At 32.1% G+C, this 60,948-nt stretch overlaps 1 protein-coding gene and 2 long non-coding RNA genes across 4 annotated transcripts; 2 read left to right on the top strand and 1 right to left on the bottom strand.

Annotated features, from left to right (window-relative positions):
* The first annotated feature begins 23,664 nt into the window (after positions 1-23,664).
* On the top strand, positions 23,665-26,347 carry LOC127733588 (uncharacterized). Its single transcript, XR_007997130.1, has 2 exons — positions 23,665-23,786; positions 25,773-26,347. It is a non-coding gene; the product is annotated as an uncharacterized LOC127733588 (long non-coding RNA).
* Positions 26,348-29,836: 3,489 nt separating this feature from the next.
* Positions 29,837-43,439, bottom strand: LOC127735329 (ubiquinone/menaquinone biosynthesis C-methyltransferase UbiE-like). Of its 2 annotated transcripts, none has more exons than XM_052245481.1 (6): positions 43,321-43,439; positions 36,039-36,160; positions 33,212-33,346; positions 32,124-32,259; positions 31,163-31,255; positions 29,837-30,219 (listed from the first exon to the last, which is right to left on the bottom strand). In XM_052245481.1, the coding sequence occupies exons 2-6, from the start codon at positions 36,141-36,143 to the stop codon at positions 30,038-30,040; spliced, it is 651 nt and encodes a 216-aa protein (XP_052101441.1). In that variant the 5' UTR covers positions 36,144-36,160; positions 43,321-43,439; the 3' UTR covers positions 29,837-30,037. The 2 variants fall into 2 exon arrangements, with proteins under 2 accessions (XP_052101441.1, XP_052101442.1); XM_052245482.1 differs by lacking the exon at positions 43,321-43,439 and adding an exon at positions 40,945-41,667.
* LOC127735330 (uncharacterized) lies at positions 33,353-36,625 on the top strand. The gene is made up of 2 exons (XR_007998318.1): positions 33,353-34,746; positions 36,156-36,625. It is a non-coding gene; the product is annotated as an uncharacterized LOC127735330 (long non-coding RNA).
* Positions 43,440-60,948: the final 17,509 nt, after the last annotated feature.

Below are 60,948 nucleotides of genomic sequence, written 5' to 3'. Positions count from 1 at the left end.
ACATGCTAACATAATCCATGAGCAAATTAAATTCTGTAAAGAAAACGCACACAGAAAATTAAAAAAGAAGATAATGAAAAGAAGGAACGTTAAGGATAAGCATTGACGTCAACACACATCAAAACGTTACATAAGTGTGTAGAGTAAAACAAAACAAAAAGATTCCATTACTGTCTGTGTATTTCCTATTGACTGCAGAGTTTATCTTCTAGAATGACTATGTCTGATTTGACGTTCTCGTGAAATTCTAGAATTTTTCTATTAAGTGAACAAGTATATGGTCCTAAGAAAGTGTTTCTGTTTCTGTAAATATATATCCTAAGTAACAGTGCGTAATAAATATTCCTATGGTGACATTACAAAACAATATATTAGAATCTGAAATTCATACATTTCTGGCACAGTTGACCCTAGATGTTTTGGCTATTCTTTTAAAGTAACTTTTGGTGATGAGGCTTCTTACGTTTCCACGAATCTATACACCTCTGGCATTCATTTGTTTAGGTTTAAGCGTTCTTGATGAAAGTAAATCCTAAAAAGTGCTTCAGATGTACAAAATTCATAAAGTGTTACCTTTTTTTTCATCGATGAAAGAGATAATTGCATCTGAAAGGCTTATCTTTAAAAGAGGAAGACGGGGGTTTAAGAGGGCGGCCTATCCTTTGTTGTTTCGCCAAAAAGCTATAGCAAGGTGAAAAGTGAACAACCCAACTAATGAAATGACATTAACCAATAGGTTATCGATTTAACACTGTAATAAACTCTTTGAATACCGTTTATATAAGTACGAACATTGATTTTGTTGTTAATAAATTAAAACATAACTAAATATTTATTCCTATACAGATATGAACACTTTCGGTCGTACATCCTGTCGATAAATATTTTTTTCACATAGCACAAGGTGATGTTTTTCTCAGACTGTTTATGACTTCTTCACATTGAATCTAATTGATGTGAAGTGAAAAATATATTAGTCTGGCACACATGATTTATTTAATAGTTATAAATGACTTTTAACTAGTTTTCTGTAGCTACGAGTAATGTGAGATCAGTACTTTATATCTTTAGTCTTTTTGTTAGTTGTCCTGTACCAAGTCAGGAAAATGGCCATTGTTATATTATAGTTCGTTTCTGTGTGTGTTACATTTTTAATGTTGTGTTTGTGTTGTGTCGTTGTTCTCCTCTTATATTTGATGCGTTTCCCTCAGTTTTGGTTTGTAACCCGGATTTGTTTTTATCTCTATCGATTTATGAGTTTCGATTAGCGGTATATTACTGTTGCCTTTATTTTTGTGCTTTGTGTAGATCTGATGAATGAAGCCTTCTTAAAACGATTTTTACAGTTTTTTCTTATAGTGTGTTGTTACATCACTATCCCAGGTTGGTGGGGTTGAGCGTTCGCAAACAGGTTAAATCCCGTAACATAATGGCACATGTAATTCAGTGGTTGTAGTTGTTAGTTGCCTATCATTTGCTTTTTTGTTTTTGTATTTGTATATAAAATTCAGGCCGTTGGTTTTCTCGTTTAAATTGTTTTCATTTTGTAATGATGTCGAGACCTTTCACAGCTTACTGTACGGTTTGGGTTTTGCTCATTGTTGACGGAGGTTGGGGTAAACAATAGATCGTACTTCTAAATAATTTATGCTCCGTAGGATAGTTATCTCGTTTGCAATTATATCCCATTTTCTTATTTGTTTATATTTATATAAGTTGTTGCAATCTGAGTTTTCAAAGGACCATTTTAATGAACTAGAAAACTTTTGATTACTAAGATTGTGTGGAAGTGTAGTGTAGGGAATCGAAAAGTCATAACTTTCAATCGAAATGAAAGGAGCAACAAGTGGACGTTATGCATTCAAAGCCCCCAAAGAAAAATAAGCTCCGAAATATAAGTTGTATAACACTAATTATATAACGAGAAGTTGAGATGAAACGATATTTAACGGACTTTTTACGTACTTTAGGTTGTCAATACATTAGAGGGATATTCAAATTATAAGAGGAGACATTTAGTTGAGATGTGGGAATGGTATAATTTTTACTATCCGACTCTCCGCGGAACGCACGGATCAAAATGTAAAAAGGATTTACAAGTTCATTCTTTAACAGTCCTTCTTTTTAGTCATACGTCATACCACCACCACATCGTTTGCTGCTTTATCGGCCGGTTCGAACATAAACCTTTTTGCGAGTTCCTGATATTTGTTTGGTCTGTGCTGATGTTCACACATCGGTAGTGTCCGGAGAAAAATTACAAAAAATCATAACACGCGAAAAAAAACCGGAACTGGCAAATAAAAGAAATGATGAATAAAAGCTCTTTGTGTTATGCTTTACTTCTGTTGTAGTTTTGTCAAATTTTGGAGAAGAAAATACAGTATCTCATCTTTCCTCATTCCGATTTTGGGGTCTGCAGTTTCAGACCACCATTATTATTTTTCATTTGATCTTTTGACTTGTTCTAGTTATTTTGTCAAGATATATCAACAGGGTCTTTTAGTGACAATATTATTGGGTGCTTTCTACCGGTATAACCCAAATATTATTTTCCAATACTTAGTATTCAAACAGGCTATATTTGGCGATAAAAGAAGTTTTCTGTCGATCTTTTGATCTGACTTTTACCGTTTAGCCTGCTTTTGCATTTGACAAGATCTTTAACGATGTCCCTCTTCTTGACAACTGTATTAATATTCTGTTGGGGTCCTGTCCTCATATAGCATTTTGTTCTCTGTTGGTTGACGTTTTGATATCTGATTTTGATAGTGAGATTTCTTTATCATGTGTTGGTTTCTTTAGATTTCCAATATGGCATCCATTTTAATCTCAACTGACTTGGTCACTTCAGCAATTATATTGTCATTCATTTGCAAAAATATTTTTGGTATCTTTTGTCTTTCCTTTATTTTTCTTCCAAAATTGGTTTAGTGTCACCCCAGGTACTTCGGTACTGGCATGAAAATACGGATTTTGTGTTATTAAAATTTGCTGTTACAAAATTTGGAAATTATTTAAAATTAAGGAATGTATCTTACTTAGCATAGCTCTGATTCCTTGCCCAGCTTTGGCTATACTTTTTTGACCATTTTGGTTTATAGCTCTTCATATTTTTAATAAACTTTGGATTTTAAAATATTTTGGCCTCAAGCATCACTGAAGACACATTGATTGTCGAAATGCGCTTCTGGTGCAGAAAAATTGGTATCGTTTATGTTATTACAAAGCGTATTTTACAAACTCTTCAGATGTACTAGATTCAAAAGAAATTTCATGTAGATGAACATCATTCTGTGTTATGTGGTGCTTCTCCGTGTTGACAGGTTGTATGCAATGCAGCGGGATTGATAGTCTTCTTTGTTGTTGTTTTTTTTTTACCTATTGTCAGGACGTCATATGCCATCCTTCAATCTGAATTAATAGCAATGTTATAGGTATATGTGCTTCATATTCATTAATGTATTCTATGTAGCTTTTTCCTGACTTTCTGCATGTGTCTGGTTAAATTTTTCACCTAAGCGAAGCTCCATTTCCCTCAACAGAAGTTTGAATTAACTTCTGGTGTCGCAGGGCAGGCAGCTCTTCAGAAAAGTTTACAATCTTGGCTTTTAATGCAGGCAATATTTTTTCAACCTACTTTAAGCAATTTGCCAATACTGTCGCATGTGAAGTAAGATTTGCCTACACTTTCGGAGTATAAGATACTATCCCGGGATGTGATAGGATTTGTATTGTCCAAACGTAAGGTTTACTATTCCTATTTAACTGTTCATAAGTACCGTGAATGTATATCATTGTTCTTATTGTTTATGTAAACCAAACTGGAATTTTTCCTTTGGAATATTGGTTCAACGTTTTCGTCAAAGCATTTTTTAAATTTTTTGGAAGAATCGTTGAATCTAAATTGTATAAATTTAAAGAAAGATGACTATTCTAAGTCTATACATAGTTGTGGCATGAAATTATCGAAATATACATCATATAAATAGGATTTTTCAAATTAAGAACAGAGATATTTACAGCCGATAACACCTGGCTTGTAATTTAGTACACCGAACCGGTGTTTCAGCAATGGAACTCCAATCAAAACTGTTTGAAAGCAAAACCAAGTACAAAATTTGGTATTTTTGTTATTTTACATTTTAGTAGCCAAAATATGCTAGTACAAAGTTAAAGAGCATTGAAAACAAGATATTAAATAAAAGTGCCAAGTCCAGGGCTAGCTATGTATGTTTGGGGTTGAAAAACATTCCTGCCTTAATGATAGTTCGTGTCAGTAAAGGCGTCCTGACTATACCATCGGGACCGAAACTCCAACCAGTAGTGGCATGGACCCAATGCTAGTAAATAAGATGCAACTGTAGTAACCAATGTTCAAATCTCATCAACTTCTGGTGTCATAGAGCAGCTCTTCAGAAAGTTTACAATCTCTTCTTTTGATACAGGCAATAATTTATCAACCTACTTTTTGACAACTTGACAATACTGTCGCATGTGAAGTAAGATTTGTCTACTCTTTCGGAGCATAAGGTAAGATAACAAAAATACCAAACTCCAAGGACAATTCAAAACGAAAAGTCCCTTATCAAATGTCAAAAACAAAAGCTCAAACACATCAAACGAATGGAAAACAACTGTCATATTCCTTGGTACAGCCATTTCCTTATGTAGAAAATGGTGGATTAAACCTGGTTTTATAGCTAGGCAATCCTCTCACTTGTATGACAGTCACATACAATTCCATTATATTGACAACAATGTGTGAACAAAACAAACAGACATAATAGGTAAAATACTACCCCGGGATGTGATTGGATTTGTATTGTCCAAACGTAAGGTTTACGTGTTTACTATTTTTATTTAACTGTTCATGAGTACCGAAGATGTATCGCATTGTTCTTATTCTTTATGTAAACCCCTCTGTATTTTTTCCTTTGAACATAATTGGTTCAACTTTTTCGTCAAAGCATTTTTTTTTAAAGTTTTTGGAAGAATCGTTGAATCTAAATCGTATTAATTTTAAGGAAGACTATTTTAAGTCACAACAGTGTCATTGAATAACAAATTAACCAATCAGTAGCGTCCTTCATCATTTAATAGTTACTTTAGATAGACGGTAAATCTAAATAATTTAAAGTCTTGATGGTTAACTTTGTTTTGTACATCACTACAATTCTCTCCCCATTTCCATTTAACAGAAATAACTGAAATATTTTTCATTCATTGTATTAGGTGTTCGTTCTACATTTTGTCTGCATTTTTCTTTTCTAATACACCTAAAGGGATGTACAGTAAATACATTTAATATTTCAACACCTGTATCGAATCAACCAAATGTATTCGCTACGATTTAACAAAAACATATATATATTTGAATATATAAATGCCAGACAGTCGAACAATTACCATTTATATCCAATGTTCACTGAAACGTTTCTTATTCAAAATTGTTATTCTGGAACGGAGATACATATTTGTACTTATTCCCAAAACGGAAATAAATATTTGCTTTGACAAGCAGACCAGTAAAATCGGGAAATATGACAATAATGTAAAGTTTACTAAGTTAGATAAAACTATTTAATGAAAATTATTAGGAATAACAAAATTCATTTTATGATTTCTTTTTCTCAGAATTTGACATTGTATAAGTTTTACGGTCATCATCACTCATTGGTTGACCTATACGATGTTTAAGTGTCTCAATTCAGTGGCGACATGTTTTCGAGATCTTGAGATAAAAGTAAAGTCTTGTAGTCTGTAATTTTACCGATTGTGTCATATTCCCGATTGTGTCATATTCCCGATTGTGTCATTTTCCCGATTGTGTCCTTTTTCTCGATTGTGACATTTGACTAAATGTGGATTTGCATGGCGGTAGGTACATGCATAGCAGGAGATACTTACCATGTCAACGCACCAGGTCTCGATTCTTTGAGAGTGCATGCGTGCGGTCCTCTCGGAAATTGTTTGTTACCTTGATTTGTCTTTTCTCAATCGATTTACAAGATTTTAACATCAGTAAACTACTGTTGCCTTAATTAACCATAATTAAGTTCATTAAGTTTATACATAGTTGTACATGAAATTATCGAAATAAACATCATATAGATAGGATTTTGAAATTAAGAACAGAAAGATTTACAACCGATAACACCTGGCTTGTTATTTAGTACGCCGAACCTGTGTTTCAGCAGTGGAACTCAAATCAAAACTGTTCGAAAACTAATCAAGTACGATTTTGCATGGCATTGAAAACAAGATATTCAATAAAAATGCCAAGTCCAGGACTAGTTATGTATGTCTGGGGTTGACAAACATTACTGCCTTAATGATAGTTCGTATCAGTGAAGGAGTCCTGACTAAACCATCGGGAACGAAACTCCAACCTGTAGTTGCATGGAGCAAGTGCTTGTAAATTAGATGCAACTGTAGTTACCAATGTTCAAATCTCATAAATTCATTTACAATATGAAGATACAAATCAAGGTAAAAAAACTAAGACTGACGGAATGGCATGAACTTCAAAAAGGATGCATTACCCGTCAGTCGAATCTACCCTCAGTTAAAATGTCACAGTCGGAAATAAAACATATTTGGTACCGATCAAACTAAACTGTTAAACCGATTAAGGATACCTATAATTTAGCTAGTCATAAAACCTGGTTTTATTCACCATTTTCTACATAAGGAAATGGCTGTACCAAGTCAGAAATGTGACAGTTGTTTCCCAGTCGTTTGATGTGTTTGAGCTTTTGATTTTGCCATTTGTTAAGGGACTTTCCGTTTTGAATTTTCTTTGGAGTTTAGTATTTTTGTTATTTTACATTTTAGTAGCCAAAATATGCTAGAATTTTCAAAAGCCTTTCAATTCCGATTCAACAATTTAGTTGCCCTCTTAGTCTTGCCTCAATGTAAATAACTCTGTCTATAGATATATATTGGTGTTCCTTTGAAACCCCCTCTCTTACCTATTAAAGTATCAAAGCAATAGTGAAAATAATTCTAAAAACCTTCAAAATCTAAAAGAACTTGAAATAATACATGTCTAAAAAAAAATTGCATAGATCGGTTACAGTAACGGTTTGGAATTTTCGAAGATTGAACAATCAAATATGATAAGTTTAACGAAAAAAAAGGGAAAAAAACTCGAAGAGAGTTTTTCCTCGCAGAAGCACATTAAACGAAACTGCCTTTATAACACATTTTATTCATAAGTCAATATTTATACTTTTTAATATCAAAACTCAATAGCATCGTTCAGCATTTTGTGATCAAGAGATATGTATATTTCCGGTTTAAACAGAGTTAATTTCCATTTTCAATAAATAAGGTATTGTGTTGGTTCAAATAATTATGACGTCGTCACAGCCTTTCGAAACCGTCATAGTCATGATAATTGTTTGCACTAGCATTGTTAAAATAATTGTATGAATTTCAAGATTATATATTCGTTACAAAAATACGTCACTGTTTGTGATGTCCTGTGCTGTTGTTAATAGAAGATGTTCGTTGTTATTCTGCGGTTTACATGTTGTAACGACTATTATATTATTCATTTGTGCGTTTCTCTTGCTGAGTGTTCTTGCGTTTGTTTGTGCTGTATTTCTGTCACGTAGTGTTGTCATTTTAGCGATATTTTTTAACATTGCCATATAAGCGGGAGGTTTGGCTAGCAATAAAACCAGGTTCAACCCACCATTTTTTCTTAAAATGTCCTGGACCAAGTCAGAAATATGGCAGTTGTTATCAAATAGTTCGTTTCTATGTATGTTGGCGTTTGTTTTTGTTGCACTTCAGTGTTTCTGTTGTTCTGTTGTTTTCCTCTTACAGTTGATGTGTTTCCCTCGGTTTTAGTTTGTAACCCGGATTTGTTTTCTCTCAATCGATTTATGACTTTTGATCAGCGGTATACTACTGTTGCCTTTATTTAACGGAAGTGATTCATTTAAAAAGTTCTGCAAGACATTAAAGACCTGATGCCTCAACAAGAAGAAACATTTCCTTCGTCTTGCATATTGTGCATGAAACTCAATTCCATATCATCTGTACTGAACTATTGAAATGGCAATATGAAGGCATGAAGTCTAGGCAAGTATTAAGCAACTGTTTGGTCCGTGACGACAGATTTTGAATTATGTTGATGGATCCATTAATTTTTGCATTTGTCAACAGTAATCGAGATAACAGTGAGGTGTGTGTGTGGAGTGTGGTTACGATAAGTGAAATACATCTGTGTAAATGTGTGACAAAGAAATTCCATTACTGGCACCCAAGTCATGATTGCGTTCTTGAAACTTATGAAGAGATGACTTCAACTTTACCAGTTTTTTCAATGGCTTTCATGTTGGCAATACGGAAATGAAACTCAAGCCCTGAATATGGTATCAGCTGAATGATATGTTCAAAGGAACATTACGAAGACACCAACAAAATTGACATTCAGCAACATTTGGATCTTTGAAGTTAGATGTAGCATGAATATGTTCATATATCCGTGAATTTTCCTCTGTCGCAAATGTGTGCCTTCCTATACTTGTATGACGTTGTTGTATGAGTTCTACCCAAACGTGCAACCAGTAATACAGTGCAGGAATTCGGGATTTTTTTATCAGCAGGATAAAAAAGAATTATTGGCTTGCTTTCTGTCTTTTTGGAGAAGGTATCTTTCTTTACTTTTTGGATTTCAATATAATTGAATATTCATTATAGACTAGGCTCCATTGTTCAATATTGTTAAATTTTTATTATATATTGAGAAGGTATTATTTTGCGACATGTTTTGCCCTAGAATTCAAAAAGCAAATGTTTAATATATCTACCAAATAACGCCGTTCAACATCAGACATAAGTCTGTCAGTACATCATGTACATGTATTAATTTTAATTATGTGTTTCATATTTTTTATGGCTCTTCGTGCAAAACTGCAAAAAACTATCAAAATAACCTCAACATATGAGCTTGTGATAAATACAAAGATATGAGCCAAGGCCGTACCCCAAAAATAGTTTGCTTAAAGATATTGTATCGAAAGATAGATTGGATAAAATATCTTTTTGGGTAAAGCCTAATGTCCTTTTTTTTTTAATTCTTGCCCATAGCTATGTATAAAATAGTCATTTTATGCGATTTATGTCATTTTTTATATGTTTCTGACGTCAAATTGACTTCACAGCCAATATATCTCCACATAATTTCCAGCTTAAACCTTTCTATTGATTAATCATCAAAATTCACTCAAGTTTGAACAGATGGAAGAATATTTATATTATTGCAATTCTTAGGGTCAACATAATTTTTCTTATCATATCTCATCTTTTAAAGATAATGAGCATTCATATGAATTTGTAACAAAAATGCATGATCATTTTATATAACACCATCCATGAAAATATTGACAAAATGTAAAATTAATGACAGTGACTTAACTGAATGATAACGATTTCATACAGAATCGGTAAGACGATGTTTTAAATAGCTCTAGAGAAAAATAAGATATAGTATTTCAATATGTCATGTTGACCTTCCTGATTCTTTAAAACTGCAAAAACACAAATATGATGGAACTGTTTGTAACTTTCAATGACATCAAATTAACATTACATAAATGAACACATTTTGACAGCTATATTATTTTCCTTGTTTCCTTATGTATGAGAATTGAAATTAACTTGACTAAGTAGCATTTTGCATGGGAAAATGAATAAGTTTTAGAAAAAAAATATAATATCTTATTCCACTTGTCCTTGGACTATTTGTTGTCGAGATTTAGGAAACGAATTTTAAAGATAAATCATCAAAAAATGTGATTGCACAGTTTCAAAAACTACCCCGTTACGACAGAGGAGAGTAAAAACGGATAAACCTAGAGTAAATGTAAGTGACATCCCAATAGGATTCAGCATGGACTTCGTTTAAAACTTTACATGTTTTAATATTTTCACCAGTTACTTTTTCAGGGCTATATTGCATCAAGTATAACATTTTATACAGCTTTCAATTTCTTGAGTTTGCGCGTTCTTGATGAATATAATCGAGAAAAAAACGTTTCGAATGCAAAATAACGTGTTATGTTCATATTTAAGCATTGGGTCGATACCGCCGGTGTTGGACGACTGGTCCCCGAGGGTATTATAAGCTCTGTAATCAGAGCTTCGGTACTGGAATGATTAAGACGATACTTGCTTTGATTTCTTCGTTGACAAATTACAATACAAAACCTAAGATTCCAACTCCTTCAAACACAGTTTACAATAGATTGATTTGGCTTGATAGGTCCCTTTTGATGGTATAGTTTCTAAAGTATTTATTCATACCATGCTTTCAATTTTTTTGGTTTGAGCGTTCCAATTGAATGTAAATCAAGAAAAAGGATGCTTCTGACGCACTAAATTTTTAAAAAGCTACCAATTTTCTAGCGCTGGGTCGAAACGTCTACTTGTGGATTGCTATGTTTAATCAACTCAGCAGTCTTTGCTTCGGTACTGTCATGATTTATATCATACATTCCTTTATTTCTCCGTTGATTTATAAAGAAACTATTAAGAAATTAAGGGTTCAATTCCCTAAGGCAACTTTGATCTTAGGTAGATTTGGGGTAATTGTAGGTCCTTTTTGGTCATCAGGTGTATAAATACATCATTGGCTTAAAAAATTGGGTTGGAGCGTTACTAATGTTCTCATGACAAGTCATCATATCTGAAATTTGTTTTTATTGTCTTAACACCTCATAGTTTGGTATAGTTGATACAAATTTATATAACTATTGTTTCTTTATTTCTTTTCAATTTTCATTAAAATTTTGGCAAATAACGGCCTTATTGCTCCTACTCCTTTTGGTGATGTCTAAAGGTTAGTCAAAAGACAATTACCAATCTCATTCATCTTGATATCGCACGTACGTAATAAATATTCGTTATGTATATATTTGAAGTCGAGTTCGCTACTGTATTACCTGATTATATGTAGGAATAGAGATATTCATTATTCCATAACGTATAATCATCTCCTTATTCACCTTTTACATATAATGTCGAATGGTTTTCAGTGCTCATCTTCGTCGTATTTTATTTGGTCTACCACTATTTTGTTTCGAGCGCCACTGATGAGTCTTATGTAGACAAAACACACGTTTGGTGTAACAAATGATAAGCCTGATATCTTATATGAGTTTTTACAATCACTTGGAAGATGCCTCTTCTGTTTGACATTTCGTCCTAAAGGGCGTTTTCGGCATTCGTGTGTTATCATGAAATATCAATGATACGTTCATTTCCTGTTTATAAAATTTTAATTATTTAGTTCACTAATCAGTTCACAAAGATTTTTCTTTCCCAAAGTATATATATCTTAGCATTTTTTGCTTTTCAATGCTCTTTAACTTAGTATATGATGAGTCTTACCAGCAGCTTTGATTCGAGCACCACTGATGAATCTTGTGTGGACGAAACGCGTGTCTGGTGTAACAAATCATAAGCCAGGTATCTTAATTTTTTTTAACGGAAAATGTTGATAGTTATGTCGCTTGTGGTTTTGTATCTATTTTACGAGGCGCTATCGAGATATTATAAGTTTCAAGTCAAGATTAGTACCTTCAAGCCTAGTAAGAAAGCTTTTTAGATTTTCCTTTAGTATCTGAAATTTAAAATGTGGGTACAAGTTCTCCTACCTTCTTGTAAAAACAATATGGGAATCTGAATCCGTGACCTGTAATAATTATAAGATATTGCGGATATATCTAATCACGCAATATGCTTTGCAATGAAAGGACAAATTTCTATGTAAAGTATATAAAGAATATATCTAGTCACGCAAAATGCTCTAAAATGAAAGAGACGAAATTCTATGTAAAGTTTATTTTCAGGAATCAGTTAATTTATAACTTGTTCAGATAAAGTAAATTTCGCCAACTCTCTCGTTAATCTGAACTTATTTCAAGATATTTGCATGACATATTTCTAATTGTGTCCGGATATTTCTCTGATAAGCTTCAAAAGACAGAAAAGAAAAAAATCCTGATGAAAAATTAGTAATAAATCAAATGTTTTGGTTGAGTAATAGGATTGAGGATTGAGGAACTCTTTGTTGACGAAATGATAGAAATGTTTGTTGACTGCCCATTTATCACCGTTTTAGCTTATGGTATAAACTGGAACATAATATATAAATCATTTTGAGTCTAGAAAGAAAAATTTAAAGTGATATTATTCTCTCAAAATTTTAATTGATTCTAATTAACAAATACCAGAAGACATTAAGACTCTATGCAAAAAAGTATAACAATATAACAAAACTACCGAAATCCGAGGTAAATTAAAAAAGGGGAAAGTCTATAAAAACTGACAAAATCAAATGCTATCAATCAACGGAACAAGTGCAAAACAACTGCCATATCCCTGACTTGGTACAGGCAAATGAGTACATACGAAAGAAATTGTAATTAACTGATCATTTATATAGTTTGATATAAAGAGGAAGGATACGGATGAAAGTGTATGATATATTATCTGTTTAAAAATGAATTAGAGTGGGAACACTTGAATTTCTTGCCTTATTAAGCTGTTATTATTCAATAATATGTTGAAAGTTTTGAGATAAAAGTACTATGCGTAACTCAAAACTTAACGATTGGCGATTGGCAATGAATCAAGTAAATGGTACTAGAGTCAGACTATTCTTCAAAATCAGAAATGAATGATGAACAATAAATCAATTGTTTTTGAGAAAAAGGTCGTTCTGTATGTGTCAAAAACATAAATGCTAATTGATGAAACAAAAAAGAAGGTAAAAGTCAAGTTAACCTGAAAGTATAGCAATGATCGAGGTCAAGGTCAGGTAAGATGGTTGTACTATACGTATTATAAGATATCAACGATAGTAAAATAAGAATATGATTTTAAGTCAGGTTATTCTCAACGTTAAGCAGTGAATGAGGTGAAAGTCAGTTTATCCTATCAGACAGAAATGTTCAACTTATAATGACTTCATACACCAAATATAGTTGACTTATACGTCTAGGTGAAATTGAAAACTACTTTACGAAAACGTTACATTGATCATTGGACAATGAGGACTGGGTCTGGTAAACCTTGTCAGACGATATGAACAACGGTAATATATATGAACTTCTTATAACGATTCTATTGACATAATAAAATTGGCATTTTCTAAAGGTAACTAAGAAACTGTCGAAGCAAGAAAACGTAACGCGGATCGATGAATATTGAATATAGGGCCATAGTCAGGTAAACCAAGTCAAACGGACATGAACAACGTGTAATGCTTCTTCTGACCAAATATAGTTGAAATACTGTATTTAATTGTAACTTCAACAGCTGTCTGATATATCAAAATGTTGATATTTCTGTATTTTTGGTTGCATTATGGAAATTAATATATAACGTTAATGCCGCCTCCAGATAATGCATGAAAACGATAGAACAATAGACCACACCAGCCAACAAAACTGTAGTTCCCGTTGCAATATTAAAAATTAACACAAAACGTTAAAAGGGATAGTTCAACATTCAAAAGCAGCCACCAACAGATCGTCGACATGTATACATATGGTCTATGGTACTGAAATGATTTATTATGTACTTATTGAGAAACTGAGGTAACTGATCAGTAGGATAACACCTACATTACCAGTTACTCTGTAAAATAACGGACTTATAAAACACCTACATGACCTGCTTCTTTGTGTTCGTCTGTAAGATAACGAATCATTGGCAGAACACCTGCATGACCTACAACTTTGTGTTCCTCTGTAAAACAACGGATTAGTAAACACCTACATGACCTGCTTCTTTGTGTTCCCCTGTAAGACAACGAATCAGTGGGAGAATATCTATATGACCTGATACTTTGTTTTCTTCTGAAACATAACGGATCAGTGGGAGAGCATCTACATGGCCTGCTACATTCTGTTCACTTACAAGATCACGGATCAGTTGAAAAACATCTGCATAACCTTATACTGTTCGTTCCCCTGTAAGATTACAAATCAGTGGTACTTACGTGACAAGCTATTCTGTATTCGCCTGTGATAGAATGGATTAGTGGGAGAGGAGCACCTACATGACCAGCTACTTTGCATTCATATGTAAAATAACGGACCAGAAGAACACCTACATGACCTGATACTTTGTGTTCTGTAAGATAACGGATCAGTAGGAGAATACCTACATGATCTGATTCTTTGAAATATTAAGACGGTTGAATTATATCTTTACGTGGTACGTAGTGGCTAGATAATCGAGTTTATTCTTTTAGTATAGTTGAGATGAATGATTAAATGAGTTTATGAAACATGTTAAGGCAGTTTTTATTGCTATCTGCATCAAACCATTATAGATTTAGTCTTTTTACGTGATGTTTCTTGTTAAAACTCAATATAGTTGAATCACTTCAACATATGGTAATTTAGAGAAGTAAATAGTTAACAATGGATATTAACATTATGTTATCAATAATTACTTGGCTTTTTTCTATCACATTGTTTCCTGCAAATACTGTTGAAGAATTCTTTGAAGAACAATAAACGGCTGGTACATCCGGATATTGTTTTCGATCTGCCACTATTTTATATGTAGTTTATAACGCTTCAGTGATATGCACTTCCCCCATGAAAACTTCGTTTTAACACAAATCATTTTCTCAATCAAATACAAATGCGTTGCTGCATCCTTTCTTAATAACATTGTATGATTAAAAAAGTTGAATCATGTCAATTTTAGCGTAGTGTTGATGCCCCTAATATCTATTCTAGCAGTCCGTTAAAAAAGAAATAAGCAAAGAACTTAAGCAAATTTGAAATGATTCAAAGTAATCCAACCTGTAGCATCATGTGACAAGAGTTCTACTCTACTTGTTGCAAGTTTAAGACTTTTTGTTGATATATGAAATGAGATAATGTTTTATTTGTGCACAAATGCATTTTCGACACCCCAATAAGATTTTATTGCTTCAAACACCAGATGCGCATTTCGACAATTAATGTTTCTTCATTAATGCCTGAAACCAAAATATCTGAAAATCTAAAACCAAATACAGAATTTGATGAGCTGATTTTACCAAAACGAAATCAACAACAGTTATAGCTATAGTGTGTGATAAGATTTTGTGAGGGAATTCGATGTTTATTATACCATGGTTCACTTCATGACAATACCGTTGAATAAATCAGAAATAAATTGTTTGTAGTTTTTTTTTCAAAAATGAGTTTGCAATGTATCCGAGTATTACACGTTATTGAATAAACGCTTTTTAAAAGAAGGTTACTTTCTGTATAAAAACAATACTTGTGTTGCCTTTTGAAACCCAAACTTTCTATTACTTTAAATTCGCTAATGAGAGATCGAAAACGATGCCAATACAAACATATAGGTTTTTAAACTTCAAACAAAAGTTTGGGTGATGAGTGTTTTGTACTATTAACAACAAATTGTATTAAAAAATCGCTCATTTTCTCCCTACCAAATTTACCCCTAACTTTTAATTTGATATGGACTGGTCATTGTTATTAAATCTTACGCAATTCGATTGAATGAAGTTATTATTACTTCACTTTTACCTGTTTACCTGTTCAGTTCTGTCCTGTGTGTATTCTATAAGCACGCGAAATTCTATTACGAAGATGACAACAGTAGATCTGAAGTTAAAACATCTTTGAGAAATTATAGAAAAACTCTTGTTTGTGGATTAACAATTATAGTTAGTTTTCTGTCCTAATATTATACTAAAAGGTGGAGTCGAATTTTAATTATTGTTATTTTTTTTTAATGAATACGATTAAATCAATTTTTAGAGAGTCTGGATGTGTTACAGTCAGTCTTGAAAATAATGGCCAACATAAGTGAAAAATAGAGAAAAAATACTTTAAAATTTAAGAAAATAGAAATGAAGAACCCCATCCAGACCCTCATACTTAATAATTCACAATTTAACTTTGCTGGACGTTCTTAATCTGAATGCATTTTTAAAAGCATAATTGTATTCTGTATATCTGAAAACAGGTTAATTTGCATTTCTTTCTACACACACGTGTGTTTCAATTGACCATCAAACTGAACACTGGACGAGTTCACGACATTTTTATGAATGAAACAAAAGGTTGAAAGGTTTGATTTTGCAAGTCTTACTTTTTACGAAATTTTCACTAATGATTTAGCGCGTTGTTTAGAAATTTTAGAAAATTTACAGATCATGCGTTTAAATTCTTTGAAAAAAATATTATTTTGAAAAAAACCCATTTAAACACATTTTACGCAAGTCTATGTAAGGTAAAAAGCTTGTGTGTCTTAACAGAAAATATCATTTTTCAGTCTCAATACGCTGTTATCAGTCTAATTTAATCCAAATGAAAGCAGTGAGTGAATGAAGTCAAAATAAGACCGATCTGCCTATTTTTGTACATAAAGTCAATTCGGTCTTTTTAAGGCCGGATTCGTCTACCTCCCAAATCATGTTAGGCACTATAAACCAGTATAGGTTGTCAGAGTTGTGCATATAAGGCATAATGTCCTTATTATGATATGATTTCCTTAGTTTTAAAACAGCAAAATTGTAATAAAACTGCAAAACAAGTGTCTTTTCCGTGACTTGGTACTGACATTTTCCGAAGAATGTGACTATAGCTAGCTATGCCTCTCATTTGTGTGGCAGTTGTATAATATTCCTTTATATTGATATAATTAATGATTGCAGAAATAATTGGAATCCAGCAGCCAAAATTGTGAGAAAAAAACATACATTATAAATATACAATAGAATCAAATTATCATTGATTGAACAACATTATAGATATACAACATAATGTCAACCGCGAAATGTTCACGCCGTTTTGAATTCCCGATTTGTAGGAGGCCTGTCTAAATTTAAGTAAATGATTTAAAACATGTGTTTTTTGTCGGTTCATTAGTCATACTAATGTACATTTGTGAATTGTCCTATATTTAGTATAATTAACTGTTGCATTTATGTTTACTTGTAAAAACACATACACAATTGAATTTAGTGAGAGCAATTAGTATCTGCGAGGATTACGGCTAATTAATTAATCTTTTGTTCATATTATTCAGTGTAGCAGATACAACGTGGTAATAATTTTAAACATGGTAGGAGGTGTCATTTACCGAACTGTCACAAGTGTTGTTTATATAACAATAGCGTTAATTTCCGCTTGCTTAAAATAGATTTCATTTAATTTTATTCGACTGTCAACAGTTAAAAGTTTTGATTTCTAACACTGCCTTTCATTTGAAAATAAAGTTTTTAATTTGGGATACAGATCTGTCATCTGAAAAACTGTTGTTATAAATTAGCCCTGTACATAATCATAATGGTAGTCATTAATGAATGGCCTTCATTCTTTGAATCGTTTTCCTTGAAATATTCGCAGAAGTTGTATTTTCGCATATCCACGTTTACGTGAAAATTTGCGAAAATAAATATGCTGCGAAAATTAACCTGTTTACAATAACTACATTATTATTAATTGATAGTATAATTGAAATCAATTTTCATTGATATGGTCATAATTATAAATTAATTGTTTATAAATTTAGAATTTTTCGAAATACTAATGATTTTCTACCTTTGGAATATATTCTTCAACTTCGTACTTTATTTGGCCTTTTTAACTTTTGTAATCGAGCGTCACTGATGATTCTTTTGCAGACGAAACGCGCGTCTTGCGTACAAAGTTTTAATCCTGATATCTATGATGAGTTTATTAACATAATTAAAACAGACATGCATTTAAACCTAACAAAAACGCAAACAAAAAAAACAAAAAAGTTTTGTAGTTGATTGTAAATTTGATGTAATACAGTATAGTAAAACATAATGACATAATATACACACTCTCCAAGTAAAGTCATATAAAATAAAATATGAATACGAGGGTACACAAAATGAAAATTGCACTATTCAAATTGCATGCGTCCAAAGCGCCCATCTGGACCTACATACGACAAAAGGGACATAAAATACAAATAAAGTAAAACATGCAAAAGAAAAAAAAGAGAAAAAAACGTCATCCCTTACAATCTTTTATAACTCAAGACTATCCTGTATTGTATGTGAAGGTGACGCTGAATTTTGTCTATTAGGTCTTGGTACATTTTGTTTTGGCTTTCAAACTTTTTTCATCTGAGCGTCACTGGTTTTTCTTGTGTGGACGAGACGCACGTCTGGCGTATTGAATTTTAAGCCTAGTACCTTTTGTTAGCTATTATTTGTGTGTTTCTTTGTTCTATATGTTCTCCCATTTATTTGTATTGTGGTCCTGTCATGTGATGTTGTCGTTTTGGTGTTGTGTTTGACGTTGCCATAAAAGCGGGAGGTTTGGCATGCCACAAAACCAGGTTCAACCCACCATTTTTTTCTTAAAATGTCCTGTACCAAGTCAGGAAAATGGCCATTGTTATATTATAGTTCGTTTCTGTGTGTGTTACATTTTAATGTTGTGTTTTTGTTGTGTCGTTGTTCTCCTCTTATATTTGATGCGTTTCCCTCAGTTTTAGTTTGTAACCCGGATTTGTTTTTATCTCTATCGATTTATGAGTTTCGAACAGCGGTATACTACTGTTGCTTTTATTGATGACCTTTTTGAGAACATGGACTTAACGTTGATTGAAAAAACCACGACACAGTAATTTTTTGCTTGGACACCGATGACATTTTCGACGTCTGAGTACCATCTGCAACCTCTTAAAAATGTCGTATGATTTGAAAAATGTATACTCTATAAGCGGGGAAATTGGTAAATTGCTACTCGGGTGTAGAAAATTTGTCATTTGCCATAGATTCTGGTACTGAGATGACCACTGTAGTCCAGTTCGAGTAATATGTCTTAAATTCAGGCCGGGTGGAAGGGGGAGGGGGGCTTAGTTTTTGAGAATATATTTGTTGGACCCAATCATAAAAGTTTGAATTGTTAACGGAAAGAGAATCATAATTACATCTGTATGTGAAATTAAATAATCAAGCTTCTTTCATGTTCTTATTTTTATAAGTGTCTGAAATAATCGACTCATGCGAAAATAAGAAATGGTCGACAATGGGAGGCGCACATTTGGTTCCAATAGGGTGCAAATTTTAATTAAAATCATTATCCGTATTTTCATTCTTTTACTGAAGTATTGATCCACTAGGGTGGTAACATCGACAGGGATTAACAGTCCACAAGGTAACGACCTCGTGGACGAAATAATATAAAAGAGTACCGTTTTCCATGCACCAGATGTGCATATTGACAATAAAAGTATCCTCAGTGATTTTCGATGCCAAATATTTTAAAATCCAAGACACAATACAAACGTCTCTCGACATCAGTATTAATAATACCCTCCCTCTTCTTGATAAAAGGAAAAGCACTATATTTATTCTGAAGCTTAGACATATGATGCACTGGATTACTAAGAATCTTTAATAGAAAGACTTTTTTGTAAAGGTAAAGAAAAAAAATTGCAGGGATAAGGCTATACGGTTTCTCTGTTTTTACATGAAATTAAAAAAACAAATTTCCCCGGTATTTTTTCTTTATTGTTTGTCACTAGAGTTTAACATATCAGTTCATGTCATCCATGGACGACAAAATATCCAAAAAAGAAAGGAAACATTTTTAAAAAAGTTTTTAATTTAAACGTTGAATTATTAGATCTTTCAGGATCAATTTTTGTTTTTGAAAAGGGAAATAAATATCTATATTTTAGAATATTTTGTATTGCCATGATTTATCAGCACTATTTAATAAATCACTTGTGTTACTATAGACATATAATTGTGACAAGAATTGCATATAAATCGAAGTTAAATAATAATGTATAAGTAGAAACCACCGAGTTATGCTTTGTCATTAAAAACTCGTCTTTCAGTTAGCACGCATTTATCTGAGATATTAAAAAACAAATTCCTTGTTTGAACATACATGGTTACTTTCCTAAACATAGCTTAAGTTGTCAGTATAAATCATGTGAAAACATGAAATTGTTTTTATATTTTCTCTTCCGAGCGACAGTTTTTTTCATAATTTTGTTTATGAAACCTATGCTTTTCATTAAAATGTTTATCCAGAGTTGCCTCCCGTACACCACAAATTCTACTAATAACCATGTTAAGTACACAATATTCACTAATACAATATTGAAATTTGTCCATTTTGAGACAATTCAAGCTAATTTTTCATGGGATAACAATTAAACAAAGGAAAACCAAGTAAGTTTAATCTATACTACGGACATATAAAACTGTTTATCCAATTACTTTGACTGAAATAAAAATAAAATAAAAAATAGGGGATTAGGCTAAACAGAACTGTCAGAATATTTCATACACGCAATTGTTTTAGCTGCGTCATTGCCTGTTATAAACCATTGTACCTTTTAAACAATTTAAACATTACTGGATTTATTAAAGATGAAAACAAAAATAAAGTAAAAATGATATATATTTTCTTCATATTTTCATATTTTCTAGGATGTCATTTTAACACGACATGTCGACGTATTCTACGATAACCGAGAAAAATCATTCATATTTAAGAATTAAGAATTCAAAATCAAACATTCAAAATTCAAAATACAGCGCGTTTCGTACAAAAGACTCATCAGTGACGCTCGATTCAAAAAAAAAAAAAAAAGCAATATAAAGTAAAGAAATAAGATTACAAGTACTCGGCACATTTACAGTTGCTTGAAATACTGTCGACATAATTCCTTTGGTATCCTGCCGTTGTTTGTTCACACGAAAATGAAACAAGATAAAGCAAGGAGCCAACAGAATATCACCATCACGGACTGGTAAATTCGTCCAGTTTAATGCGTGTCAGGCTTACCAAATTATAAGCCTGGCATCTTTGATATGTTTGTACACGCACTTGATCGATGACTTTACTGCTAGACATTTCGTCCCCAATACTTTCACCAGTTCAGTAGTACACTTTTCCTACCCAAAGCAAATGTGCTGAAATGACTTGTCATAAGTATATGTCAGTGTCACTCTACTTTTGTTTTTAGTTTTAATGAATGAGATAATGTTTCAATGTTTTGAGCGTACATTGGTTTATATTAAACCACAGACATAGATAGACTTAGTCGCATTATGAATTTTTATTAAACATTTTGGTATGGATATATTCATGCGAAATTCCTATATCAAGGTATGAAAAGGTCACTATTTATATTTGATTAATTAGATTTAGTGGATACAATTCAGTTGTAGGATAACAAAGGGACATTCAAACTCACAAGTCGAAAATAAACTGACAACGTCATGGGTAAAATTAAAAAGACAAACAAACAAGAGTATACAAAATAAACGATTGAGCAACACGAATCCAACCAAAAACTGGGGGTGATCTCAGGTGATCCGGAAGGGTAAGCAGATCCTGTTTCACATGTGGCACCCGTCGTGTTGCTCATGTTAGTACAAACCCGGTGATAAGTCTAATTCGATAGGTAACATTCCAGGAAAAGGGGACGGTATTGGAACATATCCGTTGTCATCTGTGAAACGGATATTCCATAACGGTCAACCAACTCTTGATGGCGTCCGTAAAATTTACGAAGGGACGATTTCAACTTCACCACTTGGAACTCTTGGTTTAATAGCTTCCTTGTGAGCAGCAACCCTCTATCAAAGAAATCATGATAGGAAATAAAAGCCCGGGAATGTCGTATCAACTGGGAGTTATATACTCAGTATGCAGGTGCTGCTGGAATGTTGCTACATAGAAATGGGAAGTTCACAATCGGAAAGCTGAAATCATCTCTTGTGTCGTAAAGGTTTGTTTTCAACCGACCATCATTGTCAATTTCTAGATGTAATTCAATATATAAGGCCGACTTAACTGTATCTGTTGTATCCTTCATATTAAGTTCGGTGGGATAGATGCCTTCAACAAAATCACCAAATGAATTATTTTTGAGATAACATCATCTGTATAGCGGGAAGTCAGGTTAAAGGATACTGCTAACTTCTTTTCTTTCTTCCTAAGAAGTTCCTGTATGATGTCAGCCTCATATAAATAAAGGATCAAGTCGGCAAGAAGAGGAGCGCAGTTGGTTCACATGGAAATGCCGATTGTTTGTGACAAATATGTTGTCAATTAAGAAATCAAGCATATTGATAATGAGAATTTTTTTGTTTGAATCAGATTGATTTTTTTAAAAGTACGATTTATCCCTCCCTAAGACAAGAAACTTGTATCCACAGAGGCCATTTGTTTTTATGAAACAAAGCAGGACCAACTCTTTCAATATGTATTTTAGTTTGGAATGGGAAATACTTGTGTAAAGTATAGAAAAGTCAAATGTTTTAATACTATGAAGCCACGAGTTAAGATTCATAACACTAAAGGACAAATGCTCCACTAAGAGTATAGTTTCGAATTTGTTGTAATATATTTAAATTTGGCGTATATTTTTTTATACTTTTATTGATATATACCGCCTCTGCCTTTTGAGTCTTTTTACAATCCTCTGCTGTTGCAACTTATATTTGGATTGTAGGGTGTCGATGTGATTCAAAAACTTATATAGCAACTTGTGTTACTACTATGTTCAGTCCGTTAAACATTTTGTCTCTTGATAAGTGCTGAAAATAGCCAAATATATTTTGTGTGTTGCTTTTACTGTTTAAAACATGACATTTATGAGTTTGACTGTCCCTCTGGTATCTTTCGTCCCTCTTTTAGTCTACGACTATTCGCAAAAGTTGACATTGCATTTCAATTTTGGCATTTGAAAATAGAGAAACGATAATAATGATTAGACTAATAATTTCATTGTTTAAAAATCACGCTATCTTTTTTTATTCGATATTCCTGTTTTAAATTCTGCAAAGTTAGACATAAATGATCAGATATAACTTCTCCTTTCGTATGCTGACATTAAACGATCATTTATTCAAGTTGTTTGTCGTATAAAAGATTGCATTACAATCATTTTGCACTAGATTGAATACTAATATCTATTGACCGTTGTGACAAACAAGTGGCCTGGATAGACATGCTGTTAACCGATACTAATCTCTGTAAATATTGATTAATTACACAGTGATTTATTTCATCATATTGCAAAATATGTTAGTGTTACATGAACTTCAGACTGGGACTTTAAATTATGTATATTGTTTTGATACCGTGGTAGTTTAGTATACTTTTAGACCTAGTCCCATCTTTGATTCTTGTCGGTTGCAATGACCCACGACCCCAAGCTTAGTTTAATATTTCCCAGTTCTTAGCCTTGAAACATGGCATTTTCCTTTTTCTCAGTTAAATGTTCCTTATAATTTAGTTCGATTACTAGTAATTACTTTTGTGTTTGTATTTTTGTATTACATCTAATGGTAAATCTTATATATTGTTATTGAAATCAATAGATCTTATATTTTCATCTCATCAGTGAAAATATCTACTTCATCGAGTATTATTAATAATCAAGATATAAAAACCCGTGCTGAATTTTCGTTGTATTTATGATTATTTAAATGCAATTTTGTTAAGAGGTTTTACCAAACAGTGTACCTAAATAGATCACTTCTAAATCCAAAGGGGTTTTCCTGTTTTATCTATACGCTTTCAATGTTAGTGACGTTATTGTCAGCTGATTATGAGAGACTATAAAACCTACGGTTTACAGGTGTACAGTCCTTTTTATCTCATTTATGCGAACTGAACAGGTTGTGCAAGAAGATGCACTCGGAACTCCTTGGATTTATTCGATACAAGCTCCAACAAATGGTAGCGATTAATACAAAAATCGGAAATATTCCGAAAGTAAGAGACCGGATATGGCAATGAATGATAGCAAAAACACAATTTAATATCAATAACAAGTAGTTAATCTTTTTTAAATTTAATTTTGGAAACTATTTGTTATAACTTTTTTTTATCAAAATTCTAAATAGGACATTATGCCAATAATAAATGGTGCAATGCTATTGAATGCTATTATTGATATTTTACGCTATCATTCATAATTTGTTGTTTTCTGAAATAACACAATATATTTGTTGAACATTTATTATTCATACATGGAAAATCATTAGGCAATGCCATACGATGTTGACTATATATATATATATATATATATATATATATATAACAGTGTCAATTCAGGTCAGATAAACAAGTTCAAAATCTAAGTTGTAGAACCCTACATTTTAATGTAAGCCTTCTACTATCCAACCAAAACGACGCCTATCCTATACATAAATAAATTCATGTGAGAGATAACCTCCATTTCAACCGATATGGACTTAATATGTCCTTTTACGAAGACAGATATATGGCTGATCACGCAGTGTAAGGAAATATGCACATGTAACTGGGAAAATTAATTGATATAAAATCTGTTGTCATGTAAAAGACCTTGTTACAGACGAAATTAAGATTCTTCAGTAATGAAATTTAGGTCTTATTCTAAATGTTTAGTATTCAGTATATTGATACTAGTAATATACATATACAAAAAATCAAAGCATTACACATATTTGAAACTTTGAGATTGTGATGAAATTTTCAAAACGACAGCTGTTTTGATATCAGTCGGCATTCGCCTATCATTCTGAGTGTTTAATTATATTAATGTTAGTATTACTGTGTAAATATTTTTCCTCAGTGTTCTACGTGTTACTTTCAATTTCGGAGCATTTATAAAAGGTAAAATAATAAAAATACCGAACTCCAAGGAAAATTCAAAACAGAAAGTCGTTTATCAAATGGGATAATCAAAAGCTCAAACACTTCCAACGATTGGAAAACAATTGTCATATTCCTGACTTGGTACAGTTATTTCCTTATGTAGAAATGGGTGGATCAAACCTGGTTTTATAGCTAGCTAACCTGCACATTTTATGACGGTCACATAGAATTCCATTATATTGACAACAGTGTGTGAGCAAAACAAACAGATATAATAGGTACAAATGTCAAAAACTGGGATACAGAGGTCAACATTGTGTTTTTATCTTAATCATTATAAATACAAACAACTATGTCATCCAAGAAAAACAGACCCTCTTGTCTATGTGTCTAAACATAAACGAGGAGTTATGATAAGAGCCATAATTTGGCCTCTAAAATGACAACATAAGTAAAATCATTTAAATCTTTCGATGTTATATTGATTTATTTTCATAAATGAACAGGTTGATATAATCTTAACATTTCTATGCAGAAAAGTCGTTTAAAATATCGCTGTGACGTCATAAACATGTCGAGACATGAGACCCATAATTGCTATTTTACATGTAGTTTTTGGTCAAATTAGAAGAACAGGTTAACCCAAAAAGATACATTATACACCTAAGCATATTTGTAAGATACATATTGTGGCAAACTATCTTTTCGGAACAAACTGTTGCTAAAATCTGAAGATTGATGAGAGGATCTCAAAATGAAGATATTTTCGCAGTTTTTCAGGTTTTCACTAGATGTCAGAAGTTTAAGGCCCTAATCCAATATGTAAGACAAAATTAAAAAATATAAAGATAGTCTGATGTCTTATGAACATTTGAAGTATATCATTTGACAGATTTAAAATTTTAGAATTCACGGGGGCGTTATGACACCTTGACCTTTCATGCCTAGAATTTACGAAATACCGATTTTAGTGTGTCATTCATTGACATAATTTTCAGATAGCCCCATTTATAATTTTATTAATAAGCATACGTTCAAAAGCGTTAACTTTATATTTAAGATTTCAAGAATTCCTCTGTAGAATGACTTCCTTTAAATAATGTGTCATTTATTTTTAAGGTTTCCATGTTGATTTTTTAAGAAGATCTGAAAGAAAATATAGTTTCTATGGCAAAGACATTTGAGGTCGTTGTTTAATGGTTAAAACATATGTGATGAAAGGCTAATACAAAACACAGACAACTAGAGCTTCTACTGCTGCACTGATAAAAGTGCACGAATGTTTGAATGTCATTATTGCCTTGTTAACCTTGCAGTAGCACTGCCTAGATTTGGTTGCAAACAACATCACTGCCTAGGTATGGTAGCGAAACAATATTACTACTAAGGTATGGAGGCGAAATAACATTACTGCAAACATATGGTGGCGAAACATCACCACTGCCTTATAGTGATATATGATGAACTGTGTTATTCTTTGCATGGAAAGTTGAATACATTAAGTAATCTTTCATGTTTTGATACAGGTTTGGAGCAAACCATTTTTACATTCAAAAGTGAGAAATATAAATCTCTGATGGGGAAATATGACAAAGACTACATTCATTTCTGACAAACAACTGTTACATACTTTATAGTAGCATTTTATTGAATTTATTTATTTAATGCTGAAAAATAAAACTTACGGAAAAATCTACATGTTTTATTAAGTCCCCTCAAAGGACAGCAGCAAATTCTAAAAGAATACTATGATAGGGGAAAAAATCAGATTATAACAAATTACTTAAAGACAAATTAGTCAAGCTCACAAATACAAATCATGGTTTCTCTCGCACAATGAAATAAAAACAACATCGAAGAAGGTATACAAAATGGTCAAAAAATCTGATTTCTTTCTCAATAGAATTTTTTTTTATATAAACGATAAGCGTAACATTTTTATTTCTGTCTACATCATATGTTTTTTCAAGTATCACTAATATGCACATTTTTCTCGAATTTTTAATGAATGACAATAAAAAGATAAGTCGATGTGGTATAACTGAAAATGAAAAAAGATCCACTTTAGTCTAATTGACATGGATGTAAGCATATATAGGTCACCGAACGGCCTTCAACAATGAGCAAAACCAATACTGTTTAGTCACCTTAAAACTCCAACATGACAAAATGTAAAACAAATTAAAATCCTAAGACCTGATTTTAATGCACATTAGACGGATTTTATTAACAGGGATGTGCTTCTTACACAAAATTGCTCCAACAGAGTTACGAGGAAGAGCGACCGAAATCGACGCTACATAAATCTAACGGTCACCTTCACGAATTGGTTGACCGATGTCATGTATGGCTGTCTCAACTCACTAGCGACATGTTTTCGCAGTCTTAGATCTTTAAATACCAGTTAATTTGTTTGGTATGTAATTTATCCTTATGTCCTTTTCCCGATCATGAAATTTTGACAGAGTGAGAATTCGCATGGCGGGTGATGCAGGCATAGCAGGAGACACTTACCTTTCTTTGGAAAGTCCCTGTACTAGGTCATGAATAAGACAGTTGTTTTCCATTCGTTCCGTTGGTTGGTATAGGCTATCATTTGGTTTGGCCCTAATTTATGACAAATGAATGAAAGAAAAACAAATATAACAGACAGTAGACGATTAAAAACTGTACTTTTTTCATACAAACTCAGTTGGTCTTGATTTTAGACATTTTAAACGAAGTTTCCTTACTCTTTTGTCCAATATACTAATTTTCAATTTGACATGATAGCAAAATGTTCTCTTGTTTGACGCTTGCTGATTTCAGTTGCATTTTTCACAAGTCAAAATACTGTGTAATTGATTGTTGGTTGATTCCATAGGTAGATTCCGCTAAATGGTTTGACTGGGATGAAGGGCGACACGTTTAGCCTGCCACTTCAAAATGATAGAATCGTGAATACGGCAGGAATTTTGCCTGAAAGCATGTCATCAAATGGACCTTTTATTAAATTTGGCAAGTGTTTTCTAATGTGCACTTGGCGTTGCACTCTCTCTTCACGAGCCATCGTATCAATGCTCTCAATCTGACCGGACATGTCTGTATATTTATACATTACATGAAGCCAAATGTACGCTAAATCGAAACGGTACGCGTTCCCAAAGTCTGACAATACCTTCTTGTATATGGGAAGATTGGTAGGCAAATAATTAAATGTTTTTTCAAAACTTCACGCCATTGTAGAGATGATGAGTAAACGAAATATAGCTGTAACAAATTATTTTGTAGCTTTAGGTTTGTATTTTCGTAGTTTTTTTTAGGCATGATGATGTCAGTTGTTCTTTGACTTTTTGTTTCTGATTGCCCCTTGGAATCTTCTTCTCGTCATTATCCGATTCAGAACATATCATATATTTAAGTTTTCAGATAACCAATTATAGCGTAATGGATTGACATAATAACGATATAAGGCTAATGCTAATAAACAGGCAAAATGCAAGGTTTTGCACTTCCTACATAAAAACTTCGTTTTAAAACAAATCGTCATCTCAATCAAATAAAAATGCGTTGCTGCATTAAAACTCATCACAGATACCAGGCTTATAATTTTGTACGCCAGACCTGCATTTTGTCTACAAAAGATTCATCAGTGGCGTTCGAATTTAAATAGTTATTAGCCAAATCAAAAACGAAGTCGTAGAGGTTAATAACATTTGATGATTAAAACAATTTAATCATGTATAATAGTAGCGTAGAGTTAATGTTCCTTGACATACATATCAGTAATATTTAAAATAAAAAAGATCAAGGAACTTGAACAACCAATGTTTTAAAGTGACAAGGGCTCAACTATACTTGGAACATTTTTATATTCCTTTTGTTAATATTTAAAATGATATTTCATTTGTGCACATTGTGCACATTGCTTTCTAATAATCTAATCAGGTATAAATCAGCATTCCTTTTTGCATATTTAAAACTCCCATGAGATGTTATTGCTTAATAACACCAGATGTACATTACGACGATTAATGTCTCTTCGATGAGGCCTGAGCCCAAATGTCTAAGATTCAAAAACTTAATACAAACATTAACGAGCTGAAAACAATCAAAATTATACCTTACCGGACAATGAATTAGATCTGCGCATAATGGAGGTATATTAGTTTTATTACGGCAAGTTTCAATAAAGCAGTATCCATAATTTTATGCAAGTACTAAATTATTGACCTACTAAGTAGTGATACCTGCGGGGACTAACAATCCAGATAGGATAATCGCATCAGAGTTATCGAACCAATGGTAGTTATAACATTAAACGGTAATAATGATACTGCATAGAATGCGCATTTCGATAAATATTTCTCCTCGGTGATGATCGAGGTCAATATATATTTGAAAATCTAAAACCTAATTTAAACACAGATACAACTGGAAAAGGACCAGAAGTGAAACATATCTAAAATCGATTGAGGGACATTGTTCTTAACTCAATCCAAATATGTCAAACGTTTTCTCGTAGCGGTTTCATGTTGCATCAACATACATTGTCATAAAAAAATTCTTAGATCGTATGATACCAGTAAAGTCATCTAATCCTTAAATTTATCAAGTGTGTCTTTTCTCGATTGGGACATGTTGACCGAGTGCAAAATTCGCATAGCAAGAGATGCGGACCATTTCGACTCAGCCGGCCTCGTTCCTTTTAAAGTTCATACGATTCCTTCTGTTTTTGTTTTCTACCTTCAGTAATACAACGATCTTCTGCATACCTAAATCACTGTAAGGGAACCTCTGCCTTTCTCTACATAGGGCCCCAATAGGTTAAACACTGATAACAGGACTAAACTTATTGAAGATAACATAATATTTTACAGTTGTTTTCCATTTCGGTTTTCGTTTTTCAAATGTTTGTTTGTTTTTGCTATGTTTTATTTGTTTAGGCTTTTGGGTTTTTACGGGGGTTTTTTTTTAATTTTTTTAAATTTTTGTTGTTGTTTTGTTTGTTTGGTTTTTTTTTCATTTATTTATTTTAGGGTGGTATTATTCGATTTTTATTTACCACGGACAATGTAAATGAACAAGGAAACATTCAAATGGACTTTTCCTGTATCTAAGGTTCTTTTTAACTGCAAAATCAAGATGATACATACACGCTATAATTATACCTGCACCATATAAACCAGTGTGAGCTCAAACCATTGAAAAATTACTGAATTTATTGTAAAAAACAAACAAACATAAAGTGACGACATATATTAACTTCATATATTTACAAAACTAGTCATTTCAGCACATTTGAAAGACAATGCAAACTACTTCAGTTCTCAGTGTTTTGGTTTGTTTTTTGGCTTATGGATACCATAAATCAATAAATTATTCCTCATGTTATTTCCTTCACACTATGATACTTCAAATATATATAAAACTCCTGTTTTGTTGAAGGCGTATTCTTGGATAATTGATCGTTGTACCATTTGCCATTTCTGTTCGTTTTCTAATTTTTTCATCAGTGGTTCTAGAATGTCATTATAACACGACATATAAATGTATTCCTCTCTCATTGCAATTATAACATATCCACCTGTAACGACAAATTAATGATGGATACAAAACAAAGTAAGTAAATGATATATACTTTCTATACGAGAGCTACTTAACATGTACAAATTTTAGTTTGCAAGGGGTATAATCGTATAAAGTAAAATAACAAAAATACAGAACAATCATTAAGCAACAGCTTTGAAAACTTGAAAACTATGAGCTTAAGTATTGGAAAGGGATTATAAATGATCAATATTTAACACAAACGTGAACTTACGGATTGGAACTTTAAGAGAGTTTACTGACATTTGTCCCTCTGTAGGCGTGCAAGACCTACACTTCGCTAGAATTCAACTTCAAGCAATATATATCCTTTATGTATAAAGTTTAGTGCTTTTTAAAGTAGATAACTATTAAACACAGCTAGACAATTATTAAACACACCGACAGTAACTATAAAACACAGCTAGATAACTTTTAAACACAGGCGCATTATAAGGCAAAAGAACATAGGATAGATATTAATTAAAATTTTCTTTTACGAATAATTATTTAATAAATAGAAAAATTCAAATTTAAAAAAATAATGCAAAGTTTGAAAAATAGGAATTAATACATTTTGTATCAAGTCCCGGCACCTTTTGATTTTGTACAACTGATTTTATTGGAAGTATTTGAAATTAAGCAAAACATGTTTACAGATAACACTGAATCTGTACGATTAAATAATCATAAACTATTGTATACGCTTGATTTTACATTTTCAATTCATAATGCATAAGCAAGGCAATTTTCGTTTTCCGATTAATGAGTGCAAACATGGGCCCTTCTCGACAAGTCACTCCTTCTTTTTTTTATTCAAAATTACTAAGTAATCAAACTAAAGGACTTCTTTACTGTCATTATTACGTTTTATATCAACAATTTGCCTTTTTATTTCAAATCTGCGACGGGTTCGGTACTTTTCTGAATAAATATCATACCTTTTTTAGTCAACCGAATCAGATCGTGAAGTGCATCAGCAGGAATGTGTCCTAGTCCAAACCCACCAGAGGTAGTTATACAATCGTAAAAACCTGTGGATACAATATGTTTTCATTTTTTTCATTTATGTCTTACATTTCATCAATAGATTCAAATAGTCTTGTGCAATTAAAACTTGTAAAAGAATAAGGAAGTTTTAAATAAACTATTTTTTTTATTTATATTACCAAACTAAAAGATATGTAATAATCGCCAATATTTTTCATATTTAATCACCATCGGCGTTCCCTAATTTTCCTACAGTCGCGATACCTGATTCGTGATTTCATCCTTGAAACAAATTATACCTGCATAGCAGAAGTTATTACCTTGTTACCACTTCATACTGAGTCATTCGAATCCGACTATGTTTACTCCTATGGTCGTCTGTTTGGAAATGGACATCTGATATTCTAACTTACGTTTTTATATTTGATATTGAAATAAATACTAGTAATACATTTGTTTGTAAATTTCAAGTTCATATATTTGTGTAATTCTGTTGTATGTAGGATTCTCTGGAAAGTTTACCTTAGACGGTTTTTGCTGTCCATTTTAAGTTCTTTTGGTTTTTATTCTTTAATACTTTTGTTATTTTGGCTTTTTAACCTTTGGTTACGAACGAATATGAAGGGTTTTCCAGAAACATCCTTTAGTTTTCCCTTATTTGTTTTTTTCATGAAGCAGAATGTTTTGTTCGAAAACCAAAGCAATCAATTATAAAAATTAACAATTAAAGTTACTGTATTAATATTAGGGGATCTTAAAATGAGGACAATCATAGCATCTGAAGTTAATTTTGTCTGCAGAAATTTTATATTCTGTTTTTGTTAACTTTAAGATTTTTTTAGCCAATTATTCGTCAAATCTCTATATTAAGGCAGTTATAACCTTAGTCAAAGCATAGTCCATGATACTTACCATTTCGAGCTGGCATTGTATATTCACTTAGGAAATCGCATATATAATTATTGTAAAGATTCTTTTTCCTTGCCTGAGCCAACATTGAACCAGACGGATCTAATGCATCAATATTAGTAAACCCCAGTTGGCGGAGCTAAAATAGAACGTAAGATCAAATCAATGTAATCATCAATATTAGTAAACCCCAATTGGCGAAGCTAATGTAGAATGTTAGATCTGATTAATGTAACAATTTTGTGTACTCAATTTAGCAAGCTATATTTCAAATTTGTTTAGTTTAGAAATTTAGAATTTACCCGATCTGAGAAATACCGTTTCTAGGGATGTATCAACTAATTTACAAGCTTCGTTAATTGTTCGCTGGAGGCCGATATAAAGACTTAATTTTTAGTTCATCTGATCTATTTCAAAAATAAACATCTGTTTTGTAATAAAATTTAGTAAAATTTTTGAGCAATTTATCTATTGTTTTCCTGCTGTAAAAGTTTCTTAGTAATGGAAATAATAAGTTCATCGAAATAATAAACTTCAATGCAAACATGTGCTACAAACTGTGAGTTTAATATGCCATTTGAAAGTGCTTACGAAACATCACCATCAATGAAAGGAAAATTAGTCTTATTTGTCATATATTTTAGTATGGATATTACCATGGGAAATTCTGATATCAAGTTCTAAAAAGTACATTGGCCACTATATATAAAATTGAGAATGGAAATTGGGAATATGTCAAAGAGACAACAACCCGACCAAAGAGCAGACAACAGCCGAAGGCCACCAATGGGTCTTCAATGCAGCGGATGTCGGATTTAGTAAGAATGGGTTCAGGTGAATTAATTTCATTTGTATACTCAGAAAAATCTCAATTGTTGACAGAAAAAATATCATCTAATTGACTGCTTGTATTGTTAAAGATATCTATCAAGTAGTGTTTTGTTGGGTCTTTATGAAGCTTTGACACAATCTAAGATTAATAACAGTAAATGTAAATCTGCAGTAAGAGTATCAATTCGAACTTTTTGTGAAATATGTGTAATTTTGCGTTGACTTTTTAATATTGTTGTTGGTTTATACCACATCCTTACCTCTTGAGACACTTTTCCAGTCCCCGCTGCTACATCTAATATTTGTACTGTAGGTCGACGATTTGGCTCAAAAACTCCTGCAGCAGCTTGAGCCGCTATATGAGGTCCTTTGTATCCGTTGTCTGTTGATAGGTGCTGCAAATAGCCAAAATATAAAGGATTTTTATATTTTGTGAAGTTTATTGTTTGAAACATAAAATTAAGTCAAAGACATTTGGGAAATTATATAAATTAAACTTAATCACAAATATAGAGTATGAAAACATGGAAACGGTTAAGATACCGATAATAAAAAAAAACACAATATTTAAAAACATAAAATCCCATTTATTTAGATATTCATGTGAAATACAATGTGGAACATTCAACAACTCCAAAGTGTGACATAACCCCTGCTCCAGTATACTGAAATTGATTGAACAATAATTATATTTAAGTATATATCTCCCAGTGGACACGTTATTCCAGGGTTTGTATTCCATTGTGGGTTTCGTGTTGCTCAGTCTTTAGTTTTTTATGTTGTGTTTTGTGTACTATTGTTTGTCTGTTGGTTTTTTTTCTTTTTTAGCCATGGCGTTGTCAGTTTATTGTCGACTTATCAGTTTGAATGTCCTTCTGGTATCTTTCGCCCCTCTTTTATCAATTTGATCGTCGTATGACAGGTTCTATGAAAATCACTTTGCTCTAGATTGTATTTTAATAGTGATATATATTGGCCTTTGTGCCAAACAAGTTGCATGGATAGAAAGTGTGATAACTGATACTAATCTATGTAAATAATGACTAATTACAATCTGATTTATTTCATCCTTTCGCAAAAAAGATCAGCATGATATGCGTATATAGTTCTCAGAATTTCCGATATGGGCCTTACATTTTTATTGTTTTCGATACTATTCTAGTTAGATATAGCCTTGGATCCTTGTCCAATCTTTACTTTGCGTCGGTAGTAGTGAGCCAGGATCCCAGCTTAAATTATGTTAATATTACCCAGGGTATAAGCCATGAATCATGGTATTTCTACTGTAACCAAGGTATAAGCCATGGTATAAGCCATGAATCATGATATTTTTACTGTAACTCAGTTAGATTTTCAGTACATTTCAGCACGTTTAATTAGTTTGGTATTACCATCAAGTATTATTATAATTCCAAATTATTGCCATATTAATTATTGTTTGATTTATCAGGGCTAAATCGTACGTTGAAAACATTCCAATATAGATTGCTCCAACAATCTATTTAAATGGTAAGGTAAATTTTAATTTCTATAGTAAGATTATACCTAAATAGATCACTTCTAAATTAAATGGGGTTTCCTATTTATTTTTACACTATCACTGTATGTGACGTAAGTGTCAGCTGATAACGAGAGACTATAAAACCAATGATCAACTATTGTACAGTCCTTTTTATCTCATTTGTGCGTTCTGAACAGGTTGTGTAAGATTATGCACTCGGAACTCCTTGGACTTATTCGATACCATTTCCAACATATACTTGTGACCAAGATAAAAAGCTGAAATGTTCCGAAAGTAAGAGACCGGAAATGGAAATAAGGATGATAGTATAGAGTGCAAAATAATTATTCTAGCAAATTTATTACATCAATAACCAGTAGTCAATATTTTCTACCTAATTTGATTTTAAGCTATTTATAATAACTATTCGTTTTAATTTAAATTTTATAGAGGAAACTGTTAGTGCATTTATTATAAATGCTATTAGTAGTATTTTATACTATCATACCCTTTTGGTCTGGCATAACACAACATTTACTTATTTTATGATTACAAAGTGCTGAACATTAAACACATCCTTTCTCTCGTGTACGACTATTAGGCAGTGCGATATAATGTTGACTATATACACAACTGTTTGAATACAGGTCAGATAAACAAGTTCAAAATATAAGGCGTAGTATCCTATCTTTTAACTTAAACTTCTCCTTGCCGACCAAAACAACGCCAATAGTATACATTAGTAAATACCTGTAAGAGATAACCTATATAGACTAGCAGTGGCATGTTACAAAGACAGATTTCAGATTGATCACGCGTTGTCAACAAATATGTATATGTTACTGTGAAAATTGATTGATATAAAATCTGTGTTCGAGTAATAGACACAAATTCTTAAAATTTTCAATATGCAATTAACATATAAAGATAAGGAGATGTGATATAATTACAAACAAAAACAACTATCTACCAGAGTTTTTATTACGTGTGTATGTAACTAACTATAGGGCATCATACGGACATCAACAATGAGCAAAACTCATATCGTATAGTCAACTATACATGACGAGCGACAACTAACGACAACCACTGAATAACAGGCTCCAGACCACGGGCAGTACCCTAACCTGGAACAGTGGTGTAACAGCACAACATTAAAACAGTTTGATCTAATAGGGAGAAAACAAAAACAACTGCATGCAATATAATTGGCAAACAACATGGTGTAACAGTACAACATAAGAACAAAGTGAAAAAAAATAATTAAAAAAAACAGTTTGACTCAATCTTAAGACAGGCATGAAGTACAAAAAATCTAACAAAAAGACTAAAAAAAACAAATTACCGATCTAAGAGTACTTTCAGTTACAGAAAGCTAGTTCGAAGCCAATTACAACTAATAAATTGATCATGTTTTGCAAGACTAAAAATTATTTAACGAGTAACTATAGTTTATGTGATTTCCTAATGTGTCATTATTTGACATCACTTTCAAAGTTATATGAGTAAATGGTACACCAAATATTATTTTATAATTTTATATAAAAATACTATGGAAAGCGTTAACGTCATCATATGTGCCTCACCTCGTCATATTTTCCTGTCTGGGCCCAATTATTGTAGTATTTCAATAGATCTTCCGTTGAATGGTTTCCTTTGAATAATGTGTCATTTACTTTCAAGGCTTCCATGTTGTTTTCCAGAATATCTGAAAGAAAATATAGATTCTATGGCAACGACTTTCATGTGGGGTATCTAGTGCTACAAAAGTCTATGATGAAAGGAAGTCCGAAAAATAGTACACTAGAACTACTGCTGCTGCCCTATTAAAGTTGTTACGGTGTAAAAAAAACATCATTACCTTGATATAGTGACGAAACAACAAGTTTCTGCCTGCTAAACTGGTATATGGTGGATTGTGTAATGCGTTGCAGGGGAAATTGAATGCACTTAGTTATTCTTCGTTTCAATGCAGGTTTGGAACAAACCATTTTTACATTCAGATGTGAAAAGATGGGAAATGTATATCTTTGATAGAGAAATGTGACATAAAATATCTTGATTGATAAAAAAATAATTGTTACTCAGATTCTGTTTTCTTGAATGTTTCCATTCATCACTCAAAAATAAAATAAATGAACAATCAAATTTATCTTTTTCAATAAAGTCCTGTAACTATTTTTCTTTAAAAGTAAACTGGTAGTTCAGAATATAACTGGTTGATGATAATATATTCAAGCGCAGAATTACAATTGAATTTAACTCAGGTAATAAAAACGCAAGAAAAAAGACATTGATTGTAAACATTGTAAAAGAATGCAGATATATTTTTCTCAAAATATATTTTAACAATTAGCTAACATGGCAACAGCATGTTCATGGTTTTTTTTTATTTGAAAGGATCACGTATATGCGCATGTTTGCTCTTATTTTAACGACTGTCCATCCCCATTCAATTCAGTTATGTTGGAATTTTGACATTTCAAACGAAGTCTGCTTACTCAATTACCCAAATCAGAAATTGATCGTTACAACCCAAAACAATGTTCTTTTCAATATAAAATCGTAGCGGAAATTTGTCGCTTTCTGATTTCAGTTATATGCTTGACTTTGCTACAATCAAATACTGTGAAATGAGAACGGGACATTAGTTTGGAGATTTTTTTTTTTTATTGATTGATTGTATTTTACTTAACGACCATTGTCAATTTTTCCGTGCCTAGTTAGAAAGCAATTAGACAATAAATTCAGTAGGTAGGTTCCTCAAGTTGGTCGACTGCAGTGAAGGGCGACAAATTAAGACTGCCAATAGAAACAGAGAGTATTTAGATACGACAAAAAATGTCTTGCAACAGGAAATTAAAGCACGCCTATAAGAGCTGTTGCAAGTGTTCCTAACATTCAAACATCCTGGCACTATCTCTGCACGAGCTATCGGGTTGCTCTCATTCTGAACGGACGTGTCTACATATTTGTACATTCCGCAAAGCCAAATGTAAGTGAAATTGAAACGATATTTGTTTCCTCACACATGACATGCATTACTATATGTGGGAAGATTGGTACGAATTCATGTATCCTCGATATCATATACAGTCAACACATTTTTACTGCTCAAATAGAACCATTGCAGTATAAAAAAAAGCAATATTCACTTTAAATGCATCTCCCATCTCATTATAACTTATTTTAGACTATCCTTTCATGCACTCAAATGCAAAATTAATACAAAAAGGAAAACTATTGTCTCGTAAATAATAAAAGATGTAAAAAAACTTTCTTCCTAAAGTTGTCAATAAAATTAAATAGAAAAACATTATTCGAGTAGCAGCAGTTTTGCATCTGCATACTACAATAATACATTAATTATAGAAAGTAGAAGTTTGAAATATGGACGCAATATATTACGATCCATGTTTGCGCCAGCTAAATATATTGATTAATACATAAATATTAGCTGTGGTATTCATGATTATGATATAAGCGGATTGCATATTAAGTGATACTGTAACATGGCTAAAACTCTGCTAAAAAATTCTTAGTGGTGTTCAAAACAAAATTTATTGAATTTGACAGTTACTTTCATCAATGAATAATTTGAATAATTGAATGCGGTTTTCTGTGCATTGGAAATACACATTCCATGAATTTTCTGTAATTCTCCGTGTCTAATATTGTCAAACATATTTTGGAACAAAATATTCAAAAGCAAATACATTATGAACACAAATGGGATAAATAGTGTGTAAGCATAAAAGAGATTAACCAAAAAACCGAACTCCAAGGTAAATTCAAAAATAGGAAGTCCATAAAAACTGCCTAATCCAACGTTATCAACAAACGGTAAACAACTGTCATATTCTTGACTTGATACAAGCACTTTCCGGTTATTTGGAGATCTTTCGGACACCATATTTTTATATTGATACTTGTTATCATGTTCTGATTATGACATTTCTTTAATTAATCTGTTTTTAAACTAGAACATAAAATCAGGTCTTTTTGTGATTGTATGTGAAAAAAATTATTACATCAGTAACCTGAACATAAATATTAATTTAAACCAAAAGAAACAAATCAATTTGCTTTGCCCGTAATTTTTTTTTAAAATAAAACCAAATTGTATTCAATATATTTTGGCTTAAAAAAACGATGTATGAAAAAAAAATTAAATAGAAGTGTATCATAAACATATAGCAATAATAAGCAAATATCATTTTCAAAGAAAAATTGATTAGCCACATTTAGAACAAATGATAGAGATCGTATCTAACCCTTTAAAAAGATAAAATTTAGACTTTAAACATAACATTTTATGAAGTAAAAAAAATACATTTAAATACAAATGCTTTATTCAAAATCATTAAAGAGATATAATTACCCATCCTTACCAGTGCAGCGATGTCTTTGAGAATAGTGTTCTAACAGCGGACAAGTACGCATTTATATATAATCAGTCTGACCCACAAAACTAGTTGAAACCAGAACAAGTGACGATACGCGTTTATATTTAACTTTAGTAGTCTTCGTTTTCAAACTTTAAAAATAATTTTAAGGGAGATATTATGATCTGAAACTTGCTATTTCATGCTATGTAAACTATTTTTATGGTTGTTTTGAATTGTAGGAACTCATTCTTATTCATCAGCATAATTATGTAAAACATATTATGAAACAAGTCCAAAAAAATCTGAGGGAGGAAATTTATATATATTGAAAAAAGTGAAAATATAAGAAAAAATCATATTTGTCCTAGTTTAAATACATTAGAGCAATTTATATTTACTGCTATTTTATTTAATTAACATCATTAAGGCCTTGAACGAAAAGTCTGTTATCTTTGTACTTCGCAATAACTATGCGTGTATGATACGATGACTTGATATTTTTCGATAGGGCGTGATTTGTGGTATACCTAGGGTACGAAAATATATTATATAGAAATAAGAAGATGTGGTATGAATGCCAATGAGACAACTCTCCACAAGGGACCAAATGACACAGAAATTAACAATTATAGGTCATCGTACGGCCTTCAATAATGAGTAAAACCCATACCGCATAGTCAGCTATAAAAGGCCCTGAAATGACTAATGTAAAACAAATCAAATCTTTGTCTTAAGAAACAAATAAAATAATGAAATTAGCCAAAAAAATCTTGGTCAAATTAAAAAGAAAATTTGTCTAATTCTTACGTACACAAAATATTAGGAAATCGCTATCTTACTAAAAAGGTCTTTCATTTCCAATGAATAGGTTTTCTCAATTTTATTTTTTTTCTAAACTTTCATTTACGTATGTCTTTCAATAGCAAAATATAGTGTTTTGCAACTTTTATCAATTTGTCTTACAATATCCTATTTTTTGGAAATTTATAGAAATTTATATGTGACGTCACATTGTGCGTCGATCTCTTCGGCTAACATATAATATGTTGTTCGGCTGTGCCTTTTTTATGTGCTGATTTAGGTTGTTTTACGTATTCGTTTTTATTCTGTAGTTAGTCACCACTTCGGTGTTAACATGTATATCTATTATATAGTCATTTTTATAAATTTACTGTTTGCAAAAGTATGAATTATTCTAAATACTAAGGATTTTCTTATCCCTGGCATATAACCTTAGCCGTATTTGGCACAACTTTTTGGAACTTTTGTTCCTCAATTCTCTTCAACTTTGTACTTGTTTTGGCTTTCGAACTTTTTTGATCTGAGCGTCACTGATTGGTCTTATGTAGACAAAACGAGCGTCTGGCGTATTAAATTATAAGCCAGGTACCTTTTGGTAGCTATTATTTTGCGTGTGTCTCTGTCCTGTATGTTTTCCCATTTATTTGTATTGTAGTCCTGTCATGTAATCTTGTCATTTTAATGTTATATTTAACATTGCCATAAAAGCGGGAGGTTTGGCTAGCCACAAAACCAGGTTCAACCCACCATTTTTTCTTAAAATGTCCTGTACCAAGTCAGGAAAATGGCCATTGTTATAATATAGTTCGTTTCTGTGTGTGTTGCATTTTAGTGTTGTGTTTCTGTTTTGTCGTTGTTCTTCTCTTATATTTGATGTGTTTCCCTCAGTTTTAGTTTGCAACCCGGATTTGTTTTTTTTTTTCTCAATCGATTTATGAATTTCGAATAGCGGTATACTACTGTTGCCTTTATTTAACAAAACATTCACGTCATCGCTTACAACAATTTATTTGAATAGGGACTTTCCTTTTTGAATTTTTCTCGGAGTTCAGTATTACTGTGATTTTACTTTTTACAATAAAATCATAAACTTGCGATTAAACAAAAACGTCGGTTCACTTGAAGGACAGAATACAATAGCAATATTCCTGAACGGAAGGGGAAAAAACGAATTATCGCTCACCTGGTCATTATCGATAAGAAAAATGTTTAATTCAAACACGGGAAATCCTGGACAGACCTCTATAATAATACGATGTTTACCGGAAAGGAAGTATGGTACTGAAAAGGTTAAAGAACTCACAATGATGGAGGGCGTATAAATGGCTGTCTCTGAATAGAAAAGGTTTATTGTTTCCAGTTATACATCTTTAACTGCAGACATCACAGGTATGTTGTAATGGTTATTTAACATAAAAAAAGTACAAAACTCGACTAAACTATCCCTATACGGATCATTTACATGCAATCTATGATCGGTAGTGGCTGTCTGGTGTAACAAATTATACGATTTTGATGAGTTTTTACAACCACTGGGTCGATGCCACTGCTGGTGGACGTTTCGTCCCCGAAAGTATCAACAGCCAAGTAGTCAGTACTTTAATGTTGATATGAAATATCATTGATATGTTCATTTTCTTTAAATTTACTGTTTACTAAATATTAAATCATTCGATACACTAAGTTTTTTTTCTTTCACAAGGCATAGATTGCCTTAGCCCCGTTTGGAAAATTTTTTATGAATTTCCGGCTTAATTGCTCCTCTACTTCGTATTGATTTAGGCACCACTCTGTTTTGGTTCTAGCGGCACTTGAGAGTCTTATGTAGACGAAACGCACGTCTGACGCAACAAATTATAAGCCTTATATCTTTGCTGAGTTTTTACAACCACTGGGTCGATGCCTCTGCTGGTGGACGTTTTTTCCACGAGAATATCACAAGCCAAATAGTCAGTACTTTTGTGTTGACATGAAATATCATTGATATAGATATAAGGAGATGTGGTATGAGTGCCAATGAGACAACTCTCCATCCAAGTCAAAATTTATAAAGGTAATCTATTATAGGTCAATGTATGATCTTCAACACGGAGCCTTGGCTCACACCGAACAGCAAGCTATAAAGGGCCCCAAATATTACTAGTGTAAAACCATTCAAACGGGAAAACCAACGGTCTAATCTATATAAAAAACGAGAAACGAGAAACACTTATGAACCACATCAACAAACAACATCTACTGAACATCAGATGTTCATTTTCTGTAAATGAATTATTTATGAAATGTTGAATTATTCGAAACACTAAGGTTTTTTTCCCTAAGGCATAGATTGCCATTTGGCACAATTTTTCGGAATTTTCGGTTTCATTGCTCTTCAACTTCGTATTTGATTTGATCTTCAAACTGTTTTTATTCTAGCCTCAGTATCTTATCGTAGAAGAAACACGCATCTGGTATGAAAAATTATAAGCCTGGGATCTTTGATGAGTTTTCTAAACAATTTGAGTGAGCTTTATTATGACATTATTTTAAGAGTTATCACAATTAAAGGAAACATATGTCTAGTTCGGATTCAACACATTTCATGGTTTGCAACTTGTCACCTCAGATTGATGCCATTATAATAATATGGATAATCGCAACACTATTGATGGTCTAGTGCTAGTGGCAGGCAGGTCTTGGGTTAAAATCTTCGGCCGGTTTAACCAAAGACATTAATATTTGTATTTGTTGCTTCACCCTTAGCACGCAACAAATCAAAATACTTTCTAGGTAGAATGACCTTTTGAGCATAATTTAACGAAATCTTTCTTTATTAACCACAATGTTATGAATTCTTAAATAAGACGGTCAGGTTAGAATTTAACAAAGTAAAATGACTCTCGATATTGTACAAAATAGCCAAATTTAAGGTTTCCGTATAATGTCTTCATGTTTGATGTGTTTGCGCTTTTGATATTGCCATTTGATAAAAGACTTTCCGTTTTGAATTTTCCTTGGAGTTCGGTATTTTACTATAGTACTTTTTCCTTAAAGTAAATCATTAGATATTTAAACAAACGTTTTAAATCCCTTAAAATAAGAAAAGGAGGCGTGGTGTGATTGCCAATAAGACAACTATCTAACGGAGTCCAAATAACATGGATTTAATACATTTTACATGTTTTGTTATTCCTATATTTAATCAAAATTATATAAAAAATATATTTAGGTCTAAATTTCACTTATGTTTTCTGTAATAATGCGGAAGATAGACTTATGTCATGGAAAGTTCGATTGTTTTCAAGTTAACAGTGCCGAATAAAAGAGTTAGATCTTTCTTGTCAATTAGAATTGCAGTTGCAAGACTTGGACAACTTAACGAAGCTCGAGTTCGAATTTGACGTTTCATGTTGGTGGTTTCTGAAATGTGCCCTTTATAATAGAAATTAGAATTTTTCAACTAGACTGTAAATACAAAGAAATCGGATATATTTAGGTCTTACTTTTTGCTTAACATTCAATGGCATATTTTCATGAAGATTCGGGACGATAAGGAAACATAAATAAATCTAATGTACTTAGTCGAATTTTTTGGAATACATATATACAGAATACAGAATAAAAAAATATTTTGTCAAAAATATATGAAGAAATCTGGGGGCTGAAATGCCTATCAATTACTGTCTTGTGTACTTACCCTATATTCGGTTGTCTACCTATCGAATATCTGATGAAAAAATTAAAGTTATGTAGTTTTATATGGGATCTTCAAAACAAAAGTGAAGACGTAAACAGATGACATGTGACGATGTTTACTTCAATAGAAAAGGATAGCAGTGTATTTCTATTTATAGATATTCTGCGTATTTAAATAATATTTAATATAGGACATAACAACAGCTGAGTAAAATATGACGAGTAAACTATGACACAATTGTTTATGCAGAATTTCAATTGGAACTTTATATGGAAATATTTAACTTTTCTATGAGGTTCCCAAAACGTGACATTCTTTAAACGTCATGTACAATAACTAATGATTTTCAATTTCCACTCGTCCTGAATATACATGAAACATTTGTCACTATAGTGTGTGATAACATTTTATGAAAGATTCGATGTTTGCTATACCACGGTTCATTTGAACGCACTTTATGACAATACAACGAAACCAATCAGAATGAAATTTTTTGCAGTGTCTTAAGAAAGATTTTACTTTGTAAATGTTTTAAAAGGGCGAAAATTCTGTATAAAGTCAATAATTATGTAGACTTTTGAAGCCCAAACTTTCTATTGCCTTCAATTCGCAAATGAAAGATCCAAAAACTATACCAATACAGAACGACATGTTTTTTTTTAAATTATAGCAAAAGTTTTGGTTGACAAATTTGTATTCGTTATTGGAAAAAATGAACTTGAAATATCTGTCATTTTCTCCCTACCCAGTTTACCCCTATTACAGTAAATAAAACACAGAATTTATACATATAGAAATCTACCAAACATAGTTTCTTTCAGGTAGTACACAATGGGATAAAGGATGTTATATGTTAATTTGTTAAACAAGTTATATAATAAAGCAGCAATATACAAATTACCAATACCAAAAAGTGCATCTTCATTGATGATTAGAAGGGGACGACATGTTTATATTCTAAGAAGAGAAAGATGAACAACATCTTTACTGCAATGTAATGGATTTGCCTCAAAACGAGATATATTAGAAAATAGAATAAATTTAAGCTATGTTTAAGGTAGATGATTTAAGCTTTCCAAGAGTGAACTTTCCATTTATATGTAGCAACATTCAGGCAGCGCGTGCATATGGGGTTTATATCTCCAAGTTAATACGATATGCCAAGGCTTGTGTTTCCCATCATGATTTCCTTGATAGAGGATTGCTGCATACAAGGAAGTTTTTAAACCAAGGGTTCATAGGGGTTAAGTTGAAGTCATGTCTTTTTTATGAACGACACCATGATTCGGTTGACAGTTATGTAATATTTGTGTCACAGATGACCACGGACATATTCAAATTGTCGTAATCACTATACCGTCCTGTTTTCCTCGATTTTGACATTCCCGAATGAGACTTACATGTATCACCGAAATCGTACTTTCCATGAGCACCACGACAGGTACCACATACGGAACAGGATATGCTTTGGTGACACCAGCGTAAAATTGATATTGATGACAAAATATCTCTATCGGTAAACTGTTTTCCACTTTCTTATCATATCAGAGTATCTAAACATCGCAAATAGTTTGTAATATGATATGTAATATGTAACTTTTCATGCATTCATGTATGACAATAATATACATATGTTATAGGTCTTAACCAATTATTTTAGATGATAGATTTAAGAAGATATGGTATGAGTGCCAATGAGACAACCCTCCATCCAAGTCAAAATTTATAAAGGTAAACCATTATAGGTCAAAGTACGGTCTTCAACACGGAGCCTTGGCTCACACCGAACAGCAAGCTATAAAGGGCCCCAAAAATTACTAGTGTAAAACCATTCAAACGGGAAAACCAACGGTCTAATCTATATAAAAAACGAGAAACGAGAAACACTTATGAACCACATCAACAAACGACAACTAATGAACATCAGATTCCTGACTTGGGACAGGTGCAAACAATTGCAGCGGGTTTCAACGTTTTAATGGTACCAAACCTTCACCCTTATCTGAAACAATAGTGTAACATCACAACATAGAAAAACACACTATAAAATGTCAATTAAAATGACTTAACTCAATCAAAAGACGTATTAACACCGGTGAACATACACTGAACAAATAAATTTGATCTATATATGATACAATACAAATACAAAATAAACTAAGGGAAGAATAATTATAGTAACATGTTATACCGCTGTGAAATGTCAAACAATTTAAGAAAAACAATATACTTGAACAAAAATATCAGCCATTTGCAATTACTTTAAACACAGGTAAATAAAAATAATTTTGTTGTTAGATATACGTGTACATTTCAGATAGAGTAAGGAAATATTTTTACAAAATAAATAATTGTGATGTTCAAAGTACGAAGTAGTGAAAATTTAAGGTAATACCAAACACTTATCAAAGCTGGTATATAGACCAGATATAACCCTGAATAACATTAAATAACAAAAAAGCATTACAATTAGAATCAACAGGTCATAAACAAGAAAGTACGATTTGAGAGTACTCGCAGTTACTGACAGCTAGTTAAAAGCCAAAAACAATTAATAATAAAAAATCATGCATCAGAGACTAAAATCAACTAAAACACATCCCAGGGATTTCGTATTTTAACGTCATGGGCAGTCAAAGAAGACATGACTTGTGCAATGCCAAAAATAAATGTATCGACAGGCAGTAGGCTAGTTAGGAGTTAACCTCTTTATAGATCAAAATGAACGTTGGTGTGTCTTTATACACCCCGTTTGAAACGAATACAAATTTAGTTATGTTTTAAATTGCTGGTGACAAAATCGATATTTGTGCCAATGTAAACTATATTCAAATGTCTAATTACAACATTGGTAAGATAACCTTTACTAATAAGTTTGTTTAAAGGTTCACTAAGTTTACACGGATCATATAGTGATTTCCGCGCTTTAAGTACAATATTATCGTAAAATTTAGGATGTGAAATACCGTTTTAATCAGTTTTCTACAGGTACAGCCAAATTAACTAATCAAATCTTTGTATCTATGAAAGAATTTAGTAAACGTTTTACGTAATTTATGGTAACGAAATCCCTGACTTAATAATTTACCAGTAATGCATTGATTACATTCGTTAAAATCTATGACATCACTACACACACGGGCATAACGAACGAGTTGGGATATATAAACACCGTATGATGGAGCCAAAGGAACATCGCCGTCTTGAAAAGGAAAATGAACAATAGGGAATGAAAAGTCGTCTCTTTTGTCGTAAATTTTAGTATGAAGTTTTCTTTTAGAGATTGAAATGTCCAAATCTAGAAAAGGACAACTACTGCTGTTTATGTTAAATTTAGTTAAAGTAAGTTCTTTTGGGTAAATTTCGGTAGTATGTTTAGAGAACTCTGGATTATTTAACGAAAAAATATCATCAAGATGACGGAAGGTATTGTTGAATGTATCAACCAAATGTAACAATGACGTGTCTTTACTGAGTTTGGTCATAAACTGAGATTCATAGCAATACAGGAATAAATCTGCTATTAAAGGGGCGCAGTGAGTGCCCATTGGAATGCCTACTACTTGTCGATACACTTTATCGCCGAAACGTACATATATGTTGTCCAGGAGAAAATTTAAAGCTTCAATCATATCTTCACATTTCCAGTAAGTGTATCTAGCATACTTTCCTTTTTCGTTACAGAAAAAGGCTTTAAACGAGTTACAGCAAATAAATTTGTAATGAGATTTTTCAAAAGACCATTAGATTAAATATGAAAACTTTATCTTGATAAGATTGTGTGGAATAAACTCTTTGTATTTTGATAAAAATTCCGTTTAAATTTTTAGCATGAAAGGAGAGTTCGCAAACTCCACACATTCTTTTGTATCAGAATACCACTTGGGTCGATTCCAACTGAATTTACACATATTAAAGTCAACACCTCTGGCTGCTGATGTTATTTCAACCGTCAACATTAAAAAGGGGATGGATGAATGCTTTAAACCTAATTTAACAACGGCACATTTCTTTTCTCAACACCGTATCTCTCAAGGACAGTGGCGTAGCTAGGCCATTTTAAAGTGTACGCCCGAAACTCATCGAGGGGTTTGAGGTCCAGAACAGAAGACCTCCTAGTTGGGGGCGAAACCCCCCGGATGTTCACGCGTTATTTAGAAAGAGACACCAATATCTGTCATTAAAAACTCATCAATAGCAACATATTTGGTCGGTTAAGAACAAAACTTTACGACAAAGGAGATGATTTCAGCCTCCAATTGTGAACTTTTCTTTTCTTTGTAGCAACATTCCAGCAGCACCTGCATATGGAGTATATACATGCCAGTTGATAAGATATTCCAGAGCTTGCATTTCCTATCATCATTTCCTTGATAGACATTAGATGCTTACAAGGAAGCTACTGAACCAAGAGTTCCAAGTGGTGAAGTTGAAATCATCCCTTCGAAAATTTTACGTTCGACATAACGAGTAGATTAATGACGACGGATATGTTCCAATTGTTGATATTACCACAATCCCGTCCTCTTTTCCTCTAATGTGATCTACCGAATTAGACTTATCACTGGGTTTGCACATATGGAGTAGAACTTGCTTACCCTTCCGAAGCACCTGAGATCACCCCCAGGTTTTGGTGGGGTCCGTGTTGTTAAGTCTTATGTTTCTATGTTGTGTTTTGTTTACTGTTGTTTGCCTTTTCATAGTTTTTCGTTTTTTGCCATGGTATTGTCAGTTTGTTTTCAACTGATGAGTTTGAATATCCATTTCGCGTCTCTTTTAGGGTCTAATTTGTTTTTTTACAGTTAAATTTATTCATTGTATTGATTTGGAATATAATGGTAATGTATTTAAGAGAAAAATGTCTAAAACAGTTGCTTAAAAATATGTTTAAAAGCAATCTAAAATTTATATCTATATTTACTTGCATGCTCGTATCTTATGAGTATAACGAAATCAGAGATGTATATTTTAATTAGATTGGTTTAAAAGGAGATGTGGGGTAAACAATCAATCGACAAAAAAATCAAAACTTATTGAGATAGCCAAAAAGCAAGTCTCCATTTCAATGTTGTCGTTCTATTAATTTTTTTGACCTTATAGATCTAGTTTACTCACCTTTTTAAACTCAAATTTTGTTAATGGACATATATTCTAATTAATTTTCATAGATGGGCAAGTGTAACGTAAAAATAAATATTGAACTGTAACATAAAAATGCAAGCGACATCGTATCTGACCAGATAATGAATTGCTTTAAACAATAGTAAACTGAGTAGAATTCACAGTAGATTGAGACTTTGATAGAAAATGAAAAAATATATAATATAAAATATGAAAACAACACATTATTAATTTCATGAGTTTGAAGCGCTTTTCTGGATTTACCTTCATCAGGCACGCTCAAAGCCGAATATTTTAAAGCCGAGGATGTATAAGAACCGAAACAGTTACAGAGCTACATGTATATGATCTAAAATTACCTAATAAATCATATGATACCATTAGATTAAAAAGTATATTTCGTCACTTTGTCTTTTATTTTTTCTTCAAAATGTATGTGTACGCCCGGGCGTTTTGACGTAAACGTAGCTACGCGCATGAAGGACAAAACATTGAATATATAATTAAAGAGAACCACTAATAACAATGATCCTGACTTCGTACAGGAGATCATACACATGTGCCGTGGTTAAACTATTAAACTAGGTTTAATTGATTCACTGGTGCTAGACGCACGGTTTATACCGACTCTTTGCTTGTGGAAATTTTTTATACTATGTTGACCTATAGATGTTTTGTTTTGATTTGCGGTCTCTTTTTCATATACCCAACATCTTTTGTTTTATTAAACTAATAATTTGTAAATAAACGTTAGGTAAGAAGGATAACTCTAATTGACACGTAATGCACTAACATCACACGTTACTATGCAACGCCATGTTTTTCTCTGGACAATCATATTTAAAGCAAATACTAACTTCTCCAATCTTATGGAGATTATAATTTTGAAAAAGAAATACCAGTTTAAACTTGATTGTTTAGTTATTGCATAAAATCGTGTTAGGACGAAGTGATTTTTTCGTGATGAAATCCTCTTCTTAATATTAGAGTAAAATATATTGACTGCTTAAAATTAGCAAAGGTTCTTCAATACTGAAACTGAATATCAAAATATGAAAAAATTATTTATAGGTTCACCATATGGTAGTTTCAGATTTAACAATTAAAACAGATTTCAATATCTTTTTTTGATTAGAATAAAATGCTGTCAACATGACAGCATATCGGATTTTTCTTACATTTATTGTGATTGTTTAAGCAATTCAAGGGCTATAACTCCTGGACAGTAGGAGTGAATATCACCAAAACCAAATTGACCACCATTTTGTCATGAGAAACATATAACAATTTGAAAAGAATTGGATCAAGCGTTCTCAAATTAAAGATGTTCGCTCCTCTGTTACGAAATAAGAAGCTTTTTAAAAGACTGTTATAAATTGATAGTATATAAATAATGGAACTTAAAAAGCAGAAAAAAATGAAAAGTCCGTGTCCTTGTTTTTGAGATATAGCAAATTGAAAATTTGGCGGGAAATGCTTCTCTCTAGATTTTTCAAACAATTAACATGGGCACTTTTTTTCTTTCAAAAACTATGAAAAAACAACAAGGATTTTACAAGATTTTCAAAAATTCCTTTTAAACTATAGATATATAATAAAATTATGAAAAGAAAAGTAGGTGTTAGCGGGCAAAATGTTTATTGGCACTACATCGATAAAACTAGAAGATTCCGAATATCGGACAAAAAGTAAAAAAAACAAAAGTAGCGAACATTCTTAACGCACGGAATCGATATAATGTGCAGTTTTTCAATCAATCGTGGATCAAAATATCTGTACAAAAAAACTTCAATGTCGAACACGAACACGACCTCAATTTTGGCATCTATAACAACATAAAAATAAAACTTGAAGAGCATTGGTTAAATGGACTCCAATAAGTACACTAAACCGACATAACGTCCCATTTCCTAATCAATTAAGGACCATAACTCCAACAGCACAAGTGATAATCATCAACATCGAACTTGACTCTATAATTAGTTCACAATAATTACATATTAAAATTTGAACATCATTGGTTGAACGGTTTCAAAGTTATTGCACGGAAACAGCTGGAGGCGTACTAACCCAGATTAATAACTGATTTATTTTTTTTTCGTCGAAAAACATTTTGTGTTAGAAGAACTGAAAACAGATTGTACCTGACGCAAGTATACTTGAAATGTCCTTTGATGTAAAAGACAACCAGACCATATAATGAATTACTATTTGTCGAACGCAGCAATTAGCCCAACAGTAAAACAAATTAGTCTGTATAAGAATGAGAAGAAGATTATGATTGCCAATAATACGACGATCCACCAGATACCAAATGACGTAGATGAAGGAAACTATAGGTCACTGTACGGCTTTCAACAATGAGCAATACCCATACTGTAAAGTAATTATAAAAGGCCCCAAAATGACAAAATGTAAAACGAGAAATCCAACGGCCTGACATCAAAGTGACAATTTAAAAGTATTCGCATTGTCAAATTTTGGGTTTGATGAAGGTAAATACAGAAAAGTTATCGGACGCACAAAATTTATATTGTGTTTTGTTTTGTTTTTTTTTTTTTGTATTTTGCATCAGTCTTTTTGTATCCAGTGTAAATGATTTTCTCACAATATTATTTTGCTGAGATTAAATGCGATTACTATGAGTCTTTTAGTTATACTGGGAATATTAATGTCGTTTGGTAAAGGTACTTTCTAACTAGAACAATGGATTTTAATTGGAATGATCGGAGTCGTTGTTTGAAACGTATACCGAACGAAGGGATTGTGTATTAATGGTTTTAAATATCGATGAAATATTGCAAATATAAGATAAAAAGTGATTTTACAAAATCTTTTACAAAATGTCCGAAAAGTCTCAAAATCAAATTTTTCTTTGTCTATTTTTCCACTGTGACATTAGTTTTTATAAAAAATTTAACACATTTTGACAAGATTGTTTGGATATGTTTTATATCTTGACAGCCGATACTGAAGAAAAAGTTTGAATTGTCCATGAAAGTGTATATTAAGTTCATCAGCCTTTACGTAGAAAGTCTACTGGTGATATTTTAAATTCGAGAAGCAAGACACGAAGAATTTTGTGATGCACAACATGCAAAATTTAACTCTAAGGTTTCTTTGTAAAGCCAGAAACAATGGAACCAAAATCCTTATTCAATAAATAAAAATGTCATGCTGCTACAATCAGTTGTTGCAGGTTTCATTTAGGACAAAGTTCAAGGTACTCCTTAATTATTTTCTCGAAAAAGTAATAATTAATTTTTTCCGGAATCGTTACTATTTTCTCGGAAAAGTAAGGTATTTATTTGCGGAAACGTCATCTTTTTTTCACGGAAACGTAAAACACCGCGTATTCAAATAACGAGATCTTTACATTTCAGTTAAAATGTTGTAATAACACCATAGTAAGTACTGGACTTCAATTTTATAACCTTAACGGTTTTAAGGATGTTCGCTCCACTTGTTTTTGAATGTTTGTCAGATATTCTGAATCCTCTGGTTTTATCCATATAGTGCCTATAAATATTTTGCCCGCTAACCCCTACTTTTCTTTTCATAATTTTATTACATATAGTTTAAAATGCCATATTTGAAAATCTTCTAAAATCCTTGTTATTTTTTCATAGTTTTCGAAAGAAAAATGGTGCCAATATTAAATGTATAAAAAATCTAAGAGAGAATCATTTCCCGCCAAATTTCTAATGGCTTATATCTCGAAAACAATGACACGGACCCTTCATTTTTGCTGCTTTTTGGGGTTCCGTTATTTATATACTATCAATTGATAACAGTCTTTTAAACAGCTTGTTATTTTGAATCAGAGTAGCGAACATCATTACTGTACTTTTGCATGAATTCAACGATTCGACGATTAAGAGTAAAAGTTAAACCTTTGTCGTAAATTGTAGCAAGGAATTTCTTTTCATCGACCATTTTTATAAATTTGCATAAAGGAAAATATCTTCTAAAAGATACAACTTCCGTTTTTTACAGAAATGCAGTCTTTCAGTAATTTAGTTAACGGAAATTTAGAACCGTTTTTGGATATCAAATTGTTTTCTATTCGACCGCGTTAAAGTTGTAATTGCCTATCAATTTATTGGTATTCATTCCTCCTCAACATGTAAATAAGTCATAAGTGTATAGAGATCTTCGCCATTATGTATAGATGTAAGCACGAAAATGTTTAATTGTTTCATACTAAATAAGAGGTAAAAATATTTTATAAGTATATATATATATATTAAGTGTACAGAACAACACCAATATTAAGTATCAATAAATATTTCGGAAAACAGATATCCTTCATCGGTATGATGTAAAAAGATTCTTATCGATCTATTCTTATTTTACTAATACAATTTTGAACTAAATACAAATTAAAAATCGAACCACGCTTCTATGATTTTAAAATTTCAAAGTTCACGTAAATTTAATATTTACAACGGAACCGCATTCTATTCATCCTAAATGAAACTAACACACCCAGCTGCAGTGGTTAGCACTGCGCATTTTGAATAACACCTTTTCATTTAACCCATTTGGTGGCGACGTTTCTAATTTTCTTATCCAAAACCTTTCCCGTGTGATTTTCTCCTTCCTAGACCAAACAGTGTAGTGGTCTATCATGTAAATAGTCAGTCGATTACGATTAAGATCTGCCTTATTGTGGCCAGAGGATCTGAAATGTCGACTGAAGAGACGGTCTGGCTTACATTCTTAGTCACTACGATTGCCGTTCATACGTTTGTGAAATGGCTGTTCTGACTCACCAACATAAAATAAATGTTTACCACATTTACAATTTAGAAGTATTAGCGGTCTTTCAACTAACATTGCAAAATATGATGCATTTGATTTTCGTTCCAGTAGAGTGACTGTTAAAAGTCTGGGTATTCAGTATTTTATATTGCAGGGACTGTGGGAACTATTGATGTCTGAATTACAAGCAAATATTGAATACCCAAACTTTCCAATAGGAATAGATATTATATTATTGTTAATTACAAAGTTTCCAGAAGAACTTGTGTAAGGAGTAACAAATATACATGGAGAGGCCACCTAGGCTTTCTAAATAGTCTAGCATTCGTGATACCTAACCTCGTCGCCTTCGTCTATGGTTTCTAACTAGAACAGTGCTAGAGTGGGTGGCGCATATTCGCCGTGGACACATTTTCGCCGTTTTGTTATTTTTCTGTAAAATTCGTGTGCCTTTACCCAATACTTGTCTAAATATGTTAAAGGCTGTTTGTAATGTTCGAACGGTTGATATTCCTCTGTACCCCATTTCCAAGGTTATTCGCACGCACGTATAAAGAAATACGCAGGTGTTTTTAAACGATTTTGGCAATTATGTAAGATTTATATGGCAATCATGTGCAGTCTTAAAGTAAATATTTGTGAGAAAAATCGTATAGTAATGATCTCTCAGGCTAATTCATGTAATTGCAAACATTCGTTTTTATAATATACCAGGATAATGAGGATGGTCAGATCATACATTGCGGCGAAAATGTGTCCCCCATGGTACACAAACAACTTGATTTCCTTATGAGTTTGAGTTCATTTTTAGAATAATTAACCAATGTTTTGAAGATAATTCCTTTATCAAACATTTTTTTCATATAGTACAATTTCTGAAACCTACATAAAAAGTTCCAAATATTCGAATGTAGGTTGGATGTAAGTGGAAATGAACGAATTATACGGCGAATATGGGTCACTCACTCTACAGTTCGTGATGTCTGATGGTATGTGATGGGATAAATTGCAGATCATATGTATTTGTCAGTTGTTAAGAATGACAGTGCTTACCATGAAAACAAATAGTTGTGTTTTTTTTTTATTTTATACGTCTAAATATCTCATCGGATAACCGTAGGGATATATAGTGCAAACTTCACACACACATACATACACACGCCGCACACACACACATATATATATATATATGTTGATGTCATTTGGATGTAGCACATTTAATTTACTTCTTTAATCCAGAATCTTTTCTTTCCCGACATTTCGCTGGCATCATTATAGTGTATGTTCTATTCAATTATTATAATTGTCATGCTGTTGAAGCCTTCAAGGTTGTGGTACGACTGTCTGAAGTGTTGACTCAATGAGAGAAATATAATATATATATAGAGGTAATCATTGTATGATGGGTACGGGGAAAATGGCTTGCAAGTGGCCACGTACAAGAAAGGTGACACTCTGCATAGATTAGAGGCAACAGTAGTTAACGTATGTTCAAATTTTATAAAGCCATTAAGAAGATACAAATAATGGTAGAATAAAACCCCGAGGGAACTGTGTATAGAATTGGATATAACAGGGTTATTGTCTAGAATATTTTTTTTTCAATTGAAAAGTGAAAAATCAATTCAGGTCATATGAAACCAAATAAAAACAAGGTACTCGGGCACTCATGTATTGCGTATTTTAGAGTCATACGGAATTGTGGTCGTATTCTGATTTTATATTATTAATTGACTCCTGTAGATCACTTCTTTCCTTGTCATCGATTGCTCTTCGTGAGACGGCTAACGGTGGTTAAACTTTTCAGAAAATAAGCTGTATGAAACAAAACTACTTTTTAAATTGTAATCTTGCAAAATTCGTTTTAAATGAAATTCAAACTCCCCCCTGTCAGTATCAAAAAGCATTGAACACGTGAAGAGCTATACACGTTTTCTCCATAAACAAATGTATGATTTTTCAATCAAATAGTTATTGAGACTTGTTGCCTTGTTTTTCACAAGTCTTTTCAAAATTTTAAAACAGATAGATAACAACAACAAACAACTCATTAGCACGTTATTTGTGGTGCTTGGGGTCACACGTTTTCAATAGTTTCTGTAACGGTCATGTAGTTTAATATGTTATAATAGGGGAAACAGAAACGAGAACAATAGCATGTAACAAAATGCACGAATGATAAATTTTAACAGAAATTTAGATAATAATTATTTTTAATTCAAACCTATCCCAGTCCGCATTACACGTAATTTATGAATAACCTTCATCAGGAACACTAGAGACTACGAATAACCTTTATTGGGAACGCTGGAGACTACGAATAGCCTTCATCAGGAATTCTTGAGACCACGAATAACCTTCATCAGGAACGCTGGAGACCATGAATAACCTTTATCAGGGACATTGGAGACCATGAATAACCTTTATCAGGGACACTGGAGACCATGAATAACCTTTATCAGGAACGCTGGTCGCCACAAATAGCCTTCACCAGGAACGCTTGAGACCATGAATAACCTTCATCAGGGACGCTGGAGACCATGAATAACCTTCATCAGGAAAACATCAATTGCATAAAAATGATTGCGTGTTGTCCGCTTATCGTTCGGTTGCGAGTATTTCAGGGCGTTAACAAATTAACCAAATAAGCAGGTATTGCAATGTCTGTCAACCGAGTTTATGGCCGGGAAATGTTTGACCTTGCAACATGCCATTTTGTGGACTTCAAAATACTGTTGCAATGGTTCTTTAACATGCGGAGACTGCGACATTCTCTTAAGACTGTGTATTGAATTAAATGTCCCAAGTCCATTCCAGACAGGGTTGCGTATTTCATACAAATGGACGACCTTCCTCACCAGATGAAGTAAGTAGGTCCAATTTCTATACCCCGGAATTCCTTCGAGTCGAACTTCAAAATAAAAAAAAACTTAAACATATCTTAAAAAAAAGGTCAATTTTGTCTAAGAAAGTTTTAACCTTAGATCCTCAGTTAAAGTGCAAATACATAATCTTTAAATTAACAAATTATACTTCAATGCATCATTTACATCGTACCAATATCATAAACATACACTACAGGGCGGGTGATATCCTCTAGGAATGAATGTCTACTGTTTGACAACCTTTTAATATCATTAAGATAAAAAAAAACATCAAAACATCGTCGGTGTTGTAAGGTAACCGATCAGAGGTCGCAATAAAAAAGTTCTTGTTTTTAAGGATTTCCCTACATACCCTATTTCCTATGCCTCAAAATTACTAACCCTAAAAAATTTGGTACTTTTGGTGTAAACGTGACAAAATTGCAGGTCTCTCCATTTACCTTCGTTAAAAGGTTAAAAAAAATGAAAAAAATAAGAATTCATACCTACCAACCTTATTTGGTTATTTTTCTTAAGGAGGAAACCCTAAATACACACACTTTTTTGTTTGGCCTCTGTGTTCAACATCTTTATTAAATTGTACATTGTCATTTCTTTGCGAACATTTTATTCAAAGCATTTATTGGAAGCTTTCTTGTGATGTATACGATACATATACATGAGACTTGGTAAAAATGTCTCTTACTTTTGTAAATATTGTTTAGAAGAATTTTGTTATTTAACGTATAATGAATAGCTAAATAAACAATGGATAGTGAATAGTTGTTTAATACATCTCCTTTCTTGTATATTATAAATGTCAACTGTTCTTCATTTTAAGTTACTGAGGTTAAATTGTCAAACGTAAAGGAGTCCCGATTTTTTAAAATTTTTGTAAGACTTTCTATTGAACTCCTCTGTTGAAGGAATAAGTACCGACATACATAAAAGGGGATTTAAAAGGATGTCAGTCATGATGATGACATGCCCGAGGAGAAGATTAAGAGATGGGAAAATGAACAATTAGACACCTTTATTGGTAACATTGATAGACTTAAAGTGAATGAAATACTAGCTCAATTAACGGAAATGGTTGAAAATACATGTGAAAACTCAATTATCAATACTGTTGTTGAGGATGTATGTCATTTACTTACAAATGCGGCAAAGTCTACATTCGGCACATTAACAAAAAAACGTAGGCATACACAAAATATGAAAAAATCAAAACCATGGTTTGATAGCGAATGTAAGGAAGCTAGAAAAAGGTTTCGGTCTAGTAGGCGAAAACTTAAACGTAACCATACTTACGACACAGTGAATGAAACAAAGAAACTAGAAAAGAGTTATAAACGAATAATGGATAAGAGTATTCGTAAACATAGAAAGAAAATTCGAAATAAGATAGAAAACTTAAGATCGATTAACCCGAAAGAATACTGGAAGATATTGAACGGTGGTAGAAGGGGAAACAATCCATGTATACCTATTAATATTTTGTTTGATTATTTTAAGAATTTAAATTTAGGAAATTCTGAAGATGATGAGATTGTTTTAGAAAATCAGAACAATGTAGAAAATTTAAATGTTATATTAAACTCACCTATTACAGAAGAGGAAATTGAAAAATCTTTGAGAAAATTGAAAAATAATAAATCCTCGGGTGATGATATGATTGTAAATGATTATTTGAAACACTCATTTAGTGTTATGTCACAGGTGTTTGTGAAACTTTTTAATATCATATTTGACAGTGGTATTATTCCTGATATTTGGCTTTCTGGAAATATAATACCTTTATTTAAGAATAAAGGAGACAAACATGATCCTAGCAATTTCAGACCTATAGCAGTTATAAGCTGCTTTGGAAAATTATTCACTTCTATTTTGAATTCACGATTGAATAAATTTTCTGATGATTTTTGTTTATTATGTCAAAATTAAGCTGGTTTCAGAGAAGGTTATTCAACTACAGATAACTTATTTGTTATTTACATGCTTATTAGTATCATGAAAAATAAGAAAAAGAAACTATTCTGTGCATTCGTTGATTTTGCTAAAGCCTTTGATACTGTTTGGAGAGAGGGTCTCTGGCATAAATTACTTATAAATGATATTAACGGTAAAATGTATAACGTAATTTTTAATATGTACACTGGTATTAAAACTCGCATTGTATATAATGGTGAAATGTCAGAATACTTTTCATGCAATATTGGTGTAAGACAGAGTGAAAATATGTCTCCATTTTTATTTTCTTTATATTTGAACGATCTTCAGCAGTTTATTGAAGAAAAAAATGTATGTGGTTTGAACTGATTACTGATGAAAAAGAGGATGAGTTTGATATCTACCTAAAACTTTTTGTGTTATTGTACGCAGATGATACAGTGTTATTTTCTGATAATGCATCTGATCTACAGTTGCAATTAGATATATTCCATGATTATTGCAGAACCTGGAAATTGAAAGTAAACACTAGTAAAACTAAGATTATAATTTTTTCTAGTGGTAGATTACCCAAAAATATTAATTTTATATATGATGGAAATGCATTGGAGATAGTTAATGAACTGACATACCTTGGGTTGAATTTTTCAAGAACAGGTAGCTTTATGAGTGCTAAGAAAATTTTAGTTCGAAAAGCAAATAAAGCAATGTATGAAGTATTGAAAAAGGGGAGGTTGCACAACTTGTCAGTGAAATCTCAATATGATCTATTTGATAAAATTGTGAAGCCAATCCTACTATATGGATGCGAGATTTGGGGTTTCAGTAATACTGATATTATAGAAAGAGTGCACTTAAAATTTTGTAAACTATTACTAAACCTTAAGAAGTCGACACCTAATTTTATGATTTATGGTGAACTTGGTATTTATCCCATGTCTTTATATATACAGCTGCGTATGGTTAATTTTTGGTCAAATTTTGGAATGATAACAGGATTGCTAAAATATTATACAGATACATGTTCTTGAAGAATTCTGACAACCAATTTAGGTCAGATTGGTTGAAATACGTTAAAGATACATTAGATAGATGTGGATACAGCAATATATGGTTGTCACAAGGAAATTGTAATCCTAAATGGTTGGGTATTAGTTTAAAACAAAGGTTATTTGATCAGTTTCAACAGAAATGGAGAGCAAATATTGACTGTTCATCAAAAGGTTTGGCCTACAAATTGTTTAAACAAAAATTTGAATATGAAGAATATCTGAATATTTTAAGTGATAAAGATAGAATAACATATTGTAGATTTAGAACGGGAAACCACAAGTTACCCATCGAAACTGCATGGTAGATGGAATAAAATTTAACGTAACTACAGATATTGTAATTTATGTCATTGTAACGAGATTGGGGATGAATTTCATTACATTTTGCACTGTAGTTCTTTGACAAACTTTCGAGCACAATATTTGGATACTTTTTTCTTGCACAGAAGTAATATACTAAAGTTTGGAAAACTATTTCAGTTAAAATTAAAAAATAAGTTAAAAAAGCTGTGCAAATTTATCAGGGTTATAACTTTTCAAGCAAGTCTTCCTGGTTAATCACCACTCTTCGCCACTACTGTGTTATTTTGTTTTATTTTATTTTTTTTCTCATCTTGTCATGTGTGTTTATGTTATGTTATAACTTTTGATGAACTTCTTTGTACCATTGTAACTATATGGTGTTTGAGAAATAAAGAATCTTGAATCTTGCCTGAAAGGTTATTTGAGTGTCTTGCTTTTATATCCTCCATAAATGAGGGGTGTATGTCAATCAAAAAAGAAGAAAAAACTCAAAAGAAGTCATGATTATCTGGATTGTAAAAAAGACAAAAGAGTTATATATTGCTGTTCTCGAACATTTTACAAAAAGGTGTGCGTTTTCCAATTTACTTCCATCTTAAACATGATAATATAAAGATTCACAAAAGTTTAAACAAAACCTTCTTCTCTGCTAAACTTCGAAAGGAACCTTGTGTATTCAGTTGTACATTTTTAAGTCATTTTCGAGGCAGGTTTATTTATATGTGCCTGTATGTCAGAGATAGAATCAAAATTTCAAAAAAAATCAATTAGTCGTTACAATTTTTTAAATTTCTATAAATATGGTACTTTTATCATACAACAACGTAATTGTTTGTTTCGGTTAAATACATATTTAATCCAAGAATTTTTATCGAGTTTTTTACATAAAAATAAGGAAATGTAGTATGATTGCTAATGAGACAACTATCCACCTCAATTCAAATGAAGTGGATGTAAGCAATTATTGGCAAACGGTACGTCCTTCAACAATGAGAAAACCCATGCCGTATAGTTAATGCATGTCTGACTCATGTTATTTTCAAAATTAAAAAGTTACTCTAATTTATTGATGAAAACGTATGAATATTTCCATCTGCTTTCTCTTTTACACAAAAAACCTTGTATAGCCAAGGGAAAGATAACCTTAAGGGATTTTACTACTTTCTATTTTTAAGCAGCCAACGCCACCTTATGTGGTCACTCCAAATTCAGAGATCGGGCAGAATTCTGAATTTTAACTATAAGCATATGAACGACAACCATAGATGCATTTATAACATGTTTTAGTTCATATATATTTTGGTTTACTTGCATTGTATTGTAATGAATTATATCAGAAGTCCTTTAATGGACCGCTGATTATAATAAAATGAAATGAAACAACTGTTTAGCTGGGACTCTCAAAACAAAAGTTTCGTGAACTAATTACGTAAATCATAGGGTTCATTCTGGCTATTCCTACATTTTGAATTTTATAGGTAAAATAGTAAAATTTTTTGTAGGAGTTCCCAGAATTTTTATGTAAACAATGGGATTATGTAGGATTATGTTGTAACAACACTAAACTAATGAAT

Source organism: Mytilus californianus, unplaced genomic scaffold (assembly GCF_021869535.1).
Source record: "Mytilus californianus isolate M0D057914Y unplaced genomic scaffold, xbMytCali1.0.p SCAF_3, whole genome shotgun sequence".
NCBI lineage: Eukaryota > Metazoa > Mollusca > Bivalvia > Mytilida > Mytilidae > Mytilus > Mytilus californianus.
This window is presented reverse-complemented; position numbering and strand designations above follow the sequence as displayed.

What these genes read in the sequence shown, in the direction of transcription:
- LOC127735329 (XM_052245481.1), bottom strand. Translation starts at nt 36,143, where the DNA reads ATGGAAGCCTTGAAAGTAAATGACACATTATTCAAAGGAAACCATTCA. An exon ending in CTGGAAAAGTGTCTCAAGAG is followed by an intron (nt 32,260 to 33,211) that starts GTAAGGATGTGG and finishes GTTCTATTTTAG; the next exon opens with CTCCGCCAACTGGGGTTTAC. An exon ending in GATTCGGTTGACTAAAAAAG is followed by an intron (nt 30,220 to 31,162) that starts GTATGATATTTA and finishes TTGTCGTTACAG; the next exon opens with GTGGATATGTTATAATTGCA.